The sequence below is a fragment of the Arachis hypogaea genome, chromosome 14 (assembly GCF_003086295.3).
Source record: "Arachis hypogaea cultivar Tifrunner chromosome 14, arahy.Tifrunner.gnm2.J5K5, whole genome shotgun sequence".
In the NCBI taxonomy this organism is placed as follows: Eukaryota; Viridiplantae; Streptophyta; class Magnoliopsida; order Fabales; family Fabaceae; genus Arachis; species Arachis hypogaea.
The window spans coordinates 101,056,013-101,128,101 of record NC_092049.1 but is presented as its reverse complement, the minus strand read 5'-3'; the positions used below and the strand labels follow the sequence as shown (position 1 = coordinate 101,128,101).

General features: G+C 37.2%; 2 protein-coding genes across 20 annotated transcripts in view; one reads left to right on the top strand and one right to left on the bottom strand.

Annotated features, from left to right (window-relative positions):
- Positions 1 to 35,509: 35,509 nt before the first annotated feature.
- Positions 35,510 to 37,671, bottom strand: LOC112743576 (universal stress protein PHOS32). Its single transcript, XM_025792846.2, has 4 exons — positions 37,190 to 37,671; positions 36,988 to 37,097; positions 36,720 to 36,838; positions 35,510 to 35,873 (listed from the first exon to the last, which is right to left on the bottom strand). The coding sequence occupies exons 1-4, from the start codon at positions 37,362 to 37,364 to the stop codon at positions 35,786 to 35,788; spliced, it is 492 nt and encodes a 163-aa protein (XP_025648631.1). The 5' UTR covers positions 37,365 to 37,671; the 3' UTR covers positions 35,510 to 35,785.
- A 33,098-nt stretch (positions 37,672 to 70,769) lies between these two features.
- Positions 70,770 to 72,089, top strand: part of LOC112743575 (isochorismate synthase 2, chloroplastic) — a 7,803-nt gene continuing 6,483 nt past the window's right edge. For 18 of the 19 annotated variants that reach the window (XR_003172057.3, XR_003172056.3, XR_011871020.1 and 15 more), the window contains exons 1-3: positions 70,770 to 71,082; positions 71,293 to 71,452; positions 72,067 to 72,089. The exon at positions 72,067 to 72,089 is cut by the window's right edge and continues 75 nt beyond it. Coding sequence is in view for 4 of the 19 variants with exons in the window: in XM_072214347.1 (XP_072070448.1) it covers positions 71,422 to 71,452; positions 72,067 to 72,089 (54 nt within the window). In the remaining 15 variants the exon portion in view is untranslated. Of the gene's footprint in view, positions 71,083 to 71,292; positions 71,461 to 72,066 lie in introns of all 19 variants that reach the window. The other variant, XM_025792844.3, reaches the window with a different exon arrangement.

Here is a 72,089-nt window from a genome sequence, read left to right as displayed (position 1 = left end):
AGAATGATGACAAGGAGACATGTTATTTGATAATCTGAAAAATCATAAAAATGATTCTTGAAGCAAGAAAAAGCAGTGAATACAAAAGCTTGCAAAAAAAATAGCAAAAAAAAATAGAAAAAAAAAGAGAAAAAGCAAGCAGAAAAAGCCAAAGCTCTTAAAACCAAGAGGCAAGAGCAAAAAGTCAGTAACCCTTAAAACCAAAAGGCAAGGGTACTAAAAAGGATCCCAAGGCTTTGAGTATCAGTGGATAAGAGGGCCTAAAGGAATAAAATCCTGGCCTAAGCGGCTAAACCAAGCTGTCCCTAACCATATGCTTGTGGCGTGAAGGTGTCAAGTGAAAACTTGAGACTGAGCGGTTAAAGTCAAGGTCCAAAGCAAAAAAAGAGTGTGCTTAAGAACCCTGGACACCTCTAATTGGGGACTTTAGCAAAGCTGAGTCACAATCTGAAAAGGTTCACCCAATTATGTGTCTGTGGCATTTATGTATCCGGTGGTAATACTGGAAAACAAAGTGCTTAGGGCCACGGCCAAGACTCATAAAGTAGCTGTGTTCAAGAATCAACATACTGAACTAGGAGAATCAATAACACTATCTGAACTCTGAGTTCCTATAGATGCCAATCATTCTGAACCTTAATGGATAAAGTGAGATGCCAAAACTATTCAAGAGGCAAAAAGCTACAAGTCCCGCTCATCTGATTGGAGCTATGTTTCATTGATAGTTTGGAATTTATAGTATATTCTCTTCTTTTTATCCTATTTGATTTTCAGTTGCTTGGAGACAAGCAACAATTTAAGTTTGGTGTTGTGATGAGCGGATAATTTATACGCTTTTTGGCATTGTTTTTAGTATGTTTTTAGTAGGATCTAGTTACTTTTAGGGATGTTTTTATTAGTTTTTATGTTAAATTCACATTTTTGGACTTTACTATGAGTTTGTATGTTTTTCTGTGATTTCAGGTATTTTCTGGCTGAAATTGAGGGACTTGAGCAAAAATCAGATTCAGAGGTTGAAGAAGGACTGCTGATGCTATTGGATTCTGATCTCCCTGCACTCAAAGTGGATTTTCTGGAGCTAAAGAACTCAAAATGGTGCGCTTCCAATTGTTTTGGAAAGTAGACATCCAGAGCTTTCCAACAATATATAATAGTCCATACCTTGGCCGAGTTTAGATGACGCTAAAGGGCATTGAACGCCAGTTCTACGCTACAGTCTGGAGTTAAACGCCAGAAACACGTCACGAACCAGAGTTGAACGCCAGAAACACGTTACAAACTGGCGTTCAACTCCAAGAATGACCTCTCCACGTGTAAACATTCAAGCTCAGCCCAAGCACACACCAAGTGGGCCCCGGAAGTGGATTTATGCATCAATTACTTACTTCTGTAAACCCTAGTAACTAGTTTAGTATAAATAGGACTTTTTACTATTGTATTAGACATCTTCGGATCATCCTGGGACGTCTGGTTCTTAGATCATAGGGGCTGGCCATTCGGCCATGCCTAAACCTTTCACTTATGTATTTACAAACGGTAGAGTTTTTGCACTCCATAGATTAAGGTGTGGAGCTCTGCTGTTCCTCATGAATTAATGCAAAGTACTACTGTTTTTCTATTCAATTCAACTTATTCCGCTTCTAAGATATTCATTCGCACTTCAATATAAATGTGATGAACGTGACAATCATCATCATTCTCCCACGAACGCGTGCCTGACAACCACTTCCGTTCCACCTTAGATTGAATGAGTATCTCTTGGATCTCTTAGTCAGAATCTTCGTGGTATAAGCTAGATTGATGGCGGCATTCATGAGAGTCCAGAAAGTCTAAACCTTGTCTGTGGTATTCCGAGTAGGACTCTGGGATTGAATGACTGTGACGAACTTCAAACTCGCGAGTGCTGGGCGTAGTGATAGACGCAAAAGGAGGGTGAATCCTATTCCAGTATGATCGAGAACCTCAGATGATTAGCCGTGCTGTGACAGAGCATTTGGACCATTTTCACAAGAGGATGTGATGCAGCCATTGACCACGGTGATGCCTCCAGATGATTAGCCATGCAGTGACAGCGCATTAGACCATTTTCACAGAGAGGATGAAAAGTAGCCATTGACAATGGTGATGTCCTTACATAAATCCAGCCATGGAAAGGAGTAGGACTGATTGGATGAAGATAGCAGGAAAGCAGAAGTTCAGAGGGACGAAAGCATCTCTATACGCTTATCTGAAATTCCCACCAGTGAATTACATAAGTATTTCTATCTTTATCTTCTATCCAATTATTATTTATTTTCGAAAACTCCATAACCATTTGATATCAGCCTGACTGAAATCTACAAGGTGACCATAGCTTGCTTCATACCAACAATCTCCGTGGGATCGACCCTTACTCATGTAAGGTTTTATTACTTGGACGACCCAGTGCACTTGCTGGTTAGTTGTATCGAAATTGTGACAAATTATAAATTAAGATTAGAGCACCAAGTTTTTGGAGTCATTACCAGGGATCACAATTTCGTGCACCAGTGATCGAGATGGGGTTGCGTCAAAGTGCTTCTGCGGCGTTTATGCCATTCTTTACAAGTCAAGAACAGCATCTAATCCCAATAGGATGTTTCTCGGGTGTCCATTTTTCAAGGTCAGTGACTATTTTGTTAGTAGTTGGATGAAATTGTAATGTGTCTAATTATGGTATTATCTAAAAATTTTCTCCAGGTTAAAGAACGGTATTTTGTTTGACTTGATGAACACCTGAAAAAAATTAAGGCCATGGAATCTCAAGCATTGGGTGCTATGGATGATGTTGGAGGGGTAGACGATGAAGATCAACTGGTGCGAAGTCAAGAATTGGAAAAATAAAATAGAAGAGTTGGAGAAAAAACTGTTATGTATTGAAAAGAAAAAAAACATGAATTTGTGACATATTACTTTTATTAGAGTGGTTATTTTTGTTGTTGCTGTATATTTCTTAAAGTGGTGAGGATGATTTGATGTACAATGTTGATGATGTAATGAAAATTATCATGTCTCACTGAGGTTCTATCTTTGCTGTTGGGAAGTTTTCAGAATGGCTAAAATCTTCATTGTCATAAAGGTGTTTGACATTTTGCCCAAGTGGCAACTCATAGCTTTCTATGGTGGAAGCTGATTCAACACTGGGGTTCAAACCAGCAAGCTGGATTATGTTCTCAATCTCTTTCACAACCTCAGCCATAGAAGGCCTCTCAGATGCATATTCTTTCACACACCTCATTGCCACTTCAACAAACTTCTCTAACCCCTTTGGACTTGTAGTGCTTCTGACTATGGTTGGATCAACAATAGAATGAAGATTGTACAAGTCTTTTGATGTATCCATTACCCTCATTACCTCTCTCACAATATACTTCCCTTGTTCTATTGGCCTTTTCGCTGTTACTAGCTCAAGCATTATCACTCCAAAGCTATATACATCGCTCTTTTTGGTTAATTGCTGGCTCGTGTAATATTCAGGATCCAAGTATCCCTATGACAACAAAAGGTAACAAAGCAGTCAAAATACTTATTCAATTTTTTTTTTTGTGCTAAACAGAAGCTTTCTTTATTCTTCAAGTTTCATTATGTATGATGTTTAATGAAGTTATAAAGAAAAAATATCACATCAAATATGGGGGATGCATACGACCGTTTTGGCCATTAAGGACCAATTTGTCCTCTAACAATTTGTTCTCAAATCACTTCAGCAAGTGTAACCAAGGGATTGTCAGCTGTTTTAAAACGTGAGAGATCGAAATATATTTTATCTTTGAGGGACAAAAATATCTTCATTTTAAAAAGTCAGAACCTATTTCTCTTTTACCCGGTTTAAAGCAATATGGTTTGGTCCTTACATAAATCATGGTGTTTACGAACCGACAATAATAAATCGATCACAACCCAGACGCTTCTTATTCCCCCCCCCCCCCTCTAAAAAAGCAACAGCAGAAAGAAGATCGAACCAGACAAAGCGGCGGACAGTGGCCGTTAAAACGGCAGAACATCCACGAATGTGAAGACAACAATGATGAATGAGAGAGAAAAACGAGACAGAAACAACAAAAAAAGAAGACAAAGAGACGTCTATGAGAAGTCAAACTCTAGCATGAAATGATAAAAAGGCTGCCTGCGAGTGAGATGACAGAAGTGAGGATTTTCAATTTTTATTCAATTTTGTAACTCTTAGTAACAAAGAGTGAGAGGCTGTGGTATGGGGTCGCTAAGGTAGCGTTTGTTTTGAGGTACTGAGACAGAGACTGAGAGACTGAGATTCAGTATCGTGTTTTTTAGTTCAGAGACTGGTACTAAAATTTCTGTCTCTGTCTCTAAAATTTCAGTATTTCAGTACCTCCAAAAAGTAGGGACGCAGGGGACTGAAATTTTTAGAGATGGAGACTGAAACTTTAATAACATTTTATACCTAAAATACTTTCATTTCAATTAATTAATTCCAATTTTACCCTTTGTGCAAATTAAATTAGAGTTTCATTCTTGTTTCAATTCTTGTCTCCCATTTTGCACCAAACAGAATACTGAGATTTATTTCAATCACTGTCTCTTAGTCTCTGTCTCTCAGTCTCAGTCTTTCCGTCTCTGTCTCTCCACCAAACGCTACCTAAGAACGAACTCATTCATTAGGTTTTCAAATTAAGGATAATAATTTATTATGTATGGGTTTAAAATTTAAGTCCAATAGATTTTCTTTAATTTTTTGTTTTTTTTTGTTTTTATGTTTATACAAAATTAGTTTGTCTACTGTACGTGTCCTTCTTTATTTAAAAAATATCCTTACGTGTTTTTTTTTACAAAACATAAAACTTGAGTTTTTTATTTTTTTTATTAGTTATATTATTTTTTAAGATATTAATATAAAGTATATATTTTTACCAAAAAACATATAACATAACATTTATTACGAAATAACTATATATCTTTTTAACTTGGAATATAGATTTTTAAAATAACCTAACAACTCTAATTCTCAAAGGACAATTTTATCTTTTTAAAATTAACAAAAAGTGTAGTTTATTTTCTTAAAAATACATCATATTTCTAATTTAAAATTAACTCTACAAGGCTAGACTTGTCATTTCAATAGTTTACTCTTTTTTTAAATTATATAATATTTTCAATTCAAAATAAATTACTTTAATATTAAAAGATATTTTAATTTTTAAGATTAACTCTAAGAGGGTATAATTATTACTTCAGGTTTTCCAATTTTTTGTTTGTTTTTGTTATAATTGTGTAAAAATCCAATATAAATCAAAAACTAAAAATAAAATAAAAATTTCTTAGCCCCAACATTTTTTTTTCTTAGCACAGCAACCTCTAGTCTTTAGAGTTTCAAAATATAATAAAATTAAAAAAAAAAAGTACAAAGACTCTTGTTGTAAGTTGGCGCAGTATCGTAGGAGTATCCCATTAATTACTGAAGAAATCACGTTGTTTTTTTAAAATTTTTAATTAATATTATTTTTTAACAACTAAAGTTTATTTTTCGTATAACCTTTTATTTCTAATAGAACAAATTTTTACTATGAGTTGATTCTTTTAGTAACCTAAATATTTTCGTTTGGAATCATTCATGGAAATAATAGTTTTTTTTTTCCCAAACACGAATACTATTTTTTATTCCAATGGAGATATAAAATGATTGAAATCAAATTACCAATTAAATACTATAATCTAGATTTAATTTAATATGTTGGTTATATACATGATATTCTAGACAATTAAGTATTTTAAATATTTTAATATAACATTATATAAAAGTTGTTTATATTGTTGAATATTTATAATTAATTATGAGTTTCTTTTTTCAATCTGCATATAAGAAAATAAAAGCAAAACAAATAATGAGACAAATATTAGGATTGGTAATACATACTCTATTTACGGACATCTAATTCGGACCAATCTGTTTGAGTAGGGTAAGCTACCCGATCCGTTGCAGGTAAGGTATAGAGAACGGTCCAGATTTACTTACAGGTAGAGTCGGGTGCGGGTTCGGGGTGTACCATACCCTATTCTACCTGCACCCCTAACATATAATACATATATTTTAAAAATTATACATATAGTGATAAGTGAGTAACCACTAAGCTAATTAGTTAATTTAATAAGTTAGAATGATTGAATTTTATTAATATGTATTAAATTTGGAATGATTGAATTTTATATTTGCTTTGAAAAAAAAAATTTCTACGAGTAAGGTAGGGTTTAGAACTTTAGGGTGCGAGTAGAGTTAAGGTTGAGAGATTTTCAACCCACGAGTAGAGTTAGGGTAGAATCTAAACCCTATCTTACCCTATCCACTGCCAACCCTAACAAATATGTAAATATTAGTTGAGAGTTAATATTTATAACTAATATCCTGATACCAACGATAGCCCGAACAAAAGTGGAGCAAGTAACAAATCAAATTTTATTCATTTCGAATTTAAATTTCAATATTCTAACTCTATTAAATAACATTAATCCTAAAAAGATATTTTAATCATTTTAAATTTAATCCTAAACAGAGACACCAAAAATTAATCCTAAATAGAATATTTTAGCATTTATATTATAAAATTCAAATTTTTTATTTTTAATGTCTTTAGACAACATTAATATTAAAACGGTATTCTAGTCAATTCAAAATTAATCCTAAATACTAAATAGGCCATGAACATATCTCGTTTGCACGGCTAAAAGAATATATATTTAGAAAAAGGTGAAAACTAATCATCTAACAATTTTTAAATATTAACTTTATAGTAGGATAACTACATATGAGTTTTCACCTTAGAAAAATAAAATCTTATTTTTTGAGTGATGCGTTTGTTAACTTTTGGCCAATATTTTTTCTAATCCGACCTAAAAATCTGACTCATAAACTAAGAAAACACTATTTTTTTTAAAGATTTTTTATCTAAAAATGATATTTTTTTTATTAAAATATTTTTCAAAAAATAAAATAAGAGAATAAAAGGACCAACCCTTGAATATCTAACAGGATGACCAAAAACGTTCATGGTTGAAAAATTATGGCTACTGAAAATAAAGTGGGTCGGGTCTAAATGGGTTGGGTTGGTCCCGTTTGACAATGCTATTTTTGTTATAATTAATTGTTAATTTAAGCATTAGTGATTGATTTATTAGCCTACTATTCATAACTTATTATTTTTATTTGGTTGCTAAATTAGTCATTAATTTAATAATTAGCTACAAATAACTTATTTTTAATGTTGGTTATTAAGCAGACCTACAATTTTATCATCGTCAATTGATTTAGCGACTCGCTGTCTCATAACCTAATATTTTTTTTCGGTTTCTAAATCGGTAGCTAACTTAATTATTAGCAACTAACTGATTAGTAATCGATTAGCGAACAAAAGTTTTTACCTTAGTTTTCATGTTGGTTGTTCAGTCAATTTCCAAATTTGCCATTAGTAACTTGTTTAGCTACTAAGACTTTTCTAATCATCTCAAAAGCTTATTTTTTTTCGTCTTGATTGCTAAATCGATTGCTAATATTTTATTTAAATCTCACTCATTTTTACTTAAAAAATATCTAATTAATCACAAAATCGATGGTATAATAAGTTAAAATACATTTTTACACCACGCACTTGATTTTATATTACGATAGACTAATACTTAATTAAGCGCTTACTGGAAGCAATTATGAGAATCGATCATCTGAGCTATAGTTCATAATAAAACATTGATAGCATGATACAGTGATAAAATTAGTAAAGATATAATAATTTAGATTAGATCTGGCAATAAATTTAATCATTTTTAGTCAACATATAGTTCGAGATGAAACTTGATATGAACTTAGAGGAACTATTATGTTTAGGGTTTAATCCGCCATTTTTAGACATTAAACATTACAGCCAACCATTATATAATTTGTTGTTTGTAAAATCCAGTCAAACCGTAAATAATTAAGTAATTAATTAAATATGGGCAAAAATGAGTGAAAACTTTAGAATCATAATTTGACAATTTAAATAGGATATTTGGACTCAATAGATTTTTCTGAGTCGGAAAACATAATTTTATGCGTAAAAACACGCACTAAAAATTTAACCGGCAGTACCAGCTGAGATCTGTCCGGTACTGCAGCTGAGAAAATTAATTATGAGTGAAAAATGTTAGGAAGTTAAATATTTGTTGTTGAGGTGGTAAAAATAATTAAAGCGCACATTAAAACGCTAATCTTAAAGATTTTGACCCAAAAGTGGGCCAACAGGCTAAATCAAGTGAAGTGAGCCCAAGTGGGCCCAAGACCCAACCTATATAAACATTAGTTATGAGTATTCCAGCTCATTTACCCTAGAGAATAAGAGAGGGGCGGATAGAGAGAAGAGAGAAACTCTAACCCTCCTTGAAACTTTAAATCACCGTAACTTTCTCTCTGAAACTCCGATTGACAAGTTGTTTGCGGCCACGCGTCGCCCTCGACGAGTTCTTCAAGTCTATCTAGGTATTATGGTGAGTATTTTACTCTCCTCTACCCAGGTTTCATTTTTCCCTTAAAAATTCGAATTTGGTTGTGGGATTTCAAGAAACCTTGTAATTTTGGTTATTTAGGAGTGCTGTAGTATGAACCATTGGTGATATTCATCACAAAATTCAATGGGTTGAGGTAAGAAATTACTAACCCTTGTAATTTACTAGATTTTATAAACCCTAGGTTGATGTATGTATGATATTGGTTGTTTTAGAGTTGTTGGGTGAGATTTTGGTGCTCTTAGAAACTTGAAATTGGCTTGTAAAATTCTTGGTAGAGTTTAAATCTAGTGCTTCGTGGAAATTTACAAGGAATAATCAAATTGTTGTGATTACAAGAGGTATAGTTTAAGTTTCATTTAAGTACCGTGTGATGTTATGAGAATTTCTAGGCTAAATGTCCTTAGGATTAGGTTTGGATTGTGTAAATAGTCGGTATTAATATGTATAGTTAATATGTTGTGTAAACTAATGATTGGATTGAGAATTGTGTGAAATTGTATATTTGATGTGTTGAGAAATTTGATGAATTGGATAATGATTATTGGTTTGTGGAATATGCATTGAAATTGTGAATTTGAGCTGGAGGCTGTGGATTTTGGGCCGGAGACTGGAAAAAGGTAAGGATGGTAAGTGATGATTGAATTGTGTGATAATGTATGAGATTGAATAAAGAATTGGTATGCAATGTATGAGAATTTGATTAATTGATGAAATAATGGAAAATGAGGTTTTCGAAACGTGGAATAGATGTATTTTAGTTGGAATGTATAAAAAGAGTAGGCTTGGAATTGGTTGTGTGAGAATATGTAACTTGAGTTGGTTTGGGTTCATTTTGTTGGTTGAAAATGATTAAGGCGTGTGAATCATTGAAAAATTGGTAAATTTGTGTTTTTGGTAAAAACTGATTTTTGGCCAACTTCGGCAGGCCGTAACTCGGCCCTTGGAGTTAGAAAACTTTCAAAATTAGATTTTAATGAAAGTTCATTTATCGATCTTTCAAACGGTTCAAGAATGGTTGAAAACGGAATTTTGTGAAAAAAGTTATGAGGTTTTGAAAATTGGACTGAAAAAATAATTTCTGCAACATCAGATTTTCTGTTTTCTGATATGGATGCGTACGCGGCCTTTGACATGCGTACGTGGGCATTAGCCTCTATCAAGTACTCTCGTGTACGCAGGCACTGCCTGCGTACGCGAAATGGTCCAAAATTGGGTGTATGCGTACACGGGCCTTTGCATGCATACGCAGACACCTCAGTTTCAACTTGTGCATACGCACATCATATGTATGCGTACGCACACTTCTCATAATTTGAAAAATATGTTTTTATGACTTTTAACCATTCTTTTGGCCTCCCAAACCTTTATAAACATCGATAAGAGTCTAGAGCCGGTAAAATTAAGTATAGAGGAGCTAAGAATAAGACCTAAAGAGTGAGTTAATGAATTGAAGTGAAAGGGAACTAAGTGTGACTTGAACTTATGATGAACGTACTAAGTGTGAGTTGAAATTATGATGGGAATGATATAAGTGGAGGTTATGATGAGATGAGTTTTGAGAAGTGTGACGGACACTATATCCCGGAATGAATAGATGAGTCGAGGTTGAGGATTCCCCCTAGTTATTGTGGTTATAAATAAAGAGATACAGGTTTAAAGCCTACAAGGTGTACAGGGCACTCACCCCATGAGACGAATAATGAGTTTAAGAAGAGATACATGTTGTTTTGCTTGTGAGATCATAAAAGTGATGGTGAAATTGTGAATGGTTATACGATGATATGACAAGGCATTAACCCTGCGAGAAATACAGGCTATCCTATCTGCGAGGTGCACAGAGCACTTAACTCTGGAGGTGTGTAGGGCACTCAACCCTGTGAGATTTTCCTCTGTCCGCGAGGTGCAAAGGGCACTCACCCTGCGAGGCTATGTTATATAGCGAGTAAACAGCAGAGAGGACAATGTCCGAGTTAGATACCAGATGTGTCAGGTTCTGGCAAGTAACCGACACGTGAGTTCATGGCTAGTAGGACAGACATGCATCATCTGCATATGTTTGATTTGTTTGGGCTTGCTTAATTGTATCTTTTGCCTAATTGTATATCTTATATGACTAAATGCTACTTGCCTTACATGCTATACTTGTGTATTACTTGTTTGCATTATTTGTGTTTGTACAACTGAGAGGTCCCTCACCAGTATGTCGGTCGACACTGAGGGCTGTTCTTGTTGAAATGAAATAATGAGATGATTAATTTAAAATGATGATTATCGACCGAGATAACTTGAGCTCCTTGGATAAACGTAGTGAAGAGACTTCACTTGCTCCAGGTAGAGAATGTAATAATTGATATTTAAGCACTAAGTTTAAATTTACTGGCTATGATTTTGTTCGAAATTGAGTGTTAAAATGTTTGGAAAGAAGGGAAAGACGAGGAGTTGACTAGACTTAGTATCCCCTAGAACAGTTGCCTAATTTATGGATTAGTGAGAATCTAAGATGAATAAATGAACAAAGGAAGTTTAGGATGCCTAGTGAGTTTTTATTATAGTACATTGTATTTATTTGGCACTTTTACCATATTGGAAACCATGGGTCGGGGGATCTCATTCTGTATATATTCTCTGTTTTTCAGATGCAGGTCCAGGTGCTCAGCAGTGAGTTGTGGTTTATCTAAAAGATGGCGAAGACCTTTGTATTCTTTGCTTTATATTTTGCTTAGATCCTCTCCGCTTTTGTTTTGAAAAACTTATGCTATGTATTTAATCCTTTGAAACTTGCCTATAGAGACTTTGATGTATATTTTGGGAGAGATAAGAAAATTACTGTTGTCAACTGATTTTATTACTATATCCTAGCTGGCCTAAACTTCGCAGGTTGTGACTAGTGGCTATTATACTCATATCTATATACATATATGTACCTTGTCTTTATCCTATTCTTTCTTATTATTACCTTATCTTGATTCGCTATTCGAATACGTTTTATTTTTCTTTTCTTCGATACGAGAGTGTTTCCACTCGCGATTTTATTTTACTCCTTTTTAGATTTCTTGTTTAATAATTTCTTCAATTATTATTCCACCTTGATTCGTATAACATCAATATCATTGACTTATGCCTCGAGTATAAGAATCTGTATATTAGGGTATTACATTATTGAATTGGTTGTTCAAACTTATAAATTTGTCATTCGTCTTAATAGGATGTATTTTTGTCTTTTTAAAAGTAACTAATACAATATTTAAGTATTTTAAATTAAAATTAAAATTTTATTTTCTACAACTAGTTTATGTAAACAACCTAATTCTAAAAGAGCTCTTACTATTCGAAATTAATACTAAATATTGTACGTGAATCTATTAAAACTAAATTTAAATTTCTTGTTTCTAATTCAATAAAACAATCTTAATTATATAAGGAATATTTTTATCATTTTAAAATTATCTAAAAGTATATATAACTTTTTTTTAAGTCAAATTTAAATTTGAACATTCTAATTCTATTAAACAACATTAATTCTAACAGGATATTTTGGTCTTTTTATAATTAGTACAAAACTATATATTTAAATATTAAATTTTAAAAACAGTAATACTAATCGAATATACTTATCTTTTTAATTAACTTTTAAATAGATATTTTAGAATTTTAAAATTAATCTCAAAAGGGGTAATTGTATCTTTTTAACTTCAAATATAGATTTTGAATTTTTAAAATAATCTAACAACTCTAATCCTCGAAGGACAATTTTATATTTTTTAAAATTAACAAAAAGTGTAATTTACTCCTTTAAAAATTACATCATATTTCTAATTTAAAATAAATCATTTATATTTTAAATTTTAAAATTAAATTTACAAGGGTATAATTATCATTTTAAATTTTGTAAATTTATATCTTTGTTTTTATAGTTTACCCTTTTTTAAAATTATATCATATTTCTAATTCAATATAAATTTCTTTAATCTTAAAAGATATTTTAACTTTTAAAATTAACTCTAAAAGGGTATAATTATAATTTCAGGTCTTCCAATTTTTTTATTTTTATTTTTCTGTTAATCGTATAATAGTCTAAAAAAAATAAAATATACCAAAATAAAAAATAAAATAAAATTCTTAGTCCAAATATTTTTTTTTTACTCACCATAATATCAAATACTAACAAAATTTGTCATCCAACTTAAAATGGGTCGACTGGTTCTAGCCCAAAATAAAAAAAAATTCATCCTCTTCCTTCTCGTGTAAAACTCCAAACATATACTTTTGCTCTGTATTTTGTCTTAGGAGCATTAAAACTCTATTGAAGTTTAGAGTATCAAATCACATCCCAAGTTTAAAAATATGTATATTTCAAGCCCATGATGTGGCAACCAATAATAGGTCTCAAAGCCTAAAGTATTTGGACAAAACATATATGGGTATGCTAATATTCTCTTAGAATAACGATAAACTCCATTTTATTGTTTTAAAGTACATTGTGAATTGTAGAGTTTATCAATTAATTTATACAATTCTGAGTAATTTGAGATCTTTATGAATATTTTTTCATTGAGTTTAATATTTAAAACCATACTTTTCAAGGTTTTAAATCGTTAATTTTATTTCTTTTTTTTTTTTATTTTCATTCGAAGTAATAATATGTTTTCCTTGAGTATTTTAGGTTTTAGTGGCATTAATGATATAAAGTAATGAAGAAAGTATGTGTTACGGCCCGGCCCAAATCCACGCGGGTCAACCCGACCCGAGTTCCCTCCGGCCCGGCAATGCGTCCTCCCCCGACCCGGACACGCGTCCCGTACGGCTTGCACACAGCCGTGGGACGACGTCCTTGAGGGTATGGGCCTGTCCACTTGAGGGGCCCATTACTGACATGTATATAAGGGGGAGACTGGCTCTCCCCCGAGGTACGTGACATTCTTACATCACCTCCCTTCTGCCTGCACATATTCTGACAAGAGCGTCGGAGTGTCCTTGCAGGTGGCACCCCCCTTCCTCCACGCGAAGTGCTCGGGACCTCGCACACCCGGGACCAAGAGACCACGACCAGACGAGCCTCCCCACCATCCCAAGCGTAGACTCCAGAGTCCTGACCCGAACCGTCCGGTACCCGACTTACCGAACATTGGCGCCGTCTGTGGGAAAAATCGTCCATGGATTTCGTGCTGGTCCAAACTGGGACAGGCTCCGAGGTAGCGCCTCCCGTGCTCGGGGGAGGCGCCGTTGCGACGGAAACCCGGCAACAACAGAGGTCGCCCCCAAGGGATGCGACGCAAACTTACGAGAGACGCCCCTTCGGGGGGACGGGTGACAACCACGCCAGGATAATGCAAGAACTACGTCACAGAATGCAGGACTTAGAGCGCAGGCTAGCAGAGAGAGAGCGCGACCAACGCTCCCCAGAGCGGAGCCCCACCCGTTCCCGTTCAAGGAGCCGCTCGAGGCGCACGCCCAGCCCCCAATACGAGTCGGAGAGCACTGGGGGCGGGTACGCCCCAGAAGAAGAAGTCGGGACCCCATCATCTACGCCCGACACGAAAGGCGGCGTGCATCGAACAGGGGCGACGAGGAGGTGCGCCGCGAGAACGACGAGTCGAGAAGAACTGCCCGAGGACCCGTCATAATAGGAGCGACTCCTTTCCACCGTTCCGTACTCGAGGTCCGACTACCGAAACACTTCGACAAGCCGACAGACATGAAGTATGACGGAACGCAAGACCCCCTGGAACACTTGACGGCCTTTGAGGCCAGGATGAACCAAGAAGGAGTGGGAGACGAGGTCAGATGTCGCGCTTTCCAGGTTACCCTAGCGGGCTCGGCAATACGGTGGTTCAACAACCTCCCGCAAGGCTCGGTGACCCAATTCTCCGACATCAGCCACGCCTTCTTGGCTCAGTTCACGACTAGGATTGTTAAAGCCAAACACCCAATCAATTTACTAGGGGTGACACAGAGACCCGGAGAGCCGACCAGGAAGTACCTGGACCGTTTTAATGACGAGTGCTTGGAAATTGACGGTCTGACGGACTCGGTGGCAAGTTTGTGCTTAACGAACGGGCTCTCGAATGAGGACTTCAGGAAACACCTCACCACAAAGCCCGTCTGGACAATGCAAGAGATCCATTGCGTGGCCAAAGAATACATCAATGACGAGGAGGTCAGCCAGGTTGTGGCTGCCAATAAACGGCAGCCCGCCTACAACCAAGCCCGACACTTTGAAGCCAGAGAAAGACCAAAGGGGCATGCCAGGGACGGCGGCCCGAGTAAACCACCCAAACCGTTCCCCCGAGTTGGGAAGTACACCAACTACACCCCCCTCACGGCATCGATCACTGAAGTTTACCAACAGATAGCAGAAAAGGGGATACTGTCGAAGCCCCGACCACTGAAGGACAGAACGGGAGGAAACAAGAACCTCTACTGCGAGTATCACAAGGGTTACGGGCACAAGACCCAAGACTGCTTTGACCTAAAGGACGCCCTCGAGCAAGCTATCAGGGACGGCAAACTCGCCGACTTCTCCCACCTTATCAGGGAACCAAGGAGACGCAACCGGGACCACGACAGCGAAGACAGATCCCGACCAACGAGGCGATGACAAGAACCAGAGGGTGACGACCACGGGCTCACGGTGGTGAACGTGGTGACGGCCAGGAATACCGCCCCGAGGTCAAAATCGGTGCAGAAGAAGGATGCCAAGGTCCTAGCGGTCTCCACCCCACCAGTTAGAAGTCTTAAGGGTCTCCCGCCTATCTCTTTCGGCCCGGAGGACCAATGGTTTGACGAGGTGCCGGAAAGTCCGCCCATGGTCATCACGGCTAGGGTCGGAACTGGCCTCGTCAAACGAATCCTGGTAGACACGGGGGCAGACTCAAACATCATGTTCCGAAACGTTTTCGATGCCCTGGGATTGAGAGATTCCGACCTGACGACCCACCAGCACGGTGTGGTAGGGTTAGGAGACCACTTCATCAAGCCGGACGGAATCATCACACTCCCGACCTCTGTGGGGCAAGGGCAAAGACGGAGAACAGTCATGGCAGACTTTGTAATATTACGAGATTCGACAGCTTATAACATCATCTTGGGGAGAAAGACCATTAACGACCTGGGGGCAGCTATCAGTACGAAACTACTGGTGATGAAGTTCGTCACCGACGACGGATCCGTGGGATCCCTCAGGGGCGATTTGGAAACGGCGGTCGCTTGCGACCACGCCAGCCTTTCTCTCAGGAAAAAATCCAAAGAAGCGTCAGGGGTCTTCCTGGCCGATCTGGATGCCAGGGTAGACGACAATCCCAGACCAGAGCCAGAAGGAGACTTGGAAAAGTTCAGAGTCGGCGAGGAGGACGATAAATTCACATTCATAAACAGAAACCTCCCCCACGAGATAAAGGAGCCTTTGATGGAAATGATCAGGGCCAATGCCGACCTCTTTGCCTGGACACCTGCTGACATGCCCGGGATAGATCCCGAGCTCATGTCGCATCACCTGGCCGTAAAGGCAGGAGCCAAACCAGTGGCCCAAAGGAGGAGAAAGATGTCGCAGGAAAGGGCGGAAGACGTGGCCAAGCAAACGGCCAACCTCCTAGAAGCGGGATTCATCCGGGAACTGGACTACTCGACCTGGTTGTCGAATGTAGTTCTGGTTAAAAAACACAATGGGAGATGGAGAATGTGTGTGGACTACTCTGACCTTAACAAGGCCTGTCCCAAGGACTGCTACCCCCTGCCTAATATTGATGCACTCGTCGACGCAGCGGCGGGGTACAGGTATCTAAGCTTCATGGATGCCTACTCAGGGTACAATCAGATACCGATGCACCGACCCGACGAGGAAAAAACGGCGTTCATAACGCCAGGGGGCATCTATTGTTACAAGGTAATGCCGTTCGGTCTAAAAAATGCCGGGGCCACATACCAAAGGTTGATGAATAAGATATTCAGCGAACTCATGGGCAAAATAGTAGAAGTCTATGTGGATGACATACTCGCAAAGACCGCACGACCCGACGATCTCCTGAGCGACCTTAACGGCGTTTTCTCGTCCCTCCGGCAACACGGCATGAGGCTCAATCCGCTCAAATGCGCGTTCGCCATGGAGGCCGGAAAGTTCCTGGGCTTCATGATCACTCAAAGAGGAGTGGAAGCCAATCCCGAAAAGTGCCAAGCGGTCCTTCAGATGAAGAGTCCGGGTTGCATCAAAGACGTCCAGAGACTTGCCGGAAGATTGACGGCCTTATCTCATTTCCTCGGAGCATCGGCAGCAAGAGCCCTACCCTTCTTCAACTTAATGAGAAAGGGAATGACGTTCGAATGGACCCCAACGTGCGAAGAGGCATTCAACCACTTCAAGGAAATCTTGGCGGCGCCGCCAGTTCTCGGGAAACCCAGGGCCGGAGAACCACTCTACCTCTACCTGTCAGTAACCGAGGAAGCGCTTGCCGCGGTCCTCGTTACAGAAGAAGCAAAGACACAACAGCCCGTTTACTTTGTGAGCAGGGCACTCCGAGGACCAGAGCTGGGGTACAGCAAACTGGAAAGACTGGCGCTGGCGCTCCTAGTGTCCTCCCGAAGGTTAAGACAATACTTCCAGAGTCACCGTATAGTCGTGAGGACGGATCAGGCGATTCGACAAATACTGCAAAAACCTGACTTGGCTGGTAGGATGATGACCTGGGCCATCGAGCTCTCACAATATGACCTACAGTATGAGCCCCGACATGCAATCAAGGCCCAGGCAATGGCAGACTTTTTGGTGGAAGTAACAGGGGACCCTCCCGAAGAAACGGGCACACGGTGGAGGCTTCATGTAGACGGAGCCTCCAACCAAACATCCAGAGGAGCAGGGGTCATCATAGAAAGCCCGGCAGGGGTCATCTATGAGCAATCGACCAAGTTCGAGTTCCCAGTGTCGAACAACCAAGCAGAATATGAGGCTCTCCTGGGCGGACTAATGCTAGCTCGGGAAGTCGGGGCGGCGAGGATCGAAGTATGCAGCGACTCCCAAGTTGTCACCTCGCAGGTAAACGGAAGCTACCAAGCCCGGGACCCCCTCCTCCAAAAATACTTGGAAAAGGTTAAGGAAATGACAAGCCAGTTCCAGGAGGTCATCGTCCAGCACGTTCCAAGAGAAAGGAACACACGGGCAGACCTCCTGTCGAAGCTGGCGAGCACAAAGACAGGATCGGGTAACCGGTCGCTCATCCAAGGCATGGTGAAGGAACCAACGGTCGCCCTCCACTTGACGAAGTCGAGCCCCTCATGGCTGGACCCCATCACCAATTTCCTGGAACTCGGCAAGTTGCCCGAAGATGAGAAAGCAGCCAAAGCTTTAAGAAGGGAGGCGGCCAGATATGCAATCATACAGGGACAACTATTCAGAAAGGGACTCAGCCAGCCCCTACTGAAGTGTTTGCACCCCGACCAAACGGACTACGTACTTAGAGAAGTCCATGAGGGGTGCTGCGGACACCACATCGGGGGCAAAGCCCTAGCAAGGAAGCTAATCCGAGCAGGATACTACTGGCCGACAATGATGAAGGACTCAAAGGAATTCGTCAGAAAATGCACAAAGTGTCAACAAAACGCCAACTTCCACAAGGCGCCGGCCTCCGAGCTAAGCTCGCTAACGACTACGCGACCTTTTGCACAATGGGGAGTCGACCTCCTGGGACCTTTCCCAGTCGGCCCAGGACAAGTCAAATACCTCATTGTCGCCATTGACTACTATACCAAATGGGTGGAGGCTGAACCACTAGCCACGATATCGTCCTCCAACTGCCGGAAGTTCATGTGGAGGCAGGTGATAACCCGTTTCGGTATCCCGGAGGTCGTTATCTCAGACAACGGGACCCAGTTCACTGACAAGAAGTTCATGGAATTCCTCTCCGGCCTAGGGATAAAGCAAAAGTTCTCCTCAATAGAACACCCCCAAACGAACGGGCAGGTAGAGGCCGCAAACAAAGTCGTCCTCCTTGGTCTAAAGAAGCGCCTAGACAGTAAGAAAGGAAACTGGGCTGACGAACTCTCCTCCGTCTTATGGTCTTACCGGATGACCGAACAAAGCGCTACGGGGGAAACTCCCTTTCGCCTAACATACGGGGTCGATGCGGTAATACCAGTCGAAATCGGCGAACCAAGCCCCCGACTACTACTCGCGGGCATGAGCGAAGCGGTCGAGAAAGACCTGATTGAAGAAACAAGGGAGATGGCTCACCTAACAGAAACGGCGCTGAAACAAAGAATAGCCCTGTGTTATAACGCAAAAGTCCTCAAACGAGATTTCGAGGAAAGGGACCTCGTCTTGCGACGCAACGACATCGGCGTCCCGACCCCAGGGGAAGGTAAGCTGGCGGTAAATTGGGAAGGTCCCTACAGGGTAAGGGAGGTACTCGGCAAAGGCGCTTACAAACTCGAAAGACTCGACGGCAAGGAAATACCCAGAACATGGAACGCAGGTAACCTAAAGAGGTTCTACTCTTGACCCACCGGCTCACCGACCAGGGAGCCTAGCCAGATAGTTGATATTTGCCCTATCCACATATTAATTCATCTTGTTTACTTACTTTGTCGAATACTTGCCCAGCTGACGATTAATTTTCACTTGTTCAAATTTTTTACTTGTTAAAATTTTCTTACTTCACATCTGTTCCACACGACTGATACCTAAAACGGCGCCCCGGGATTGATCACCCCGGGAGCCAGACGGCTCATAAGCCTTAACCAATTCGACGACAACGCGACCAAACCGGTCCGAACTGTTGACAAACGTGAAAACGGCGAGACGGGCACAAGAAATAAGCCCGCCCAGAATAAACGGTAACACGATAACGGCAACACGACAAGACAACGAAACGAGCACAAATCACAAAGCAACCAAACGAGGATAACTTATAAAGTGTCAAAATATGGAACGGACAAGCAAATTGTTCAAAACAAACAAAACAACAAATACACAAAGTTACAAGGAATCACTTCCTCGGCATATCTACAACCTTGCCATCTTGGATCATTTTGAAGACCCCAATAGCAGAGGTGTCGAAGTCGGGAGCCACAATCTTTATTTGAGCCTTCAAGGCATCCTCAGTCATAGTAATTGCATTCTTTCCTTGATCCTTGGTCGCCTTCAGCTTCTTTTTGAGCCCCTCAACTTCTGACCTAGCGACCTCAGCCAACGAGACAGCTTCGTCACGCTCCTTCTCCAAGGTCGCCACACGGCCCTGGGCAGAGTTCAGCTGACCCTCCAAGGTCATCTCCCTCTCGATTAGGCGGGCCACCGACTCGTCCGAAACTTTCAACTTCTCGGCAGCAGACGCCACCTTCTCCTCCGAAACCCTGAGCTTCTCCGTCATTTCGGACAACTGACCTTGGAGCTGCTCAACTTGGACTTTGAAATCATTATTGGCTTTAACGGAGGACTCGAGCTTCCTCCGGAGAGCTTGCATTCCCGACAACTCAAACTCAGCCTTTCGGGCTATTACGGCTCCCCGGAGCAAAGTCCGATACATCCATCTAGCCTGCCCAGCCAGTTCAGTGCCAAGGAAATGTTCCTCCGTCCCGGGGATCAATTGGGAATCTATAAACCTGGTTGCATCAAAATTCCTCTCCATGATACTAAGGGCCCCCTCCGGGCTGGCTGACGACCTCCGCCTCTTGGGGGTGTGAATGAGCTCCACGTCATCATCTTCTTGGTGAGAAGCGGTTGAGTGCCCGCCAGTTGCCTCCTTGTAAGACCCGGTTAATTAACGGCTAATTAACCCATATATGAGAATTTATTCTAGAAAGTCAAAAATGATATTTTTATGGCTTAATATGATAGAGGAAATTGAGACGAGAATTTCGGTACCAATTTTATAGAATTCGGACCAAGATTGGACCGAACGGGCCAAACCGGGCCAACCGGACCCAAAGTGGGCCCTTGGCCCAACATAACTAAACCAAAACCCTAGTTTTCAGCACTCTCTCTCCTCACAACACACTCAAACACGCTGAAATTGAAGAGAGGGGAGGAAGAACACTCTCTCAAGTTCTTTCTCTCACTTGATCTTCAAACCACCATAACTTTTGATCTAGAGCTCCGATTGCCGCTCCGTTTGCGGCCACGCGTTCACCGCGGAGAGCTCTACAAAACCCATACAACTAATCTTGAGGTAAGCCACGTGTTTCTGTTCGAAATTCCAGCCCTTATTTTCGAGTTTCATGGGTAAAATGTTGAGATTTTGGGTTCTTTGATGTTATAGGACCCAACTCTCTTGAAGGAGAAGGTTAATGTTGTCTCCTTGGACCTTGGGTGTGGTAAGATTCTCAACCCTAGTGTGATTTTGTTGTTCTATGATGTTTGGGTTTTGAGATGTTGTGTATGGGTATGATGATTGTGGCTTAGGTTGTGTATATGTGAATATTGGAGCTTGATTGGTGATTTTGGAAAGCTTGGAAGAGGGTTTTGTGTGATAAAATCTGTTCTTGGAGGTGTTGATACCTTGAGAGCTTGTGGACAAGTGGTTTGGAAGTGCTCCGGTTGAGCTTGGGGAATCGGCTAAGGTATGGTTTTAGTTTCCCGTATCTAATATGTAATGTGGTAGGAAATACTTAGGCTAGAGGCCCTAAGATAGGCATTGAATTGTTGGTGTTGTTGAATGGTTGAAATATATGATGTGTTCATATATGTGATTACGAATATTGATGCCTTGATTGTGTGAAATATGAGAAATGCATGTTGTGATATATGCTTGATGGATGATTGAGGTTGAATTGATGGGTGGTACCATGTTGATGGTGAGTATGATGTTGATTATGTATAATGATGGTTAATTGGAAATGGTATTATTGGAAATTGGGATGAGGAAGGATGTATGACATGATATTGTGTTTGTCCTTTAGCCATTTGATTGAGAAGTGTTAAAATGGTTGGATGTGGTTTTGGAAACCTTGGTAAAGTGTCAATGTGTGAGTTGAGGAGGCTTGATGTTGAATTTGATATATTTTGATTGATTTCAAAGAAAAGGGATGAACCTAGCATGTTTTGATTGGTTTTGAAAAGAGTTGGAAATGGCTTGTTTTGAAATTGGCACTTTGTGGTTTTGTATGAAAATATGGTTTTTGGGCACACTTTGGCGGGACATAACTTGGACTACGGATCTCCGTTTTGTACCAAATCTGTTTAGAAATGAAATTGGATCCGGGATGTCCATGCCGTTCAAAGAACGGGTGAAAAACGATTTAAAATGAGGAAGTTATGTCCGTTGGAAGATTGGGGTTTAAATCTGTGAATTCTGCAGCTTTTAACTTAGAAAATTTTTAGCAGAATGACCCCTTGCGCGTGGGCGCACCTGGCGCGTACGCGCCGATCTTCCAGAAAGCGCCATCCACGCGTGCGCGTGATGTGCGCGGGCGCGCCGATTGTGCTGCACCCAATGCCCAGCCATTTTCCAGAGAGTTATGCCAGAACTGTGCCAGTGTTGTGCCTGGGGCACGAGAACACCCACGCGTACGCGTGGTTAGCGCGTGCGTGTCGATTGGCAAATCTTTAATCCACGCGTTAGCGTGCATGACGCTTGCGCGTCGATGAGTTTTTGAGGCCATCCACGCGTGCGCGTGGAGTGCGCGTACGCGTGGCCCTGTTTTCATCCCAAAGTTGATTTTTGAGTTTTAAAAGCCAAATCTCATACTTCTAAGCCTCCGATCTCACCATTTATGTCTTAAATCATTATGACATGCCTAGCTATTAAAAAGGGGCTAGTGAATGAGGTAACTTGCGAGTGAAGCAAGGGAAAAATGAATGATCAATGAGGATCAAGATGATTATGTGAGATGCGGAGGATGGTGGTGGAAGTGCTTGTTAAGCCATGGGCCGAAAGGCTATAATTGCTAATGAAACGGCTGGTTATGGATTTAACCGTGAGCCGGAAAGGCTGTGTATAATATGAATATTGGCTGGTTCTGGACTGAACCGTGAGCCGGATGGCTGATATGGATGTTGATCCATGGATGAGAATTCATGCATGCTTATGCTGAATTATTGATAATTGAGATTTGCACTTCCACTATCAGAGGCACGAGATCCCTGGGAGGAAGCAGTGGCTAGCCACCACGTGCTCCAGGTGGAGGCTCGAGACTCTGTTGACCCTATGTCGTAAGTGTGGCCGGGCACTGTGAAAGACCCGGATGAGCTCGCCCCCGAAATATTCACCAGTGAGGGTGATGGATATGGATCATGTTTATGATCAAGTTTATAACGAGTATAACTCGAGTTGGGGATGCGCGACAGAGGGACAGTCCAATGGTTAGCTACCAGGACTTGTCGGGTTGGCTCTATAACCGACAGATGATATCATCAGCCACTAGGGACAGGCATTCATCATATGCATACTATGTGAATTGTTTGAGATTGCCTATTTGACTGCATATTACTTGCTAATTGTCTAAATGTCTTAACTGCTCCTATTTGTATATTCTTTGTCTGATATAACTGTGTTTGCTATAATATACTCCTGCTGGTGGTTGGGAGGTTTGAAGGAATTGGAAAGAGAAGTATTAGTTAGACTGAAGAATCTTTAGTCAGATACCCTTATATGGTTTAGCTTGTTTATAAGCTTTGATATTATCTGGAGGAAGTTCTAGGATTGCCTTTGGCTTTCCTCTATTATTATGTATTATATATGTGGAAGCTGTTACCGTGCTGGGGACCTCTGGTTCTCACCCATGCGGATTTTGTGGTTTTCAGATGCAGGACGCGAGGCTTCTCGTTGAGGCATGCTGGAGACTTCTGGATTAGCGAAGATCCTTTGTTCTTGGGACTCTGTTTTGGTTTATATATCTTGTTTAGATACTTTTATCTCCATTAAATAATACAAACTGTGATGACTCCTTCTAGAGGGGATTTTGGAGAATAGGTTGTATGTATTTGTGTCCCTTTGGGTTTCCTTTGGGGTTTCCTTATTTTATTATATGTATATATTATTATGCTCGGACCGGTTATCTTCGCAGCCGGATTTTGAGTCTTGATATTCCCGTTTTTGACACTCTTTATATATATGATCTTGCGTTAGCTTATCCTTTGCTCGTTACGTTATCGATCGGAGTGTTGCGCGTTCGAGTTATGGTTTTTGTTTACCCCTTTTTCTACAAAGGCTCCTAGTTATAATCAATTATTCATACTACTATACGTACTAAATTTTTGTTTTAGAGGTCGTAATACCTTGCCATCTCTGAATTATGACTTAAGCATAAGACTCTGTATGGTAGGGTGTTACATTATGGTATCAGAGCAGTTCGTTCCTATAGAGCCTGAGGGATGGACTGACTATGCTTCTGTGCATTCTCTCTGTGTGTGTTATGTGCTATTAGTATATCTGCTTGATATAATTGGCATAAACGTTCATGAGCATGCATTTGGGACTTTGAAGCACTAGACTTCCGATATTGAGACTGATCAACTTAATATCGATTGTTGGGTGTGTATAGGAACCAGATGGCGCCTCGTGGACGCGGTAGAGGTAGTGCGAGAGGTCGTACGAATGCTCGTGCACCGGAGAATAACCCTAATGTCCCGGTAAACTTTATGGCTGCGTTGGAGAACATGGCTGCTGCTATGCAAGCCACTGCTGAGGCTCTTGGTCAACAGATGAACAACCATGGTAATGATGGAGGTGGAGTTCAGGGTCCGATGACCTTGGCAAACTTTTTGAAGGTTAATCCGCCTAAGTTCAAGGGAACTACTAGCCCGACTGAGGCTGATACATGGTTTCAGGCTATAGAGCGAGCATTACAAGCACAAGTGGTACCTGAAGGACAGCGTGTCGAGTTTGCCACTTATATGCTCACCGGTGAGGCGTCGCATTGGTGGCAAGGCATCCGACGTCTTCTGCAGCAGGGTGATGACTATATCACCTGGAATGTCTTTCAAGAAGAGTTCTATAAGAAGTACTTTCCGACTTCTGCTAGGACGGCTAAGGAACTTGAATTGTTACAGCTGAAGCAGGGTACTATGTCCATATCAGAGTATACTGACAAGTTTGAGGAGCTGTTCAGGTTCTCTCGTATGTGCCAAGGGACTCCGGTGGAATATGAGGAATGGAAGTGTGTTAAGTATGAAGGAGGACTCCGGAGTGATATCTTCAGTTCAGTAGGACCAATGGAGATTAGGACTTTCTCCGAATTAGTGAACAAGTGTAGGGTTGCTGAGGAGTGTGTGAAAAGGGCAGCCGCTGAGAAAGGGAGTCACAAAGGTTCATTTCCACAGAACCGAGGGAAGGGCTTTGCACCTAGAGGTCCGTCTTTCAAGAGGGGGAGCTCTTTCAGGAGGCCCAACAACAACAACAATTTCCAAGGGAAGAAGTTTGGGAAGCAACCTCAGAATGAACAAGCTTGTACTAGGTGTGGGAGTCACCATCCGGGAGTACCATGCAAGGCCGGATGGGGTTTGTGCTACAATTGCGGAAAGGCGGGGCATAAAGCCGCAAGTTGTCCAGAGAAGCAAAAGCAAGGTGCTGGGAAAGCACAACAGACGGGTCGGGTGTTCACCACCTCAGCTGTGGGTGCAGAGGGATCCGAGACACTCATTCGAGGTAACTGTGAAATGGCTGGTCAAACTTTAAATGCTTTATTTGATTCGGGAGCATCGCATTCATTCGTTGCATTTGAGAAAGCCCATGAGTTAGGGTTGAAGATCGTAACCTTAGGTTATGACTTAAAAGTGTATAATGCTACCCATGAAGCTATGGTAACTAGACTAGGATGCCCGAAAGTTTCGTTTAGGTTCAAGCAGCGTGATTTTGTCCATAATCTAATCTGCTTACCGATGATCGGTCTTGATCTTATCTTGGGATTGGACTGGTTATCCGAAAACCATGTCCTGCTTGATTGTTCTACCAAGTCGGTGTACTTTATGCCGGAGGATACAGAAGGGCCAGTTGTGGTGAATAATTATTACTTGAATTCAATGATGGTGAACTGTTCTGGAACCGAATGTCAGGGTATCCTGTTGTTAACCGCGGGTGTTTCGGGTGATGATCAAAGGTTGGATCAGATTCCGGTAGTGTGTGAGTTTCCGGAAGTGTTTCCCGATGATATTGAGGAATTTCCACCTAACCGAGAGGTCGAGTTTGCTATTGAATTGGTGCCTGGGGCGGGACCAATCTCAAGTGCTCCTTATAGGATGTCACCGTTAGAGATGGCCGAGCTAAAGTCTCAGTTAGAGGAATTGTTGGGTAAGAACTTTATCCGACCAAGTGTTTCCCCGTGGGGAGCTCCAGTGTTACTGGTAAAGAAGAAAGATGGAAGTATGCGACTCTGTGTGGATTACAGGCAGCTGAACAAGGTCACCATAAAGAATAAGTACCCATTGCCGAGGATTGATGATCTCATGGATCAGTTACAAGGAGCTGGGGTCTTCTCTAAGATTGATTTGCGATCCGGTTATCACCAGATAAGGGTGAGGGGTGAGGATATCCCTAAGACCGCTTTCAGGACTCGTTATGGTCATTACGAGTACACTGTAATGTCCTTTGGGTTGACGAACGCTCCTGCAGTATTCATGGATTACATGAATAGAGTATTCCGTCCGTTTTTGGATAAATTCGTTGTTGTCTTCATTGACGACATACTGATTTACTCCAAGACTGAAGAAGAGCATGCGGAATACCTGAGGACCGTGTTGCAGATTCTAAAGGAGAAGAAACTCTATGCGAAACTGTCTAAGTGTGAGTTTTGGAAGGATAAGGTGAAGTTTTTGGGTCACGTGGTGAGTAAGAAGGGAATAGCCGTAGATCCAACCAAGGTAGAAGCTGTGATGGATTGGAAGCAACCAACCACAGTAACTGAGATAAGGAGTTTTCTGGGTTTAGCTGGCTATTACCGAAGGTTCATCAAAGGCTTTTCGCAATTAGCTTTGCCGTTGACAAAGTTAACTCGCAAAGACACTCCGTTTGTTTGGACTCCTGAGTGCGAGGAGAGCTTTCAGACATTGAAGAAAAAGTTGACCACTGCACCTGTGTTAGTGTTACCTGAGCCGAACGAGCCTTTTGAGGTGTACTGTGATGCATCGTTAAAGGGCCTAGGGTGCGTGCTGATGCAGCACCATAATGTGGTGGCGTATGCCTCACGACAGTTGAGACCTCATGAAGTTAGTTACCCTACGCACGATTTGGAACTCGCTGCGGTTGTGTTTGCCTTGAAGGTGTGGAGGCATTATCTCTATGGGGTTAAGTTCCAAGTTTTCTCTGATCATAAGAGCTTGAAGTATCTCTTTGATCAGAAAGAGCTTAATATGAGGCAGAGAAGGTGGATGGAATTGTTGAAGGACTACGACTTTGAGTTAAATTACCATCCTGGAAAGGCGAATATAGTGGCGGATGCGTTAAGTCGAAAGTCGTTATATGCGTCTTGGATGATGCTTCAAGAGGAGAAGTTGCTCAAGGGATTCGAGAGTCTAAAAATTGGTGCTCGAGAAGTATCTGGAACCTTGTGTTTGAGCCGATTAGAAATCTCGAGCGACTTTAAGTCCGAACTCCTAAAGGCTCATGAAAATGATGAAGCGTTATGGAAGGTGTTACCGGCTATCGAGCAAGGAAAACAGTGGAGAGTGTCGGAAGAGAAAGATGGGTTATGGAGATTCAAGGGTAGGATCATGGTGCCGGACGTTGGCACTTTGAGGCAAGATATCTTAAAGGAGGCACATAAAAGCGGATTCTCCATTCACCCGGGAAGTACTAAGATGTACCATGATTTAAAGGCGATGTTTTGGTGGCCGGGTATGAAGAATGATGTGGCGGAATATGTTTCAAAGTGCTTAACTTGTCAAAAGGTAAAGATTGAACATCAAAGACCTTCCGGGATGTTGCAACCCTTAGAGGTTCCGCAATGGAAGTGGGAAAGTATTGCAATGGACTTTGTGTCGGGATTGCCAAGGACTAGGACTGGTTTTGATGCTATCTGGGTGATCTGGACCGACTGACGAAGTCAGCTCACTTTTTACCCGTTCGGATGACTTACACCCTTGAGGAGCTAGCTCGGTTATACATAAAGGAGATTGTGAGACTCCATGGTGTACCTGCTACTATAATCTCTGATAGAGATCCTCGTTTCACTTCGAGGTTCTGGGGTGCATTTCAGAAAGCTTTTGGAACTCGATTAAGCTTGAGTACAGCGTACCATCCTCAAACAGATGGTCAATCCGAGAGGATGATCCAAACACTAGAGGATATGTTGAGAGCTTGTGTTTTGGACCAACCGGCGAGTTGGGATCGGTATATGCCGTTAGTAGAGTTTGCATACAATAATAGTTACCATGCGAGCATCGGAATGGCTCCGTATGAGGCTTTGTATGGGAGAAAATGTCAATCTCCACTATGTTGGTATGAAGCTGGAGAGAAAGGCTTGTTGGGGCCGGAAATGATAGCTGAGACCACTGAACAAGTCAAGAAGATCCGAGATAGGATGCTTACGGCGCAGAGTCGTCAAAAGAGTTACGCCGATCAAAGGCGGAAGCCCTTAGAATTTGAGGCAGGAGATCATGTTTTCCTGAAAGTTACTCCGACCACAGGAGTAGGTAGAGCGATTAAAGCAAAGAAGTTGAATCCTCGATACATTGGTCCATTTCAGATCTTGGAGAGGATTGGGCCAGTGGCGTATCGGGTGGCTTTACCACCCCATCTTTCAAACCTGCACGACGTATTTCACGTGTCGCAGCTTCGAAAGTACACTCCTGATGCTAGCCATGTGTTAGAACCCGAATCGGTTCAGTTAAGAGAAGATTTGACGCTTCCAGTGGCTCCAGTCAGAATTGATGATACTAGTATCAAACGGTTGCGTGGAAAAGAGGTTTCATTAGTCAAAGTGGCTTGGAGTCGAGGCGGTGTTGAGGAACACACTTGGGAACTTGAGTCGGAGATGCGAACGGATTATCCGCACTTATTCTCAGGTAATTGAATTTGAATTTGAATTTTGTGGGCAAAATTCCCAATTAGGTGGGTAGAATGTAAGACCCGGTTAATTAACGGCTAATTAACCCATATATGAGAATTTATTCTAGAAAGCCAAAAATGATATTTTTATGGCTTAATATGATAAAGGAAATTGAGACGAGAATTTCGGTACCAATTTTATAGAATTCGGACCAAGATTGGACCGAACGGGCCAAACCGGGCCAACCGGACCCAAAGTGGGCCCTTGGCCCAACATAACTAAACCAAAACCCTAGTTTTCAGCACTCTCTCTCCTCACAACACACTCAAACACGCTGAAATTGAAGAGAGGGGAGGAAGAACACTCTCTCAAGTTCTTTCTCTCACTTGATCTTCAAACCACCATAACTTTTGATCTAGAGCTCCGATTGCCGCTCCGTTTGCGGCCACGCGTTCACCGCGGAGAGCTCTACAAAACCCATACAATTAATCTTGAGGTAAGCCACGTGTTTCTGTTCGAAATTCCAGCCCTTATTTTCGAGTTTCATGGGTAAAATGTTGAGATTTTGGGTTCTTTGATGTTATAGGACCCAACTCTCTTGAAGGAGAAGGTTAATGTTGTCTCCTTGGACCTTGGGTGTGGTAAGATTCTCAACCCTAGTGTGATTTTGTTGTTCTATGATGTTTGGGTTTTGAGATGTTGTGTATGGGTATGATGATTGTGGCTTAGGTTGTGTATATGTGAATATTGGAGCTTGATTGGTGATTTTGGAAAGCTTGGAAGAGGGTTTTGTGTGATAAAATCTGTTCTTGGAGGTGTTGATACCTTGAGAGCTTGTGGACAAGTGGTTTGGAAGTGCTCCGGTTGAGCTTGGGGAATCGGCTAAGGTATGGTTTTAGTTTCCCGTATCTAATATGTAATGTGGTAGGAAATACTTAGGCTAGAGGCCCTAAGATAGGCATTGAATTGTTGGTGTTGTTGAATGGTTGAAATATATGATGTGTTCATATATGTGATTACGAATATTGATGCCTTGATTGTGTGAAATATGAGAAATGCATGTTGTGATATATGCTTGATGGATGATTGAGGTTGAATTGATGGGTGGTACCATGTTGATGGTGAGTATGATGTTGATTATGTATAATGATGGTTAATTGGAAATGGTATTATTGGAAATTGGGATGAGGAAGGATGTATGACATGATATTGTGTTTGTCCTTTAGCCATTTGATTGAGAAGTGTTAAAATGGTTGGATGTGGTTTTGGAAACCTTGGTAAAGTGTCAATGTGTGAGTTGAGGAGGCTTGATGTTGAATTTGATATATTTTGATTGATTTCAAAGAAAAGGGATGAACCTAGCATGTTTTGATTGGTTTTGAAAAGAGTTGGAAATGGCTTGTTTTGAAATTGGCACTTTGTGGTTTTGTATGAAAATATGGTTTTTGGGCACACTTTGGCGGGACATAACTTGGACTACGGATCTCCGTTTTGTACCAAATCTGTTTAGAAATGAAATTGGATCCGGGATGTCCATGCCGTTCAAAGAACGGGTGAAAAACGATTTAAAATGAGGAAGTTATGTCCGTTGGAAGATTGGGGTTTAAATCTGTGAATTCTGCAGCTTTTAACTTAGAAAATTTTTAGCAGAATGACCCCTTGCGCGTGGGCGCACCTGGCGCGTACGCGCCGATCTTCCAAAAAGCGCCATCCACGCGTGCGCGTGATGTGCGCGGGCGCGCCGATTGTGCTGCACCCAATGCCCAGCCATTTTCCAGAGAGTTATGCCAGAACTGTGCCAGTGTTGTGCCTGGGGCACGAGAACACCCACGCGTACGCGTGGTTGGCGCGTGCGTGTCGATTGGCAAATCTTTAATCCACGCGTTAGCGTGCATGACGCTTGCGCGTCGATGAGTTTTTGAGGCCATCCACGCGTGCGCGTGGAGTGCGCGTACGCGTGGCCCTGTTTTCATCCCAAAGTTGATTTTTGAGTTTTAAAAGCCAAATCTCATACTTCTAAGCCTCCGATCTCACCATTTATGTCTTAAATCATTATGACATGCCTAGCTATTAAAAAGGGGCTAGTGAATGAGGTAACTTGCGAGTGAAGCAAGGGAAAAATGAATGATCAATGAGGATCAAGATGATTATGTGAGATGCGGAGGATGGTGGTGGAAGTGCTTGTTAAGCCATGGGCCGAAAGGCTATAATTGCTAATGAAACGGCTGGTTATGGATTTAACCGTGAGCCGGAAAGGCTGTGTATAATATGAATATTGGCTGGTTCTGGACTGAACCGTGAGCCGGATGGCTGATATGGATGTTGATCCATGGATGAGAATTCATGCATGCTTATGCTGAATTATTGATAATTGAGATTTGCACTTCCACTATCAGAGGCACGAGATCCCTGGGAGGAAGCAGTGGCTAGCCACCACGTGCTCCAGGTGGAGGCTCGAGACTCTGTTGACCCTATGTCGTAAGTGTGGCCGGGCACTGTGAAAGACCCGGATGAGCTCGCCCCCGAAATATTCACCAGTGAGGGTGATGGATATGGATCATGTTTATGATCAAGTTTATAACGAGTATAACTCGAGTTGGGGATGCGCGACAGAGGGACAGTCCAATGGTTAGCTACCAGGACTTGTCGGGTTGGCTCTATAACCGACAGATGATATCATCAGCCACTAGGGACAGGCATTCATCATATGCATACTATGTGAATTGTTTGAGATTGCCTATTTGACTGCATATTACTTGCTAATTGTCTAAATGTCTTAACTGCTCCTATTTGTATATTCTTTGTCTGATATAACTGTGTTTGCTATAATATACTCCTGCTGGTGGTTGGGAGGTTTGAAGGAATTGGAAAGGGAAGTATTAGTTAGACTGAAGAATCTTTAGTCAGATACCCTTATATGGTTTAGCTTGTTTATAAGCTTTGATATTATCTGGAGGAAGTTCTAGGATTGCCTTTGGCTTTCCTCTATTATTATGTATTATATATGTGGAAGCTGTTACCGTGCTGGGGACCTCTGGTTCTCACCCATGCGGATTTTGTGGTTTTCAGATGCAGGACGCGAGGCTTCTCGTTGAGGCATGCTGGAGACTTCTGGATTAGCGAAGATCCTTTGTTCTTGGGACTCTGTTTTGGTCTATATATCTTGTTTAGATACTTTTATCTCCATTAAATAATACAAACTGTGATGACTCCTTCTAGAGGGGATTTTGGAGAATAGGTTGTATGTATTTGTGTCCCTTTGGGTTTCCTTTGGGGTTTCCTTATTTTATTATATGTATATATTATTATGCTCGGACCGGTTATCTTCGCAGCCGGATTTTGAGTCTTGATATTCCCGTTTTTGACACTCTTTATATATATGATCTTGCGTTAGCTTATCCTTTGCTCGTTACGTTATCGATCGGAGTGTTGCGCGTTCGAGTTATGGTTTTTGTTTACCCCTTTTTCTACAAAGGCTCCTAGTTATAATCAATTATTCATACTACTATACGTACTAAATTTTTGTTTTAGAGGTCGTAATACCTTGCCATCTCTGAATTATGACTTAAGCATAAGACTCTGTATGGTAGGGTGTTACACTCCTCGTGAACAGAGGAACCCTGATCCCCGATAGGCCTTTTCCCCGCCTTAACGGCCTCCCGAGAAGAAGCCTCACCCTGACCTTCAACCCCCATGGCCGGACCCCCTGACTTCCCGGTATGATCCTCCCCCTCCCCAGCATCCTTCTCCGTCTTCTCGTCATCATTTTCCTCAAAAAAGGTCTTCATCAAGTTTTCAAGCCCGACCACAGTTGCAGACATTTCCACTACAACAAACAACAAACGCGTTAGTCGTCAAAACGGATAAACGAAACAACAATAAACACAAAGACAAGCAAATAAGACAACTCACGGATATAGCTCCTGCCGGCCTCCCGTTCACCCATAAGAAGATGAGGGTTCACGGGGTTCTTTTCAAAAATAGCAAAAAGAACGTCAGCTATTTGTTTATCCACAGGCGACAACCTTTTGTATGTCACCTTGATGAAGGAGTTCGACCCCGCCCCGAAACTCCAGTACGTCGGGATAAGGCGCTCCCCCTCTAACGACAACCAAAAGGGGTGACGACCTTTGACGGGGCGAACTTTGAAATACTTGTCTTTGAAGCCGTGATAGGAGTCCTCAAAGAGGCCAAATATCTTCCTACCCTGGGCAGAACGGAAAGAGAGAAACCCCTTCCTCGCCTTCCCCTGCTTGGAAGGGTTGGTAAGGGTAAAGAAAAAGAGAAAGACGTCTACTGATACCGGCAACTCCAGGTACTCGCAAACCATCTCGAAACAGCGGATCGAAGCCCAACTGTTCGGATGGAGCTGAGAAGGGGAAACGGATATCCGGTTGAGGAGCGCCATTTGGAAATCCGAGAACGGTATCCGTACGCCGACTTGTGTGAACATGGATTTGTAAAACCAAATCCAATCGGGGACCCGAGGAGAATGGAAGTTGAGCTCATAAATACGCTCGCGGGGGGCAGGAATGGAGACCTCATAGTTGGCTTCCTCGTCCGTCCCACCGCACAAGTGGCCGGCTTACCGGAACTCGGTCAACTCTTCCAAACTCATTTGGTTGGGCGGTTCCTTTATATCGTCAGTCACCCAAGCATACGGGTCGTAAGCCGCACCAGATCCAGAAGACCGGGAGACAACGCGAGGCATACCTACAGCGGGGTACCACTCCGTTAGTCTATGAGGTCGGGAGCCCGAAAAAACTCAGAAACTACGCCTTTTCAACTCAATCGTGACCAAACACGGCTAAAAACTACGCCTACCACATAAACCACCCAAAACCTATCCTAGAATGGTACCCCTCCCCTAACTCACCTACCCCAACATTGAAAAACCTTTCGGCAAAAATAAACTAGCCATGCAACAAACGCAAACAGCAATCGCACAGCAGCAGGACATAACACAGATACCAAAGGATAGAGACCAAAAAATTACCTGGAATGATGAAAGAAACTTGGACTGAAAGTTGAAGCAGGAGGGAGTTCGCACTGGAAGCTTTGGATGTTAGGGAGAGAAGGAGTTGGAAATAGTAAGAGTGGGAGGTGGATAGGGAGAAAACTGTTTAAAAACCACCTCCAGAAGCGCGAAAGGAAGCAGGGGCAAGATAGTCTTTGCGCGCGGGTTTTTTCAAATCATTATGAGCATTAAATGCCCAGTGCGAAGAACGAAACGGCAAACGGATGCCACAACAAACCAAGAGACACGCGTGCAAGAGACGCGTCTCTCCCACGGTCAGCCGACCCGACGACAACGCACGAACGAAGACATCACGCGCCACCAATGGTCTTATGGTCTTCACGGCCATCGCTGACGCGTCGGGGGCACTGTTACGGCCCGTCCCAAATCCACGCGGGTCAACCCGACCCGAGTTCCCTCCGGCCCGGCAATGCGTCCTCCCCCGACCCGGACACGCGTCCCGTACGGCTTGCACACAGCCGTGGGACGGCGTCCTTGAGGGTATGGGCCTGTCCACTTGAGGGGCCCATTACTGACATGTATATAAGGGGGAGACTGGCTCTCCCCCCGAGGTACGTGACATTCTTACATCACCTCCCTTCTGCCTGCACATATTCTGACAAGAGCGTCGGAGTGTCCTTGCAGGTGGCACCCCCCCTTCCTCCACGCGAAGTGCTTGGGACCTCGCACACCCGGGACCAGGAGACCACGACCAGACGAGCCTCCCCACCATCCCAAGCGTAGACTCCAGAGTCCTGACCCGAACCGTCCGGTACCCGACTTACCGAACAGTATGGATAAAGAGAAAAATGCATAAAGTAAATAGAGATTAACCGTTATACGCATCGGTACTCTTACGTGACTCACTTACCAGAGTATGTGAATGCAGATATTTGGGCTCGAAAACTAGAAAGAGCTAGGATTTAGTTTAGTTATGTTTTAGTGAGTATTTCTAGAGAGAAAAAACTCGTTTTACTTTAGCGGGCCAGTCCCGGACAACTATAAAGGTGGCAATCAGACTGAAACTTGTGAGACTAGCTCGTTAAACTTGCCAAAAAAAAAAATGCACACGAAACTTGTCCGGCTTAACTTGCGGACTTTGGTAGAAAAGAATGGCTTGGCAACCAAATTCTTTTTTTTTATATATATATATATATAAATGCAAAAAAGTTAAGTCTTTTTTATCCTTTTATATCAAAATTTTTGTAGACTTATGAATTTTATATAGTATTTTTTTATAATTAATTGATTATGAAATCATAAAATTTATTTTTTATTTTAATTAACTTAATAAAAAATTTTGAATTTTTCAAAAAATATCGGAATAGGCTAAAGTTTTTTAATCTCCTATTTTAGCAGGGTAGGCTGCATTATATTTTTTTTTTCTATGGCTGAAATCTTATATATTTAAAGAAGTACCGTATTATCAATCAATATATAGTATATAGAAAAGATATTCATCTAAAAAGTAAAAACATTAACACAATACAACACAAATAGATTCGATTATATTAAGAAATAAATAATATAATAAAACCGAAATACATCTAAAAAATGACACTCACATATTTGTGTCACAGGTGCATTGCTTGTTCGTGACCTAGTGCTGCCCGAAACATGCGCTCCCAACCAAATGCTATGTGCAAAGCATGGGTAGGAATATTGGAAGAATTGACAATGATGAATACCATGTACCATGTGCCCAAATGGGCATGATGACAAAGTGGTTGGCAATAATATACTACTAGAAAAATGGAATTGTCACCGTCCATGACCGTGTTGTCCGATAAGGCAGACTAATTAACGAAACACAAAAATCTTATCCTGTAGCTCACACTTTAGATTTGAATTACCAAATATCTCAGCAACTCCTTTTGAAAATGGCACACATCTAAATATGAACGGATATACGGTTAAAGTTAAGGTTCCAATTTGAATTTTTTTTTATGGATTCAAAGTTTTGACCTTAGAAAGATGTTTAGACCTTTTCACTTGTTTACTAGTAATTTATTATTTACGCTATAAATTGCCAAGAACTTATTAAGATATGAGCTCAAAGTATAACAACCAAACGACAAAAAGTCACAATCTCGCCATAACTCCCGTCACAAATGAGAATCCAAAGACATATAATCCCTAATATGTCTCCTCAAATTACATTATACTTTTGATAATATGGAAAATATAAAATAATACCTTATTCTCAATTCTCAACACTGAAGCCACAATACAAAGAACATAAATATAGAAAGAGTATAGTATATAGTCATATAAAGCTAGATAAAGATAAAGATTACTGAAATGCTCTCCCAACAAATTGATCATCATATGTATACACTACTTGGTGGTGCTTGAATCCTTGACAATGGTAACAGGGCATGGGGCATGTGTCATCACAAAGTTGCTAACACTTCCCAATATTATCCTGGTATTTTTTTTTTAAGCACCATCACAGGAACAGGGTAATCCATGAGATCCAAGTCACAATAAATAGAGAAAGATATTATATAGAGGTGTATCAATCAAGCAATAGGTGTGATTTTCTTATTCCGTATAAAAAAAAAGAACATGATAGGTGATTGTGATTCATGTTTTTCAGAATTTCTGAAATATCTAGTTCTTTAACAAAGTTTTTAAGATATCCTCTCTTATTCATTTATTTTGCTGCCCTGACTGTCATATTTATTGAATTTAATTGAAAAATATAAATTTTCCAAAATTTTAAACTATGATCTATTTATAAATAAATTTTACAGAAAATAGGGTCTAAATATATTCTTACTCTAATAATTTTAAAGCTTGAATTACACCTTTAAACTTAAAAATATGATTGCAGCATAATCTTTGATTCTAATGTCTAAATCTAATCTTGGTATTTGGTTAAGAAGATATAACGAAAATGAAAGTTTAAAAAAGAAAATAAGAAAATTAAATAATATTTTTAGGTGGTTTTACAACCAACCACCAGTCACCATAACCACTGATTGTGTTTTTCAAAATTATATATATCGTTATTTTCACAAGAAAAATATTTTTGGTAGACTCAAAAAAATCTTCAGCAAGAACAAATAATTGTTTTTACACTCTTCCATTATATTATCTACGAAAAAACTTTTCCATTATATCTTAATTGTATCTTTTGTCTTTTCAGTACACACAAAAGCCAATTAACTTGTGTCATCCTAATTTTTTTTTCTAAACTATACTCCAAAGTCCAAAGAACAATAAAAACAGGGAAATGTGAAAATAAATAAATAAATAAAATACACACCTTTGGATTGTGCTAAGTCCCCTGCTTCCCAGTACAATTGAGTCCAGTTTCAGATCTTCAATAGAATCCAGAAGTTTCTCTCTTGCATCACCCCAATAAATTTTTGCAACAATGTTCACCTGAATCAAAACATAACTTCACTCATAAAGGTACCTCTAGAACAATCTATGCCAAAAAATCAATACAGAGAAAAACAGAGAGAACAACAAAAGCAAACAGAGATTAGAACAAAAATAAAATAATTAAAAAAGTAAAAACAAAAAGAAACCTCTTTTTGTCTTGCAGCAGTGTCAAGCAAATCAAGAACCTCAATATCAGTTTGAACTGCATACTTGTTCATAATCTCTTGCTCTCTAAACTCCGTCAAAGGAATCAGAGCTGCAAACATAACCAAACGAAGTCAGATCAGATCAATAACAGGTTTAGAACAAAATCTGCAATAAAAAGAAAAAAGAAAAGAAAATACTTACGAGAACCATCTTTGAGCCAAAGCTGGTTACGAGATTCATCAGGAGAATTAGGGTTGATGTGGATGATATAGAAAGTGTCACCTTTATCAGCCAAGTTGTCAAGTGCCCATTTCAGAGCATTCTTGCTGCTCTTTGAGAAGTCCATTGCTACTCCCACTTTCCTGTCCTTTCCCATGGTTTTCACTGATGATCGGAGAACACAGAGTTGTATCTAATGAGACAAAAACAAACACAGGACTTGAATTAAGATTGATGAATAGTTGAATATATATGTATGAGGAATGAGGGCGATGATATTGGCGACAGTGATAAGTGATAACGGAAATGGGTGTGCCAAACCCCAAATCCCAAATAGTTATCTATGCTTCTTTACACTTTTTTAAAGATAGCTTACTAAAATATTCGTTTACAAAATTTAGACGGTGAATTATTTTAGAGAATAGCCTAATGCTTTTTTTTTTTTTTTGAGTTACTGTATTAGTGCTTGTTTTGGGGTGATTATTTTGTTTAAAAAAAAAATTTTTAATGAAAAAAGATTTTTTTTTTTTTTAAGCTTGTTTGATAAATTTCTAGGAGTAAAAGTAAAAGTATTAAAAAATATATATATATATATTTTGAGAAGTTGTAAATTTACATCTTTTTTTAAAAAATCTTTTTTTCTTAAAAAAATGATGTTTTTCATGTAATAAATAAACAAAAAAATATTTTTATATTGTTATACCCAAACATAATTGATAGATAAAAAGATCTTTTTACATGAGATATCTAAACATAAAATTACTTTTACTTCTCCATAAGATCTTTTAAAAAAAGATAACTCGAAAAAAGATCTTTTTTTAGAAGCTCACCCAAACAGACCCTTAGTGGATCGGACGCATTTTGAATATGATATTTATTGATATTTATTTAATATGCATGTATGTTATATTTAATCGTATTTTAATAAAAATAAAAATATTATTTGTACAGTAAAATTAGCTACTAAAAATCTAAAATTAGTCACCAATATATTTGTGTATAAATATATATGTAATTTAATTTATTTTTAATGTGTATTTATATTCTAATATATATTTTATACTAATAATTGACTTTAATGGTTGATTTTGGGATGCATGTAGTATAACTAATAAAAAATAAAAAATTCTTCTCTAAACATGTTTAGACATATCTAAATACTATCACGTATTAACATGTTCAGTCTTATTTTTAATATATATTTTTAAAATAAATTTAGATATAATATATATTATTATTTATTAAAACAAAAAATATTTTAAATACTTGATATAATTAAAATAAGACATTAAAACTAATTAAAAAAATTAATTCATATTTTATATGTATACATGTCTCCGTAATTTATAAATTTTAAAATTCGCCTGTGAGTGTATTCCGTGTCGTGTCACATGTCTATATTAGTATGCATCATAACACAATTAGGTTTTTAAAAAATTTTGTCATGAACTTACAAATTTTTAAAGAAAATAAAATATTTGATAAATTTTTAAGTTCACAAAAGAATATCTAATAAATTTTTAAAACATTATAAGGGTAGACTTATTGATTCGCGACAAAAGAACAAATCGTGTTTAATGTTGTAATTTTTTAAGTATTTATAAGTTTGATATTTTAATATTTTTAAGAATTTATATTATATTTTTTCTCAAAAAATTTTTAAGTCTATTACAAAATCTTCTAAAAATTTTACATTTTTATTTGATATTTTATTTTTAAAAAATATATAAATTACAAATTCTTTTAAAAAGTTATCTGCCGTATCATTCAAATTTAATATTAAAATGCTCATAACGTGAACATTCTAAATCTATAGGGCAATTAACCCTTTACACTTGTTTTTGGCAAATTACACACTGCTTTTTTCATTCTTTTCCAGATGTGCCGAAATTGAATTTTTAGAATATTATTCTTTTTTAAAGAAAAATGCATGGACGATAGCTATTCCCCGTTTTGTGTCGCAATCAAGGTTGTAGAAGAGAAGTTGCCAAGAAGCTTCGTCGCTGGTTTACACAATATAGTTTTCCACTTCCAAAAGATTTTATTCACATGTAACATTCTTATATTTTGCAGAAGCAAAAGAAGCAGTAGTTCTAAAAATACATGATTTTTTTTAATATAAAATAAAAAAATAATTAATTTTTAAAACAAGATATTTAAACTTTAAATTTTAGAATACGATTTTTTTTTTGTATTAGGGGCGAATTCGTCGTACTTCTGGACGAACTCTATATAAATTATGGAGTTCGCCGCACCCTCGGCGAACTCTAGGTTGGGTTTCAAAAATAAAAGCATGCCTATTGGAGAGCGGAGCTGAGAACCACAATTTCATTTTCCATTTTCGTTCTTATTGTTGACATTTTTTCTCTACATGTCAAGGAATCCATTGTTATCCATTGATTATGATGGTGAAATAGTGTACGATGAAGAAGGTTCTATCGTTTTTAGATCGGGACAACCGATAATTACCTATATGACATCGGAAGTCAAAGTCTAACAACGTTGAAGAATCTGACAAAAAGGGTGAAAAAAATTTACTACAGATATCTTACCGAAGTAGATGATAGTTTGTTTTATAAAAGGTATATCACAGCTGTCTTGGCTCTGTTGATAGTATATCTATTAGACTACGGTTGTGAGAAATATTTCTATTGTTTTGAATCAGGTACGTTTACGTGACGACGAGGACGTACGTCTTATAAGGTCGTGGCACAACGGATGGACAAATGTTCATCTGTTGGAATTATTCGTGTTCCTCATTGAGTTGGGTGGTCGAAGATCATCTGTAGGTACTGTCGATGATAATCCGTTGAGCGGAGCTATTAGACGAAATATCAGAAGGACGATGGTGGATCTAAATATGCCACCTGAAGGTAGTCAAGAGAGATCTAATGTTGAAATTCGTAATGCTGACATGATGGGTGACGATGTTGAAATTCATGAGAGTTCTGCTATCAGGGATCCGATGATGGATCAATATGAAGTTAACCCCGATAACGGAGACGATGCTGATGATGAACCACCCAAAATTACTAATGATGGTGACAAGGAAGAAGAGATGAACTGCTACGGTGACACACAAATTGCTCTGACACAACCTGCCATTTCTCGACCATATGACCGGCTGGATCACTTCTCCAGATTGAATCTCGATGCAATGACGATTGGTCGTTTACCCAGGGAGGCCCCGAAGAGGATCCAAGCAATGAGTTCGAGGTTGGACAACAATTTCAGAACAAGGAAGAAGTCATGTTGGCAGTTAAGAGGTACAGCATCAAGAGGGCTGCATAGTATAAAATAGTATAGAGAGACCAGTTGAGGTATAATACACAGTGTATCAAGTTCGGGGTTGGTTGTTCTTGGAGCATACTCATATCATATCGCCGAATGCAAGAAAAGTGGGAGGTTAAGAGATACACTGGTCCTCATACTTTCATGTAAACATCGATGGGTCAAGACCATCGTAGGTTGGATTCAAAGGTGATTGCTCAACACATTTTCACAATGGTCAAAGCGGATCCAAAAATCAGCATTAGGGTTTCGCAAGGAGGTGTGGAGAATCAGTTCGGTTACAAGGCGTCCTATAGAAAGGTTTGGCTTGCAAAATAGAGAGTCATTGCAAGAATATATGGTGATTGGAAGGAGTCAAACAACGAGCTTCCTCGTTGGTTATTCTCTATGCAGATGTACTTGCCCGTTAAGATTTATTTCAATATGGTTATTCACTATTAAAAAAAGACACCATCTATATGTGCTAATTGATAATGGGTCTTTAGGTACTTGGGTGCAACTTGTGACACAGTCGTGGCCTAGTTCTGCCGACACAGTCATGTTTCATCGAGTTTTTTGGACGTTCCCACCGTGTGTTGAGGCTTTCAAGCATTGCAAGCCACTTATTTTCACTTATATCTGCAGTGGAGGACGGCCCACTAAACGGATCATCCATGTGTCGTGGCTGGTATGATGTGGCATTACTGTAACATCCGGCAACCCCTCATCACCTCCCTGCATCAACCCCGTCATCCAGTCAAGCACCAACATTGTCACATCAATCATGTCTTGAGTATCCAAGATGGGCTTGTAGTCCATCTGGGGCCCGAGCTCTGATGGGCTGAATGGCAGCTCAAACTGGGTCCCCAAATCAAAATGTAGATGGCCCCCGACCTCCAGTGTATGCCCCTGGTGGCTGGTCCCGGCCTCAGAGTGGTGTGACCTAGGTGGTCTCATGGACAAGTAGTCTCCAGGGACGGGTACTGAGAGAGCGCCAATAGTCTGTTCGGCATCCTCGGCCCGGCCAACTCCCTCTACCCCATGCGTTGGCGGCCTGACTAAGTCTTTGTCGCGGTGAACCTCGTCATGGCCCTGCCTCCCTCAACCTCCACTGTGTCTACCTCTACCCCGCCCCCTACCTCTCCCTCCTCCGGTAGCTGGCCACAGCTTTAGAAGGTAACCATCCACTGGCTGATGTAGATCTGGAGCAGCTGGATGGTGAATGGGCAGGTTATCTGGCACAACCCCCGCCGCCACTAGGTGTTGGTCACCCTGACCAAACAACTCTATGTGGGCCTACTGCAGATGCCAACTCATGTATGGAAGGGAAGGACGCAGGTCTATATAATGGTGTATTTATAGTTGATGGTTGGCACGAGCATCCCACATCTCATGCCAGCCACCAAGCAGATGCGGGAACCACTTGCCTCGACGGAACCAACCATCCAACCTGTGCATCTCGTCAATGTTCAGTGGCCTGGTCGGAATGTGCTGCAGGCCACCGAACTGACGTACCACCCGATCCACCTGATGCCACTCGACAATAGTGAAGCAAAATAGCAGACATACAACCGCCGCCGAGGCTTAAGCCTCAGCTATCAATGGTGGAACTAGATCATTCAGCTCTGGGTCAGCATATGACGTCCACTCAACCTGTTCACAAAACACAAATTAATGACAGCATTCAAATTTCAAATGCAATATTCGTATTTAACTAAAATAAATTTGTAAATCTTAAATATTTATGACTTACGTTCAGGATGCCAATCCCGTTCAGGGTACGACTGTAATGCCTAAGCTTGTGCTCGCCTCTGGCATTGTTTAGCCGGTACTGAACCCACCTACAATACCATGAATGAGGCCACGTTATTGCTCAATTACATTAACTAGTTAAAAAAATAACGAAGAGTTTTTACAAAAAGAGATAATACCTCTCGACCAGCGAAAATCGACGAGTATCAAATCCATCGGGCCGTAGCAGTGGAATATGGCGATAGGCCCAAGATAGCAGCAAACTGACGCAAACCATCCAAATTCCGCTGACCATGCTCCGTGGCACGGCACATCTAGTGGTACAACCATGCCAGCATAGCCGAGCCCCATGATAACCCGCCACATGTGTCAAGGTCCTCTAGGAGGGGGAGCCACCTTATGTGCACCCGAGAGTCAGATGCATTTGGGAATAGGATACCCCCGATCAACTACATGATATATCTTCTCATGTACCTCAACAGGCGCTCCTCAATGGCGTCCTGCTCCAGCAACCCACATACCGTGTTGTGGAACCATATGAGCTTCACAGTCCACTTGGTCTGTGACTGTCTGTCATCAAAGCCAGGAATAGCACTCAGTAGTTGCTGGCAAAAGTCCTCAAAGGACCATCCCTGATGGTGCTACTCCCAACCATCTATGCATCCACTAACAAGATCACTGTCGATCCTGAGTCCCAACTGATAAGCCACGAACTGCAGGGTGATAGTCATCTCTCCGCATGGTAGATGAAACGTGTGGGACTCAGGCCTCCACCTCGTTATCAACACCGAGGCTAATGGCCAGTCGTGTTCTAACTCAACCATATACGTCACATACTCAAACCCGACTCGTCTGAGATATGGCCTAATCTGCTTCAGCGGCCGTCTCATAAAATTCCGTCTGGTGCGCAAGATTCGAGGCGCCTACCAAACGGAAACAACAAATAAAAACAAAGGACAGTGAACACATTAAATAACAAATTCAGTATTCATTAATTACAACAAAATAAACAATAGCAATAAAAGTGTACCACTCGATCAAGTCTGCCAACAATGTGCTTAGCATGATCCAATCTGTAAAGCATATCCTCGTAACCCAATAACTACTACTCCATCTAACCACACTCTAGTAAAATAAAATAACATATACTGAACTTAGTTCCTTTCACATTAACTAAATTCTTAAAAAACATATTTACATCTCCTACTTGTCTACATTACTTCTTAATCAGTTTATAAACTTACTAATTAAAATTTAATCCAACTACATGAGGCCATCAACTAACATCCTCAACAACCCTAATCAATAACTAACAGAACCCTAAATTTTATTAATCATGTTTCTTTCTAATCTAACATAAACTAACTAATTATTTCGCTAATTACCTTCTAATTCACAACTTAAACTACCTATTTCGACTAAACTAACTAAGAATTGACTAATAACTTATACTAATTAACATGTTATAAAAAATAAATAGCAAATGTACTAGAAAACAATAACATAAAAAATCTAACTAATATGTTATATATTTTAACTAACATGTAAACCCTAAACAGTAACTCTAACTAACATGTAAATAATAAATCTGTAACTCTAACTAACATGCAACCACTAAACAGTAACTTTAACTAACATGTAAATAGTAACTCTAACTAACTTGAAAATAGTAATGCTAACTAACATATTATTTACTGACCTGAAACTGACGATGTCATGGATAACGAACTTCACGGACGTTGAGACACAGAAAATATCGTACAGAAGAATCTGACTATCACAAGTGACGGAGGAACAAAGCAAATTTGGAGGAGAGATTTGGAAAGAAAGCGACAAATGAGAATGGCCCCACATTTTATATACTATGCCAAACTCAACATAGAGTTCGTCGGGGGTGCAGTGACGGAGAATAAATGTCGGTAAAGAATTTTTACAAAATAGATCAGTTGCAAGTATAGTTCTAAACTAACATACAATCATCGATCAACGTTTAATTTGTTTGTCACAATGCAAACCAATAAAAATAACCGAAGTATTTAAACCTCGAGTCGTCTCTCAAAGGAATTGCAGGGAAGTGTAGTTATTATTAGTTGTGGAAAAATATTTTTTGAGTTTTTAATGATGAACAAGGAATGTAAAATTAACAAGAAAATAAACTAACAAATAAGAAAAGTCTTAGCAAGAGGTAAGAATTGGAATTCCTATCCTCATTATCATCCTCAATTGTGATGGTAAATGTAAATTGCCTTCACTTAGTTAACCTCTAACCAATTTTCGATAATTGAAGAGTCTCTATATCACCAACCAAAGCCAAGAACACAAAAATCTAATTTAAAATCCAACCAAGCATTTCATCAAACACTTGGAAGGAACAAAATAAAAACATAGAAAATTAACAAGAAAGATTAAATCTAAACTACTAAATGCAAGAATCAATAACTAACAATTAAAGAAAGCAACAATAAACATAGAAAACATAAATTGCATTAATAGAAATCAAACGTAACAAGGGTTCATAAACATAAAAATGACATAATAGGGAAATTAACAATGTAAACAAAGAGACCCAAGACAATAAAGCATGAAAACATAAATGAAACTACACTGAAATAAGAATTAAAGAGAAATTAACCTAATCTACCCTAATTTCTAGAGAGAAGAGAGAGCTTCTCTCTCTAGAAAACCTAACCTAAAGCATGGTAAAACTAAACTATGACTCCCTGTATTTACTGCTCCATCCCCAGCCTTTTATCTTCATTTTCGGGCTTGAAACTGGGCCAAAAGCAGCCCAGAAATTGCCCCTAGCTTATTCACTTTAGTGCAGCACGTGACGCTCGTCACGCGTACGCGTCAATGGACGACGCTCCTGGTCATACGCACACGTCATCCACGCATACGCGTCGGTACCAGCTTCTCAACTCTTTAATTTTTTGTGTTCCTTCCACTTTTGCATGCTCCCTTTCCATCTTCTAAGTCATTCCTGCCCTATAAACTCTGAAATCACTTAACGCACATATCACGGTATCGAATGATAATAAAAGAGGATTAAAAATTAGCGATTTTAAGGCCTATGAAGCATATTTTCAATCATAGCACAAAATTAGGACGGAAACTTAAAAACATGCAATTTACATGAATAAGTGTGAGAATAGTTGACAAAATCCACTCAATTCAATCTAAAATATACCATAAAATAGTGGTTTATCATGCAGCGAACTTCATAATTTATATAGAGTTCGCGGGGGTGCAGCGAACTTGCCCCTAATGCAAAAAAAAAAAAAATCGTTTCTAGAATTTAAAGTTTAAATATTTTATTTTGAGAATTAATTATTTTTTTATTTTATATTAAAAAAATTCTAAAAATCCAAAATGTAGAATTAGGCATTTACAGATTTAAAAAATAAAAATTCTATGGAAGCTTAATTGCAATTGAATAAAATATAATAACGTAATTAACTGTATTATACACATACTAAAAATTAAATATTAATTTATTTATTTATATAAAATATATAGTAGAAATATCAAAAAATTAATATACAGATACATAATAATTTATTTAATTATTAATTTTAGTGTATATATAATATTTTTATAAAATAATAATTATGTATAAGATATAAATTTTTAAATAAATATTTTTAATTGACTTGCCACTAAAAAACAGACGGATTCACTAGTTTAACGGTTTTAGTATATATATATATATTGTTTTGTTTTCGTAAAATATACATTGATTTTTAATAGTAAGAATACTGCTACACATATAAGTTTTTTTGGCATACAAGTTATATAAGTTAATCCTAACCCAACAAAATTCACTTACATAACGTGCGCGTGAAATTATGTTGTTCCTCTTTGTATTCCGCGTTCCTCCTCCTTCTTCACCTCTTCCTTCTTTTTCTCCTTCTTCTTTGTATTTCTCCTCTTTTTTCTTCACGTGTTTCATCTTCATCATCGTTTTTTATTACTGTTGTTGTTGTTGTATTTTTTTTCCTCCTCCTCTTTATATTAATTTTGCAATATTATGTATTTTTTTGTTTGATTTTTTCTTCTAAGAAGAATTATAAGAATATGAAATAAGAAGATGAAGAAGAAGAAGTAGCAGAAGATGAGTAGGAGGAAGAGGAAGAGTTTTGAATTATGCAGAACTTATCAACACATATACACCAAAAATTCTTAAATAATATACTCAAATATCTTCGTGTTACACCCAAATATCTTTGTGTTACTCCCAAATTTGCTGCAAATACAGAAAAATATTCTTCTAATGCTGCATTTTTTTCTTCTTTTTTTTCTTATTTCTTTCTTTTTTTAGTTAAATGAATGTAAGTTTATCCTCTTCCAAGTAATTTTGCAGTATTATGTGTTTCTTCTTCTTCTTTGTTTGATTTTTTTTATTTTTATTCTTGTTAAGATAGTAAAATAAGAAAAAACTTGAGAAGGTAAAACAAGAAAAAAAAAGATGAATAAGAAAAAAAAGAAGATGATGATGATGAAAGAAGAAGAAGAAGCAGCAGAAGATGAGGAGGACAAAGAGGAAGAGTTTTGAATTTTGCAGAATTTATCAGCACACACACACCAAAAATTCTTAAATAATACGCTCAAATATCTTCGTATTACACCCAAATATCTTCGTGTTACTCCCAAATTTGCTGCAAATACAGAAGAATATTTTCTCTAATGCTACATTTTTTTCTTCTTTTTTTTTCTTATTTCTTTCTTTCTTTTAGTTGCATGAATATAAGTTCATCCCCTTCCAAGTAATTTTGTACCATTATGTGTTTCTTCTTCTTCTTTGTTTAATTTTTTTTTGTTCTTGTCAAGAGAGTAAAACAAGAAGAAACTTGAGAATATAAAATAAGAAAAAAAAAGAAGAAGAAGAAGAAGATGATGATGATGATGATGATGATGATGATGATGATGATGATGATGGTGAAAAAGAAAAAAAAAAAGAAGTAACAGAAGATGAGGAGGACGAAGAGGAAGAGTTTTGAATTATACAAAACTTATCAGCACACATACACTGAAAATTCTTAAACAATACATTTAAATATTTTCGTATTACATTCAAATTTGTTGCAAATATAGAAAAATATTTTCTTAAACCATCACCGATGAACAATCATTTTTAGTAAAGTGATACTAGTGCCATTTTTATATGTATCACAAGCATAACTAGCCCCACACCAATTACATTTAGCTCTAGGATACTGTGGATTACTAGTTCCATCTTTAGTAAAGTGATCCCATGTCCAAGACCTAGATTTACAAGGTTTTCTCTTACCTTCGTCGGTCTCAATTTCAGCGGAGTCATCAATGAGAGCTTCTTCAACAGCCCGCCTTTTTTCTCGGCCTCTACTAGCAAGCTTCCTTGTGTTTCGATGAGGAGCTGGGACAGGAGGCAATGCAGTCGGAGATCTGATGCTTGTTGATTCATTCGAAAGAGGAACTGGCGGCAATCTGGAGTCGCCCATATTCTCACTTGAACTGACGTCAAACTACATAAACAAATACAATAAATCAAGGACAGAAATACAACAACAAATAAATTAAAAACCAGCAATAAACTGCACAATAAATCAACAACCAGCAATACCAAGTTATCAACATTCAACAATAAAATGAGCAACAAATAAATTAAAAACCAGCAATAAACTGCACAATAAATCAACAACCAGCAATACCAAGTTATCAACATTCAACAATAAACTGAGCAACAAATAAATTGAAAATCAGCAATAAACTGCACAATAAATCAATAACCAGCAATACCAAGTTATCAACATTCAACAATAAACAGAGCAATAAACTGACCAGCAATAAAGTGAACAATAAATCAATAACCAGCATCCAGCAATACCAAATACTCAAACAGCAAGTAGCTACAATGCACCAGTAAACAGCAAATGGTAAACATGACCTAAATCGGTGGCTCAGGCTCCATATTGACTTGGGAGGAAGGCTGGGTGGGAGACTGGGAGGTGCTGGGTTGAACTGATGATCGTGGCCAGAACCCAGAAACGCTGCTGGGTGGTGTCGGTCTCACTGGCGTGGTGCTGTGCTGCCCTGTTGAGTCAGTGGGTGGTGGCGTGTTCCTGGCCTTCTGGGTCAGTGGGTGGCGTGCTGGATCTCTGCTCTGTCCGCGTCTCCGCGAAGAGGAAGGCTTCGGCGTTGGGATTCGGAGGAAGGCTTCGCGGTGGTGGGACTTGGGAGGAACGTGGGTGCCGCAGGTGTGGAGACTCAAGGACGTGGGTGGCTGGCTCCGTGGCTGGGTGTGCAGAGGGAGAGATTTGGAGAAGAGAGAGCTACTAAGCTAGGTTAGGACGTTAGGTTTCAATTGGGGATTTGGGGGTTAGGGACGCGCCGCACAGCTTCACTCGTTTCATCTATTTGGGGGTTAGGGACGCACAGTTTCATCGGTTTGTTCGGTTTTTGGTTATTTTGGTTCGGTTCTTCGGTTTAGTTCGGTCTGGATCGGTTTTGAACACCCCTAATTTTTACAAACAAAAATAATATTATTCACCTACAGAATCATAAACTACTAATGAAAACATTAACTAGAATCTAACTACACCTCAGCCACTTTATTGGATTCAAAACAATAATCAATTTCGTTCTGGTTCAATTGAAAATCTAAAGTTAAATTATTCATTATCTTCAACAATGAGATAACTGATGATGGAGGAGAAGGAGGAAAAGAAAGGAGAAGAAGAAATTCCAATAAAAACCAAATAAAATACTGAGACATAACTCAATTCTATATACTTTATACCAAATATAATACTTAAACTTAATTCACTCTCTGTCTCTTAATTTCTATCTGTCTTAATCTCTTTTTCAAATACAGCCATAGAGTTTGCCATTTCTCCCGTTTTGAAAAGTTTCTCTTTTGCTAAAGCCAATAGGGTTATCGACAAGGTACATGCTACGGTAGAAAGTGAACATGATGAAGAGACGAAGAGTTTTTTTTTTATGTGTGGTTGGATGACCATCACAAAAATATCTTATTTTATTTTTGTTAATTTTTAAAATAAGATTAAGCATTTCTCTTCATTCTATGCATAGTGAAATCTCTTCATCTTAGAACTGGGCTATTAACTAAGGGTCATGTTGCTCACCTCCATTGGCGGTAACCAGTGGCGGAACTTGAAACAAAATTTTGGGGGGTCAAATACAAAATAATTGTCAAAATATTTTTGATATGGACCCCGTTTAAAATAAACTCGTCTAATCTCATCTCTCTGGTTTGGGTGATATTGCCAAATTTAAAGCCGTTTTTCAAGATCTCGTTACAAAAAGTTAATGTTAAAGTCATCATATGTAACTTTTTGAACTTTTGAAGGTTATATCTCACTTTTTTCGTGATCATTAAAATAGAAGAACTATCTACAGGTGTTGATATTGTAAAAGTTATATGTTCTCCTTCTTAAATATTAGTATTCCTTTTAAAAATATATCAATTCTTTGATTTTTCATTATTATTTTATATAAAAATTTGAATATATATCCTATAAAATATGTAAAGAATAAGTTAAAAGGACAAATATTAAAATTTATAATATTTATTGAATTTTTTTAATCAATTTATACAAATACAATCATATTAATATTTATTGAATATTCTATTATTTTTTATCATATAAAAAATTAAATTAAATAAATAGTAAATATAAAATAATATTAAATTAAATAAATAAAAAATATCTAATTTTTTATATTTGAACTTAAAGATAGAGAAAATGTTGTTTATTGAACTTATTAGATACTTTAAGTCATAATAAAATATTTAAGTCAATTGAACTATTTTTTATCTTTTAAAAAAGTACTACTAAATTTTTTATAAAAAATTTAAAGAGCCATGCCCCCTTGTCTGAACTAAGCTCCACCACTGGCGGTAACAGTCCTCTCTTTCTAATCTTCCATCCTCATCTCTCATTCCTTTTCACCCGTTATCTCCATTTTTCATTCTTTTCCTTGAAAAGGTCCATCTTGTCCACTATGTCTGTCTTTCAGTTTTTTTATTTCTTTTTCTACCAATATGCCTATACTACGTTTGTTTTTGTGTTCTTCTTTCACAACACTGCTTCAAAAGTCACGTCGTTATCTCTGTCAATATATAATTTGATATTAGATGAAAGTAAATTATTTTAAAAGCTATTTTTCTCATGATATTGAAATTATAATATATTAAGTGAAATTATAAAATGAGTGTATTTTAGATATTCTATTCACGAAAATATTTTAAATACATATAAGAAAATTATTAAAATAATTAATTTATATTATTTTTATATTTTTTATGATATAAAACATAAAAATATAATTTACTGTCACATCAATATTTAATAAAATAAATTAATATAAAAATAAAAATAGATAATTTTTATATTTTGTTAGATCTAAAACCAGAAAAAAAATTTTTTGATAAGGACTAAGATAACTTCTTTAAAAGAAAACACTAATCATGGTTGTATATATTACTAAATATATGATATTATATTTAATTATACAATATTTTAGTTTTCTACCCTTCCTTTTCACCACTACTTTCACCAAGCTAAAACATAAACCCCTCCTCCACCATGCAACATATCTCTATTTATATGCTGGTAAATGCATGAAAACCAGCATAATAATCTACTAATTTTATCATACTGCTTGTGCACTGATTTTGCAATGGCCTCAAGTGGTTTTCTTATTTTCAAAGCATTTCGTATGACCCATGCAAATTGTGTCACTACAATATATCAGTCTAAATTCCAACCCTCTCTTGCGGAATGAGTGTTTTTTGTTTTTGGAAAAAATGACTTAATTTGCATCCCCTTATTGCAAAATAAGCCTAAACAAAAATCAAGATGCAAATCGCAAACCTCTCCTGCCAAGTGTGCTTCAGTTTTTATCACGCAACTATTTATTGTGAAATGCATATGTTATGACAATGAATTATAGCTCAAATGACATAATCTCTCCATATTTAATTAAGAGATTGCGGGTTCAAGTCTCTTATCTTTGGTAAAAAAAAAAAAAAAGAAATGCACGTGTTAGAAAATTATTTAATTTTCTAATTTGTTTGTGGACAATACATATGTTAATTATAATCACAAATTATGCTATTTCAAATTAAATGATTTATATAATGGTGATCTCATTTATTGTTATAAATGCTAAATTAAATAAGTCATAATTACTTTTGATTTAGAATTAAATAATGAAACCAGATATTATCTTTTGGACTTTAAATAATTATCTTTTGGATTTTAGATATATTATCTTTTAGACTTTAGATACTATTTTTTATTTGGGTTTTAGTGTTTAATGGGTATCATGCTCAAATATAAATAGTGCTTTCAGGATTTCGGTCCCTAAAATACCAAAGCCACCTTTGTTGCTTTTTTCCAATAATTCAGTCCTATTAAGAATATAGAAGGCTTTGATTGAGGAAAATCGAAAGAATCACAAGACTGAGACAATCTTTCCATCAATTTCTGATTTCTAATTTCTGATTTCTGAGTAAAAGTACGCTTTCGCATTATAATATATTTTTAATGATTTAATATGGATAATCTGGATTAATAAAATAATTTATTTCAACAAGTGGTATCGAATCATCCATAATTTAATCATAAAAAATATCATTTTATTATTCCTTTTGAATTAATATATGTATATGTGTACGTCGTATACATTTAGAATTGTTATACAGTAAACTTATATATATTTTGAACATTCTTCTATGATTCGATTTATTGCTACTGCACACATGTGTAATTTTACTATGTGTATGCATCATATATATGTATGCTATCGTGGGTTCCTTATATCTATATACATATACACGTACTATTATGTATATAAATTCGTAGACATCATCATGTTATTTTTGGCTATATACATTGTTGTACTGTCTGTGCACTTATGATGGATACATCGTGTTTCAGTTATTCTTTTTTTTCTTTGAGATGATGCTTATAAAATTGTTTTGAAAAATAAATATTGATGATTTATTATAAATATTGATGAAATATTATTGAATTATAATTGTTTTATTTTAATTGTGTGTGCCGTTAATTTGGTATAAAGTTAATTGATTATTCTTTTGGGATATAAGAATTATTATGTATATGTCACTTATGCAAATATTAATCTACTAAAGGAAGATTTATATTTGGCCAAGTTATGTATACACATTAATAATATTCGAGTAATAAAAAAATAATGTTCATTATTTATGCAAATAGTAATCGGCCCAAAAGAAGTTTATTGTTTGGCCAAATAATGAGTACTACACACTTTTGTTTATTTTCTATTAATTATGCGATAAATAATCAGCCCAAAGGAAGGTTATTATTTGGCCAATTAATAAAAAATATATGCGGTATTAAATAGGTTGCGAAGTTTAAGTTTCCATGTGCACATTAAGTCAGTCCAAAGAAAGGCTTAATGTGTGACAAGAATTTTGACAATATTTGATTACTGCAATGAGAGTATCACTTACAGTTAATTTTTCTATCCAAAGATTGAAAATTAATGTTATTCTAGATATCTCAATATGAAATTTTTTTTCTATTATTTAACTAATATTTACTGCATATTTTCTTTGTTCTAATATAGAAACTATGGCATTAGCTACCAATGTTTCTATACAAATTAACAGTATTCCTATGCTGAATTATTCAAACTTTAAGGTTTGGAAGGATACCGTAGAGATTGTCCTCGGTTGTATGGATCTGGATATAACTCTTCAAGAGAAGAAACCCACTTTCACTTCAGAAAATCTCAATGGGGTCAAAATAGAGAAGTGGAAGAGATCCAATCGAATGAGCATTATGATCATGAAACGCTCAATTCCTGAGACGTTTTGGGAATCAATTACTGAGAATAAAGATGCCAAACAGTTCCTGAAAGATGTTGAAAAATTCGTTGCTAAGAATAAAAAGGCATGGGCAAGTAGCTTTTTGAACAAACTTGTCTCCATGAGGTATAAAGGTAAAGGGAACACAAGGGAGTATATTATGAAAATGTCTCATCTTGCTTCAAAATTGAAAGCACTAAAGTTAGAGTTGTCTGAAGATTTACTCGTGTATTTCATTTTGATCTTCCTTCTTGCACACTTTGGGCAATTTAAAGTGATTTATAACACTCTAAAAGATACTTGGTCCTTAAATGAGCTTATATCTCACTGTGTACAAGAAGAAGAGAGGCTACAACAAGATAAGACTGAAAGTACTCACATGGCTTCATCTTCTCAGTATAAAAGAAAGCGTGATACTACTGCGGATGTGCCTTCTCAGCAAAAAAAAAAAAAGGCTAAGAAATAGGATCAAGTTTCAACCTGTTTCTTCTGTAAGAAGGTGGAACACATGAAGAAGGATTGTACCAAATATGCCACTTGACGTGTAAAGAAGGGTATAATTCTTACTTTCATTTGTTCTGAGGCTAGTTTAAGTTATGCACTTATTGATACTTGGTGGGTAGATTCTGCTGCTACTACTTATGTAAGTGTTACTATGTAGGGTTGCCTGTGGAGCCGACTGCCAAGTGATGCTGAAAGGTACATCTGTGTGGCAGAAGACAATATAGTTGCAGTCGAAGCTATAGAAACTTTTAGATATGTTCCACGAGTGGATTTTGGATTTATTAGAGACATTTTATATACCATCATTTAGACAGAATTTAGTTTTTTTTGGACAAATCAGGTTATTTTTGTTCATTCGAAAATAATAAAATCAGTCTCTTTTATAATTCGAACAATATTTGCTCTGGTCATTTGGTGGATAATCTATATAGGCTTGATTAGAATTCCTATAATAATGAAATACAGCAAACAAGTACAAAACAAAAACTAAATGAGAATTCGGCATCATTATGGCACAAACGCCTAGGTCACATCTCTAAACAGAAAATTCAGAGGCTCGTGTCGGATGAAATTCTCGGATCCCTAAATTTGGCGGACTTTAAAGTCTACATTGAGTGCATAAAGGAGAAAAGGACAAATGGAAGGAAATTAGGTGCCGAAAGAGCTAAAGATGTCTTAGAACTGATACATACCGATATATGTGGCCCATTCCCTACTATCTCTTGGAATGGACAATGGTGTTTTATTACGTTCATAGATGATTACTCTCGTTATGGGTATCTATATTTAATTCATGAAACGTCCCAAGCTTTGGATGTTTTCAAGTCTTTCAAAGCTAAAGTTGAACTTCAACTTGGAAAGAAAATTAAAGCTGTCAAACCTGACCGTGTTGGTGAATACTACGGAAGGTATGACAATTCAGGTGAGCAATGTCCCAAGCCTTTTGCTCTTTTCCTAGAGGAGTGTGGTATTGTTCCGCAATACACCATGCCAGACAAACCTAGCATGAATGGTGTTCCAGAACGAAGGAACCGAACTCTTAAGGACATGGTGAGAAGTATGATTAGTCATTCTTCCTTGCCTGAATCACTCTGGTGAGAAGCCTTAATGACCGCAATATACATCCTTAATAGGGTGACAAGCAAAGCAGTTAACAAAATTCTTTATGAAATTTGGACTTGAAAAAGGCCCAGTATAAGGCATTTGCATATTTGGGGATGTCCAGTTGAAGCGCGACCTTATAGGCCACATGAAAGAAAATTGGACTCAAGGACAATTAGTTGCTACTTTGTTGGTTACACTGAGTGTTCACGGGGGTACAAGTGTCTATTTTTGAAACAGAAAATGTGAGATTTCTTGAGGATGTTGAGTTTGGAGGGGGAAGGAAATATTAGGAATGTTGCTTTTGATGAGGATTCTATAACTGACAATGATCAGGTCTTTGCGCCTATTATAGTACAAGAACACAATGAGAATTCTACTGTAGATCCAGTTACAGTACAAGAGAATAATGAGAATATTATTGTTGCTCAAGACACTGCTATAGTACAGAAAAGGAGATCCAATAGAAGTGTCATTAAGGAGATCTAGTAGAAAAAGGAGAAAATCCATGTATGGTCTCAAACAAGCTTCCCGTCAATGGTATCACGAGTTTAATCAATTCATTACCTCATATGATTCTGAGGTAAATATTATAGATGAATGTGTATATCGCAAGTTCAGTGGGAGTAAATACATATTTCGGTCTTATGTGTTGATGACATTCTACTTGCCAGTAACGATATAGGCTTGTTGCATGAAACTAAAAAATTTCTATCAAACAAATTCGAAATGAAAAATCTTGGTGATGACTCTTTTGTATTAGGAATCGAGATACTTAGAGATCGCTCTCAAGGTATTCTCGGATTATCACAAAAGAACTATATCAACAAATTTCTTAAGTAGATATAGCATGAAAAGTTGTAGACCAATGAATACACTCGTAGCTAAAGGAGACAAGTTCAGTCTCAAGCAATGTCCCAAAATGATCATGAGAGGACAGTAATGCATAATAAACCTTATCATCAGCACTGGGAGCTTAATATATGCTCAAGTATGCACACATTCTGATATATCATTTATAGTGGTAGTGTTGGATAGATACTTGAGCAATCCTAGCATGGATCATTGGATAGTTGTTAAACATGTAATGCATTATCTAAAGAGAACAAAGAATTACATGCTTACTTATAGGAGATTAGAAAATTTGGAGATCATTAGGTACTTTGATTCCGATTTTATAGCATATGGTTGCAAACCTTTGTCACTGAGCTTCGTATAGTAGATGACATTGAAAGGCCATTAAAGATATTTTGTGACAATAAGTCAGTAGTACCATACTCCAACAACAATAAGAGCTTGACAAAATTGAAGTATATAGACATCAAGTTCTTATTGTCAAGGAGAAAGTTCAAGAAAAACATATTTTCATAGGACATATAGGAACATAGTATATGTTAACAGACCCATTACCAAGGGATTGAACCCTAAAGTCTTTCATGAGCACACTGCTCGAATGTGTGTCAATAATTGTGATGCCTTAGTTTAGTGGGAGTTTATTTTACGCTATATGTCCTATGACAGATATTGAATTATTTTTTTGCAAAATTAAGTTGATGGTTTATTTCATGTTATGTGAAATGTTCATTTTATAATATTTATTTTATGTTTGATCTCAATAAAGTTTTAAAGTTAGACCAGTTGAAAATAGACATGCATGAGATCACTTGGCATGTGATTTCCATATTACTCATCTAAATTTGATCTATGTCGTTAAATACATTAGTATGGTGATCATCGTGATTTAGTCATAACATTATATGATAAAAAATGCGGTAATTCCATATCTAATGTATGAGACAGACCAAATTGTTAAAGTAATAAAGAAAATAGCATTTAGATGTGTGCATCAAGTTTATAAGATATGATTATGTCAAGAAAGAATATATGTATAGCTCAAGTGGGAGATTGTTAGAAAATTATTTAATTTTCTAATTTGTTTGTGGGCAATACATATATTAATTATAATTACAAATTATGCTATTTCAAATTAAATAACTTATATAATGGTGATCTCATTTATTGTTATAAATGCTAAATTGAATAAGTCATAATTACTTTTGATTTGGAATTAAATGAGAATAAGACCAAATATTATCTTTTGAACTTTAGAAAATTATCTTTTGAGCTTTAGATACTATTTTTTCTTTGGGCTTTAGGGTTTAATGGGTGCCATTGCCATGTTCAAATATAAATAGTGCCTTCAGAGTTTCAGTTTCCAAGATACCAAAGCCGCCTTTATCGCTCTTTTTCCATCAGAATAATCATAATTCAGCCCTATTAGGGATACATAAGGCTTTGGTTGAGGAAGATCAAAAGAATCACAAGACTAAGATAATCCTTCCATCAATTTCTGATTTCTAATTTATGATTTCTGTGAGTAAAGGTACGCTTCCGCATTATGATATATTTTTAGTGATTCAATATGGATGATCTGGATTAATAAAATAATTTATTCCAACAACATGTTGCATATTTGTGGGATAACTTTTATTTTTGCGTATAATGAAAAATTATATAATGTTTATATTATTTAAAAAAAACATAGTTCTTATTATTTTGAAATATATACCAATGTAAATTAAAAAACAGTATTACAGGATATGTATAGCATGAATTATTAAGCTAATTATATTCTATGTATCACTACTCGAAATAGAACAAGTAGTCCAAGGAGTTCGCTTCGATTCTTTTGCACTACAAGAAAAATACTGAATACTATCAGAAGCATCGACGAATCAGGTAATAAATCCGTATTATATTCTATTTTACATTTATATTTTTAAAACTAAAACCCTAAATGCAGCCCTCCAAGTTGGTCACCACCACTATCACTGTACCGTATATTTTGCCACTACCACGCCAGATTAGTTTTTTGTGTCGCTACTGTCTCTAGGTAACTTATTCACTAAAAAAGTTAGTAATTAAACCTTAAACACTAAATTATGTATTTTAATTTGTTTTGTGTTATAAAATATGCAATTAGGATGACAATTACAAAGTTATAAATTGTTAATTTTTCTCGTGAATAACATGGATAGAAAAAAAGAATAACATTGTTTGTTATATTCTATTATAAAGTAATTGAATATTTTTAATTAGTTTTTAGTTTAAAACATAAAATCAATTATAAATTTTTTATGTTTAATGTTGATGAAAGTAAATAGATATTTAAGGTTATTAATTTTTACATTTCACTTGCTTTATTAATTGCTCAGATTAGATTTTTAAGTTTTGATTATTAGTTTTTAGATTTTACTAACTTTACTTTTATTTTAGAATTTTTTTAAAGTCATGTAACTTTAATCGTGGCTTGTTTGTGCTGCATTTATGTTGGTTTTTTATCTCTAAACATGCTATGTTGTTTATGTTTTATGCTGGATTTACTTTTTTTAGTATAAAGTTTGAGGACGGAAGTGGGAGAAGGTTGCATAGTAGTGCCTTCTCGAAATCTTTGTTTGCTGAAATATTTTGGAGTAATAAGGGGTTGCACAGTAGAACGGCTAGGATTTGATATTTTATTAAATGCGTGTTTATTCTAATTTATTATGCCTGCAACTATTTCCTCTGTGAAAAGATATACATTTATTTGGTGGATGTCTTTGAATTAAGGAGAAGTTTTGCCAAATTTTTGTTTAAAATAGGTTTGATTTGTGAAAAAATGAAAAAGAAAAATTAGATTTGGTGGGAGATTCTAATTATAGAAGAAACTCCACCAAATTTATTAAAAGTTTTAATAAGTTGTGTTGTTGGTTGAATTCTAGGGTATTTGTGAAAAAATGATTCTAAGTCATCTTCTGTGTATGCATGATAGGGATAACAGTAGAGGGGGTTAAAACCTGAGTTCTTTGCAAGGGTTGGCAATTTTGTTGCGTATGTCTTCAAAATGGAACCGTTTAGGTCTTAAAGTGTATCTAAGTGTTTGAGCTATAAGTATTGGCTAACTAAATGGTTAGGAACTTTGGATATAACACTTCACCTCTACCATAATTGGTTCAAGGATAGGTATTGGATGTGGACGAAACACAGGGAAGTGGATGAGTAGGGAATCAACCCGTCTGTATTGAATTCCAATAGGTCTGATGGTCAATCAACAAGAGTTCGGTGGTTAGAGAACTAAACATGAAAGAAATGAATTGGAAGGATAACCAAGAGAGATACAAAGAGACGGTGTCTGATACAATTGGTGTTATTGATGTGCAAGATGCTGAACAAGAGTCTAACCCATAGGAAAAGAGATCTTATCATTTGTTAGAATCTGTCACGAAACCTTTGTTTGAGGGGTGCGTTCATTTGAAATTGGCTGTCTGCGTTAAAATGATGAGTATTAAGTCTGAATCAGATCATACCTAAGAGTATTTTGATAAGTGGGCCACCCTTTGCAACAAATTAGTACCTGCCAGGACTACTGATATTCTCTAGAGCCCTTATGAGGCAAAAAAGTTAATTTCAAAAGTAGGTCTAAATTCAGTGAAAATCAATTGTTGTTTGAATGGTTGTATGCTGTATTACAAGGGGGATGTAGAGCTAACTGCTTATAGATTTTGTGATGCACTGAGATTTAAAGTCTGATGGGACAGAGGCCAGGAACCTTACCAAATTGATGACCCAACTCCTTCGAAAATGATGGTTGATACCGGTGATCGGATCTCCCTTAGGTCTGCTATTATGGATACATTATTGACCTTAGGGTAGATGACGAGACAATACCAGTAGAGGATGATGATGTTCAAAAAGAAGAGGAGTTCGATAGAGAGGATAAGGAAGCAGATGAATTTGATTATGGGTGTTTATGGGCCAGGTGAAACCGGATTTGATGTGACCCAGACCTGGCCCGAAATATATACTGGGCCTATTTATTAGACCCGAACCCGGCCCTAGACCTGATGAAACCTACACACTTTCGGGCCACGATTATACCGGATAAAAATCGGGTGAAAACCGGGCCGTTAACATTACATTACCTTGATACCTTCTTGTAAGCTAGCATGTGAAAATATCTAAATTTCCAAGACTCCAACCATTATTTGACATGGTAAAATTTACTTAGAAAAATATAACAAGAACCAAACCTTCTCTAAAATTAAAGCATAACTACAATCAATACTAATATTGTCTAATAACACTAAATATTTAAATCAATACAAATAACACAATATTATGCATTAGTCTAAAGTCTTATGCATTTTAAACATAAAACAATTAACTTATAGTCTTATAATGACTAATAACACAAAATATTAAGGTTACAATACTTAAATTCCACATAAGAATAGCCATCATCCATCCTAATAATACAAAATATTAATTGTGTATGATGACCGGACTATCGGGCCGAGTTCGGAAAACCCGAGCTATGACCCGGACCCGACCCGAAATAATGACCGGGTCTATTTTTGAAACTCTTATCCGGTCCTAGATCCGGTGAAATCACACCAAATTAGACCCTAAAATGTTTGGGACCGAGCTGGGTCTTCGGGTCGGGCCGGACCATGCACACCCCTGAATTTGATGATCAGGGAATTACCTTGGAAGGGGGAGGATGATGAACCAAAGGAAGGAGATAATAATGAATCTGAGTAAGGTTAACCTAAAAATAGTTTAACTAGCTTGTTGTATTACTAAACTTTATTTAGTAAGATCATATAATTATAACGCATGCTAGCCTTAGTTCTATCTTATGTATTTCTTTATCAAACTTTGATTAGATTATAATATAATTATATTGTTATAAGTAGGGATGACGACAGATTGACGTGTCACCTGCAAGCCTTGTTTTCATTACGACGACAATGATTATTAGGCTCCATCGTCATTAAGACTTTATTTAGGCCTTTGTTTTGATTTGTTTAGCAGCATTTTATTTCTTTATATTTTTATTCTGTATATTTGATATTTTACATTATATATAAATTATTTTTTCAAATAAATTACTAATTTATTCTTTACTAATTGGGAGTTGATTATTAATTAATAAATTTTGGGGTCCGTTATAGGTACAAGGAAGAAATGTTAAAAAAATAAATCTACCATCGAAATTATCCAACGGTAAAGATAAACCAATTTAATTAAAAATAAAAAAGAACTGTGTGATTTACCATCGGATAAGTTCTGACGGTAAGCCACATCTGATTTTTGTGTCTTGAAATCATAATTTGACGCTAATTACTGGCGGAAAAATAAATTTGATGGTAATTGGTTACCAGCGAAGTCTATACCGTCGGATTCATTTCGCCGCTAAATCCGACAATAAGCATGTTATCGTCATATTTATTTCATAAATCCGACGATATTCAATATTTTTCTTACAATGTTGCCTTTTGTTCAAGATCTTAGTTGGTGCCTGAATAGTGAAACTCACATTTATATGGATAGAGAATAGAATAGAAATTGAATATTTAATATATTAGAATATGACTAGTGAATTAGGTTTAGGTTAGTAGAGTTGTTAAGAAGTTGATAATTTGTGGAGTAGCTAGTAGAGTTGTTAAAATCATTATTAAAAATTTTTGTATAAATAATCTCTTTGTATCAATGAATTACATAACATACAATAACACATTTCTGATTCATTTCTTGTATTTCTATCATGGTATCTAAAGCATAGGTTAATCTTTTTTTCCTGATGAAGAACCAATATTCCTCAGCTTATTAGTTTTCTTCCTTTCTCGGCCATCTTTCTATCATTGCATTAGATCACCAACCATCCCAGAAGCTTCTCTACATCGTTTTGAGTTGAACGAATGAAACACCGCCCAAATCCAATGCCACACACAGTACCATATGCTGTTCAAATCTCTACAACTAAAGCTGTTGCACTTTTATCATCATTTTCACTGCAGTGTTTTCTCGCTCCCTTTTGGTTATCTTCTCAACATCTTTGAACAACTCCAACTACACCGTCGTATTCGTCTTTCTGTCAGTCCAACGAACTCAAGATCATTGTCATCAGAGCCCTAATGCGCTGCCATGCGCCTCTCGAAGTCACTGTCCTCATCTTTCTTCAATCAGTTCCAGATTGAATCTTGTCCGTTTGTTGCATCACAGTCCAGATCTTTGCCACGTGTTATAGAATCACTTGTCAGCCCATATATACCTGCTTCTTGTACCCGCATGTTGACCCGACCCACATCCATTTTCATCTGCGCATGCTGATGTGGTTCTCTCTCCAATTAGAAGTTGTCGTGTATCCCCTTGCTGCTGACATGACATTCTCGTGTGGACCCTTCCTAAGGTTTTTTTTTTGTATCCTCTTTCTGATTTTGCCCTCCATTTTCGCGATTTCTACTCCAATTTTTCTTTTTTCACATTTTTTGAGGAATATTTAATCATTCTCATAGAAAAACTAGATATTCCTTAGCCAATTCCTAACATTCTTAATAGCTCCAACTATAATTATTGGGTTGAATCTATGAGAGCGTTTCTTAAATTACGTAAATTATGGTGTTATGTGACTGATGATATGTGTGTCCAACTAAAATTGAGATTGACAAATCCAAAGAAGTGACTAAAAATCCAAAGAAAGCTTCCTCAGAATCCATTGATGTTGACAAAGCCTTTGTCAAGAAATTGGAGGACTAGGATAGTAAGAATTACCAAATTATCACTTGATTTCGCAACACATCTACACCTGGCATCTATCTTCAACTTGGGTGTTTTGAAACTGCTAAAGAGGTATGGAATTATTTGGCAAAACGCTATACCATTTCTGATCTTTCACATCAATATTAATAACATGGTCATGCTATTTATGATTTTCTAACACAAAATAAACGCATTTGGGATCAATTGACCTCTTGTGAACCTATTCTCAAAGATGTTACTGATGCTAAAGCTTATGTTGATTATCGCAATCAGACATGACTAATTCAGTTTCTCACGACATTTACAGATGCTTTTGAGTTAGTTAGAGCTTCTCTTCTTCATCAAAATCCTTTTTCTAGCCTTGATGATGCTTCCCGCATCTTAAGTATAAAGAAACATGTCTATGGCTGACTTGATTTAAAACTGATGCTATCTTTGTGGTTACCAACAAAAGAGGCAAATTTTGTCGTCGAAATTATAGTCGTTCTAGTCACCTTCTACCAGATTGTCCCTCATCAAATGTCATAAATGCAAGTAGAAAGGTCATATTTGTAACATCCTTACTATCAGAATGTCACATTTTTAGCTACGCCACTTTGATAGCGAGAATATTACGACGACTTTCATATACTTAACACTAAAATAGGAGCCTTTTTTAGACCGAAACTGCATCGATGTTTTCTTTGAAAAACCGGATATACTTTTTGTTTGGGAAACATACATACATACCTACAAACCAATCACAAGTAAACAAAATATATATATACACACCATTATAAGACTTCTTTATACAAACAACTTACAAACATTACATATCACAACTCCTATCCCTCTTATAAAAATTATAATAATAAAGGCGAGGGGAATTAATAACATCGTCTTTGCAGGTTCTCAGTAGAGAGTTCAAGAATTGTCATAATAAGTTATTTAAAAGAAAACTAGTTTCAACTACAATAATCATCACTCATCTTATGAATCTTTTTGAAAACCAATGGTGAGGATAGAGAGGGGATAATTATGTTGCCTGTAGTATTTGCAGTGGGGATAGAGAGGGGATAAGGGGTGAGAAAAATTAGGGTTAGACGAAAGATAATTTGGGATTTTTAGAGTTTGGATAGTTTTGTCGTACGGAACTGATCTTTTATAGGTACAACTTCAATTTGGTTATCTTGTGGATAGATTTGTCAGCAGTTAGAACTTTCATAGATAGAAATAGTAGTTTACTCTCTTATTAAACATGACTTTTCGTAGTAGATATCATGGGAAAAATGATGTTCTTACTTTCTTGTCCTACCATTCTTTCTAAAAAAAATGGAAGAAACTCTATAATGTAACAAAAAATTATTGTTAATTATTGGAAAGTACTATATGTAAATTATGTATAAAAAACATTAGAGATTTTGTTATTTAAATTATTTAAATATTTTATTTATTTAAATGTACAACGTATAAAATATTTACGTTTTTACATTGTTATTACACATTTTAAATACATAGGGTAAGAGATAAAAATATACATAGAAATTAAATACTGTACATCCAAGATGTGTAATACCTTAAAAAAATATATTTCGGATGCACTCGAATATGTTACATCTGCATAGATGCATACATCTAGGATGTTGTGTATCAAGAATAAAACCAAAAAAAAAAAAATCAACCCAGTGCACCTGAATATATTACGATATAATTCGATTTGATTTTTTATTTTATATAATATTTTTCAAATAATTTAAAAATTTAAATTATATTTATTTAAATTTTAAATTAAAAATTTGTAATTTTGAAAATTTAAATAATTTGGATAAAATTATATAAAATAAAAAAAAAAATCAAACTAATACAACACGATCCAGAACTTTATATCGGCATATTAGGTCTTAAGTTGGTTTTGCACATATCTTAAATGCATTTAAAATTTTAAATTATTATTTTTTTAATTTAAAAACTTTAGATCGGTAATTTTTTAAAAATCAAATATGTAAGCATAATTAACCACAAGTATAATAATATGAGTATGTTTATTTGTATAGTAATACAAGTACGTTTATTTTTTAAGTTGGTTTTATCCCGAGTGTACAACTTCAGCACCCTAAATATGTACATCTGCATAGATGTAACAAATTTCGAGTACACTTGGAATATATATATAGAAGTATTACACATGTCAGATGCACAATATTTATTATTTAAATTTTGTCTTCTACCTTATGTATTTGAGATGTATAATGACAATATAAAAATGTAAATATATTTAATAATACATATATTGATAAATAAAATATTTAGTAATTTAATTATTAAAAATATTAAAACCGTAAAAATTTCTTAAAATAGATTGTTTTCATTTCCAAGTTTAAACTCATAATTTTTTTATTAAGAGAGCAAATAAACCTTAGTCTAATTACTTGAAATTTAACAGAGCAAATAAACTCTAGTATCTTTTCTTTCTTAATAATTTTTATTATTTTCAATTCCAGCTTTGCTTGCCAAAGGAAAGAAAATGACGTTTATATATGTTAAATTTGACATCATAAAAGAACACCAAATCAAGGTTTCACATATGCTTGGATACTGTGAGAACATAGAATAATTATTTAAATACACAACGTACTACATTTTGGATACTGTGAGATAAACTCGAATATGGACATATCCTGGGTATTGAGACCTTGGACTATGACGCAACAAAAATATGACGTATCATGGGTGTACCTAGAATATATGTCGCGTGGAGAAACGGGTACTGAGCACCCAATATCTATTAAAAACTGATCAGGGTCTCAGTACCCGAGATAAGGTCAAACACAGAAATGAGATCACAGCATCTGAGATATAGTCAGAGGCCTATATATATTGGTTGCAGGCTTGCAGTCGAGATTTTCATTTATTTGAAGAGTTTTGAAAAATTTGGTAACTTTGTAACACCTTAAGTTTGAGTTTCTAAGTACAAATGATCCCCCGACAATATGTTTGCACAGAAATATCAACCGACTGAATGCGACCTGGTACATAGCTGGAGCTTTGAATTTTGAGGTTAGTTTTTTTTTTCTCTTTTATTTTCAGTAAATAATTTGTTTATGTATTTAGACTTTATTACTTTAGTTAATGTGTTAGGTATTTTGAGTTTGTTAGTTAAAAGTTCTATCAACTTAGGTAGGTAGAGTAGGTTTTAATATTTTTAAAAATAATTTTAATTTAACTAAGATAAATATCATAATTAAACGTAAAATAATATATTAGTTAAATTAAATAAATATATTATTCAAATGAAATAGTTGTTAGATCATATTTTTTTACTAAAATCTATCGTTGGATTGATATCATTTAGAAGAGATCAGTTATGTTAGAATAGTGCGACATGAATGATTTATTTTTTAAATCTTGCTTCAAGTTCCTTTTTTATTTAATACTTTGAACATTAGTAATGAATATTAATATTGTATGAAATATAATATTTTATTAATGATATTTATTTACTAGTTTACAATATTTAATAATTATTAAACCTATATAATGGTTTAGACGAGATTAATTTGCGAGAGTAAATGTTGTAACTATTGGAGATGCCTCGGTTGCTGTTGCCACACCATGTGACCTTGGGTATCTCTCTGCCGGACATTTTATTGCCTTATATCAGGGAGGTTGGATTTGGACATGCAGTAGAATTGAGGGATTTTATGTTTGACAATTCCTTGATCTATGCATCTGTCAAGCGGTGGAGGCCTGAGACCCACAACTTTTACCATCCATGGGGTGAGGTCAACATTACGCTCTAAGATGTTGCTTACCATCTTGGTCTACACATTGAGGGTGAGTCGATTGGGGGTTGTACCAGAGACTTCCAGCAGTACCATGGACACCCCACGTGAGAGTGGGTTGAGAATTTACTTGGTGACATGCCGCCACCACTGCTATAGGAAAGGAAGCATGTTTTTAGTTTGAGGATGACCTGACTGAAGAACATGATTTCACAAATTCCACTTGGGACAGATCTGGATACACTCCGTAAGTATGCCAGGTGCTATTTGATGATGCTTATTAGGGGGTTTCTTTTCACAGATAAGTCAACTACACTTATTCCTTTGAGATGGGTGCCATTGCTGATGGATTTTGATCATTGCAGGCAGTTGTCTTGGGAGTCTGCACTGTTGGTACACACGTACCACTCACTCTTCACTGCTGTTGGGCATGATGTGACTGGCACTGCAGAGTGCATGCCACTTCTTGTGTCCTGGATCTACCATAAGTTTCTGTCATTTTGTCTGCCAGGATATGACGTCATTAGGTTTTCACTTGCAGCTGGGTATATAATTATTGTTAAAATTTTAATTTAACATCTTATAAATAGTGACTAAAGTTAATTATTGCAAATAATTAGTTTCTACTGTTAATTATTTTTATTATACATAGGTTGGCAAGACTAGGACAACAAAGACAGGATCAGCACGATGGCAGAATATAGAGTTTACGCTGTCGTATCGATGGCCTCACCTTTGATGAGTACGAGATGTTTTGTTTTCTACTTTATTTCAGGAATTGGTGATTCATACCTAATTATTGTACTTTATGCGATTTCTCTAGTTTTGATGGACACCATATGAGGATGTCCAGTTACAACAGATTGCTCCTGACTGGCTTAGTAGTGATGGAGAGATTTATACATGGAGGGTTGTTGTCCGGATTGTCTGCTTTTACGTTGTAGAGTTTCATCATGTGGACAGAGTAAAAAGACATCTCAATAGCAGCAGCTAGAGGTGGCGAACGGGAAAGCCTGCCCCGCCCCCGCCAAAAGCTTGCCCTCTGGCGGGCTGGTCCGCCCCGCCCCGCCTAATGAGGCGGTCCTAAAACCTCACCCCGCGCCGCCTAACGCAGCCCGCCAAATCTCATTTTTTTATTATTAAATATTAAACAATATATATAATTTCTAAAGACATAAAAATATAATTTCTAAATTCATAAACTAAATTTTTTGAAACAAAATAATAAAACCAATATTGTCCAAAACAAAATAAACATTATCCAAAACATATAATTAAACATTTACAAGTTTAGAACATAATCAATCAAACGTAAAACATAATCCAAAACACTAAATTAGAATATTTTCATAAAATGTCCCTAGCAAAAAAAAGTGTTGGGCTTGCCAGGGAGGCCCGCCCCGCCCGTCAAAGTCCACGGTTTAAGTGGTGCGGGTTAGACGAGCTTTCAAAGTGTGGCGGTCTCAATTTTTCAACCTGACCTGCCTTTTGGCGGGTTACGCAGGCCGACCCGGCGGATTTAGGTCCGTTTGCCACCCCAAGCAGCAGTATAGGCCAACAGATCCGGCCAATGTCAACGAGTTTCTATTCAAGACGATGAGGGAAGATGATGTTTGGTAGCCCGACGTGCACCGTGAGTAGTACGACTTATTTAGGGGATGTTACCAACTACACCACTTGGTGATCATCGATGGGATCCCTGATCCTTGTTTGACATAAGAGTACTAGACATGGTGATAGCAATTATGTATATGATTATATCTCGAATGCTTTGACCCAGTTTTTGCGTTTGACCTTATCTTGGATACTGAGATCCTGATAAGTTTTTGAATGCATCTCGGGTGCTCAGTACCTATTTTTCCACGTGACATGTATCTTGGGTGCACCCAGGATATGTTAGATTTTTGTTGTGTTATAGCCCAGAGTTTCAGTACTCGGGATACGTCCATATTCGAGTTTCTCTCATAGTACTCGAAATGTGGTATGTTGTATATTCAAATAATTATTTTATATTTTATGTATTTTCGTAAATGATATAATTATTTAATTTAAATAAAAAAAATCATCTTATAGTTACTCCAATTATAATGGCTTAATACAAAATCGTCATATGGGAGACTAGATACAAATGACAAATTTTTTTTGTCCAAGAATAAATGTTTCATTTTACTTGTCAACCTAGTTTTGGGCCATTAGATTTTGTTTAAAAGGCCGAATAATGTTTCATATATTATCCTCGGCATATAGAGTGCTAACTAAGCAATGAAGCGATAAAGAAAGAATATGAAAAATTATATGGGGATGGAGAGGTCCTGAAAGGATCAAATCCTTCACCTGGTTAGTTGCACATGAGCGCATATTCACTGCAGAAAGGAAAGCTAAAGTGCTCGGGCTTAATTCAGCCTGCCACTCATACTCAAACAAGATAGAAACAATGATTCATGTGTTCAGAGACTGTCAAAAAGTAGGTAGAATTTGGATCCAAGTCCTGTCCCCAATTGCAACCCCCATTTTCTTTAATCTACCATTCAAAGAGTGGCTAGTTCTCAATCTGGAGAATAATTTAGGGGCAAAAAATTCACAACAATGGATTGATATTTTTCTTATAACATGTTGGAAATTATAGAAATGGAGGAATCAGGAGATTCATTCTCCTCCTTTTTAGATCCCCAATAATGCAGTTGAGATAATTTACTGAGCTGCTGCTGATTACAGGAAAGCCTTGGATAAGGAGGAGGAAGGAACACACAACTCATTTAGTACCAAAATAAATTTCAATTGGAAACCCCCATACAAAAGGTGGGTTAAACTTAACACAGATGGTGCAGTGTCAATTGGGGCGAGAAGAGCAGCGTGTGGTGGACTTATTCGGACTCACAATGGAGAATGGATAAGTGGATACACCGCCAACCTGGGAAAATGCAGTTCGGTGCAAGCAGAACTCTGGGGAGTTATACATGGGCTGAGCGTCGCTTGGGAATTAGGCATGAGAAGAATGGTAATTGAGCTGGATTTCAAAGATGGTGTCGATTCTATAAACATGGACGACGAGAAAAGCCAATGTCTTAATCCGTTGCTGAAAGAAATAAGAGAATGGAAGAAAAGACCTTGGGAGATTCAATTCAAGTACATATGCAGAGAAGCAAATCAGGCGGCAGACTGGTTGCAAAATATGGAATGAATAAAAAAGAAGGGTTCCAATTCATCGACGCACCACCAGAAGAACTAAAGACCATCTTGAGTGATGAGGCTAAGGGAATGGATAGATCCCATGTGAATAGTAGTTTTTTTTTGTTGTCCACGATATCCCCTAACCGACAGGTCAAGGACTAATCCATTGTGGATCTGAACTCCATTTAAGGGTTTGCCGCTGGCCAATGAGTTGCTGTATGCACAAGGCGGGATTCGAACTCCTGATATTTGCTTAAGCGGACGAGTAAACTGACCACTCGACTAATGCAAATTGGTTCATGTGAATAGTAGTTACTAGTTTTTCTTTCTGTTTGGGCTTAGGCCCGATGTACAACAACAAAAAAATGTTTCATATATTATCGGCCAAACTTTTGCCACTAAGCAATTCTTGTGCATTATCACCTCTTTTGTCCTTTTTATTTTTTTATCTTTTCGAAAGGGTGCATTATCATTACATTTCCTTCGGGGAAGGGCCTAGTTGTTTCTAGTTTCAACCCAAAAAGATGCATTTCTATGCGGGAAAATTTGAAGTAATGTATGGATTTTTAAATAAAATAATACTGTATTTACACATATATGAACTTTTGGACAAAGAAAAAATTATATTTTGCATTTGGTATCATATCTCATTCACATGTGCACGAAAAAAATAAATCTCATCCGCATGACAAACAAGTAAAGCAAAATGTTCACTTATTTCGTTTGCAAACGAGTTAAGAATAGATAAATAAAAACACAATCTAATCTGATTCAAACAATGTTATATCGATTTGGTTTAGGATTTTACATCGTTTAAAAATTAGATGGGATTTAAGAATTAAAAAATATATATCGTGTGTGTACTTTTTGTTTTAAAAAATAACCAAATTGGAGACAGATCAAAATTTGTAGTTAAAGGAATTACAGATTATTTCCAAAATTCTTAAGATAGAAATATGATAATTCTATGTGCAGTTTAAAGTAAAAAAAATATTCTTAAGTAATTTTTATTTTTTGGAATTGAAATATCACTAATTTAATTTCTATTTCACTCTTGATTATCTTTACATTATGTTTGATTGGAGAAAAAATTAATAAAAAAAATAAAAAAAGAATAAAGAATAATATTTTTTTTATTTGATTATCAAAAATTTTTTTTTATGTATATCCCACTAAAAAATTTTTCTTTCCATCATAAATAAAAAATATTATATTTTTTATATTTTCAGTATTATTTTTAATTATATTATTATTAACAATTATTAATATAAATTTAATTTTAATATATTATTATAATAGAGATTTATATTTAAATATTATATATATTAAATAAATAATTTAAATCAAATATATAAAATTATAATATTTTATAATATTTATAAAATATAATAAAACATAAATAAATAAAAATATTTATATTTTATTTTATAATAAAAATATTAATATAATTTTATATTATTATGATTCTTTTTATTTTTTTATTCAAACAAATTTTTTTATTTATTTTTTATTCATCCAAATAAAATTTAAATAACTCTATTTTTAATTTTTTTTTATTTTCTTTTCTACGTCCAAACAAAATTTTAGTTCGCGTCAAATTAAGATTTTCTGATTTTGGCTAGACTCAATCCGGTCACGCTCTCAGCCTCTCATTCTCTCACTCAGTCTGCCACCGCCACCACCACCGCCACGGCACGGTCGCTGCCACGTCGCCGGCTCCTCTGCATCTCCGCCACTGCGTCATCGCCTCCGTCCGTGGCTCGCCTTTGCGTCTTCGTCCAGCGTGGCTCGCCATCGCTGCTGCCTCTCCCTCGCCAGTCTCTGCTTCGCCGTGCTTGGTCTCCCTCTTCTCTGCCCGCGTTCCGCCTTCACATCATCAGGTATGCTTTTTATATTTTTTTTAGTTATTCAGTTATTGGGTTATAATTTGATTAACTGATGTTGATGTTAACTGATTCAGTTGATTCTTGATTGTTGTTGATTATAATTTGTTGGTTTTGTGGCAGATTATTTAAATTTTTGTTACAGTGTAATATATGTAGGTTTAGTGGTTGATTGATGTTTTTACGTTTTTGATTATTGGTGTTTAGGATTGATTTTGTTGCTGGGCTATATTGTTGCTCTTCTTCTCTGCCTCGGCCTCTGCCTCTGCCTCGTGCCTCCTCTGTCTCTGCTTCTGGCCCTATCCACCTTGTGCCTCCTCTGACTTTGGTTCTGTGATGGGAACACTGACAATTTTATTGAAACACTGTGAGATGGTTCTGCTTCTGGACTTCTGCTTTTTTTAGTTATTGTATATTGATTTTTAAAACTTGATTGTTGCTGTTTCAATGTAGATTTAGAATAGATAATTTGATGTTTTATTGAATGGCACTTGAAAGCAAATTTGAAAGCAACTGGAATTTGATGCCAATTGAAATTTGTATATAAATTGTTGCCGTTTTAAACTTTTCATGTATGGTTAGAATAGGAATTTGATGTTAATTGGAATTTGTATAGAATACTTGATTGTTGCTGTATTAATATTTGATTCTTGTTATTTTAATGTAGATTTAATACTTGATTGTTACTCTTATTGTTACTATTATATGATTGTTTTAATATAGGTTTAATGCTAATTGGAATTTTTCTACTAGTTATTTTTAGAAATTAAGATTTGATTGTTGTTATAGTGTTAGTGAAGACATTTATTTCCTACTAATATAAGTTTAATACTTGTTGATTGACTACTTATTTTTATTTAAATGGGACCGGATTAACCGGTTCAACCGGTGACCCAACGGTTGAACCAATAACCCAATAACTCAGTAATCTAATCGAGTCAATCACCGGTTCGGTTCTGACAACTATGCTTATGGCAACAGCTTCTACTTACAAGTCTCTCACA

Bases quoted from the DNA above. Each gene is read 5' to 3' on its own strand.
- LOC112743576 (XM_025792846.2), bottom strand. From the start codon at position 37,364: ATGGGAAAGGACAGGAAAGTGGGAGTAGCAATGGACTTCTCAAAGAGC. The intron at 36,839-36,987 runs GTTTCTTTTTGT...GTTTTGATTCAG, and splicing joins CTGCTGCAAGACAAAAAGAG to GTGAACATTGTTGCAAAAAT. The intron at 35,874-36,719 runs GTGTGTATTTTA...AAAAAATACCAG, and splicing joins GGACTTAGCACAATCCAAAG to GATAATATTGGGAAGTGTTA.